Below are 71780 nucleotides of genomic sequence, written 5' to 3' on the forward strand. Positions count from 1 at the left end.
TTCATCCAAAGTCACCTTCTTTTTTTTGCGTTCATAGCAAGTAGTTGTATTCTTTTTTGTTCTTTAATTTTTATTTCATGTACTTTTTAAATTTCTTAGCAAGGAGTTCAAGTTCCCCATCACTTGAGCATATGCTCGAGTGGTCTTCAATTGTTCTAAGTCTGAAATCCTTCCTGTTCTTTGGAAGGTTATTCTCGAGTTCCCTTTTTACTACATTGTTCATTTCGTAGGTCATTAAAGACCCAATTAGTTTTTCGAGAATAAGGTTGTTTAGGTTTTTAGCCTCTTGTATGGCCGTTACTTTAGAGTCCCAAGTTTTAGAAAGTGATCGTAAAATCTTGTTTACAAGTTCAAAATCTGAAAAACTTCTACCAAGTGCTTTTAAACCATTGACGATATCCGTAAAACGGGTGTACATGTCAACAACGGTTTCACTTGGTTTTATATGAAATAATTTGAAATCATGTATTAAAAGATTAATCTTTGAAACTTTTAATCTACTAGTGCCTTCGTGTGTGGTTTTAAGAATTTATCAAATATCGAAAGTCGTTTCACACAAAGAAACCAGATTGAATTCATTTTTGTCTAAGGCACAAAATAGAGCATTCATAGCTCTAGCATTTAGTGAAAACGTCTTCTTCTCCAAATCATTCCAATTGTTCATTGGAAGAGAAGACCTTTAAAATCTGTTTTCGACCATATTATATAAATTTAAATTAATCGAAAGCAAGAAAACTCTCATTCGAGTTTTCCAATAAATGTAGTATGTCCCATTGAAAAAGGGAGGACGAATGAGAGAAAGTCTCTCTTGAAAGCCGAAAAGATTCATTTCTCTTGGGTGTTAAACCAAATGAGAAATCACGAGGCTCTGATACCAATTGTTAGGAATGGGGTCGGCACTAAGAGGGGGGGTGAATTAGTGCAGCGGTAAAGTCGTCTTCAAAAAACCTTTCGTTTCGATAAAACTGTTTGCGTTGAAAATTGATTTCGGAAAGTGTTTAACTTTAAAACGTTTGCAAGAATATAATGAGCAAGTGAAGTAAGTAAATCAGTTTGCAATGCGAGAATTAAAAGCAGAACAAGAATGCAAACCGATTTATAGTGGTTCAGTCGTTGTGACCTACATCCACTCTGCCAATTCCTCTTTCGTCGAGGCCACCGGCATCCACTATCGATCTTCCTTTAATAGACAAAGATCAACCTCCTTCTTACACCCCTCTTCTCTTTTTCACGGGTTTAGGAGACAATCCTTACTAGCACTCACTCCTCTCTTACAAAATTTTAAACTTAGAGTGGAGGAGGGAATTTCTAAAGAGATTGCAGCAGCGTTTCTTCACTTTTAAACTCTCTGTGCTTGTGTATCTTAACCAGGGATGAGAGGGGTATTTATAGGCCTCAAGTTGATTCAAACTTAGAGCCTGAAAATATCTCATCCCGAGTTTCCTCGGTCTGGGCAGTACCACCGCCAATGTCAGTCCGACACTGATACTGCACTAGGCGGTACCACCGCCCAGTCTGGCGGTACCACCACCTGACACTGGGTGGTACCACCATCTAGAATGGCAGTACCGCCACCTGCAGCCTCTCGGAGGCTGTGTTTGGGTGGTACCACCGCCTGACACAGTCTCGGAGACTATGTCATGACGGTGTCACCTCTTGGGGCACTATTTGGGTCCAACACAATTCTTACATGGGCCCAATTGGCCCATAATTGGGTTGGCCTAATTCCAATCCAATTACGTGCTAACTACGAAATCTATGGCATACTTAAGCTAAACAAGTCCGTAAGTCTTGGTTTTTTCCGACGATCTTCCAGCGAACTTCCGACGATCTCTCGGCAATGTTCCAGCGGACTCCCGACAAGCTCCTGGACTTCACAACGATCTTCTTGGCAAGTTTTGACGAGCTTCTCTGGCAAGCTCTGAGACTTCTCGGCTGGTTCCTACAGAACTTCCGATAAATGTCCGGACTTTCGACGAACTCTCGAACTCCCAACGAAATCACATCATTGACTTCGGGACTTCATTTTGCTTCATGCCTTGCTATCGTAGTTAATCCTGCAAATGTAAAACACACTTTGATCTAGACAATTAATACTAAGCATTAATCATGTTGTCCGGCATGTCATTGGTCCCTCGACGCTTCGTCCGATTCTTCGGTGCATCATCCTCTCTTACGACCTATTACCCAATTGGATAGTTGACTCCGCAACTTCGATATCCTTAGCGCAATATCCGCTCTTCTTGGCCTGATGCCCAAATCCATGGCCCGTAGCCTTTTATCGATACGTCGACCGATCCTTCGGCTCGACATCCAATCATCTGACATGTTTTCCTCCGGCCCAACATGATTCTTCCTGCTTTAATTATCTTATCCTGATCAAAGCATCATACGTCACTCAAAACACAAATTAAATTATAAATACTCATCAATTGGTTTCATCATCAAAATCCAAGATTCAACCTATAGTACCATCAATAGTAACTGAATACCACAAACTTCACAAAAACCTTTGATTTCCTTTGATGTGAATTCTACTCCATGATTCAATCGTAAAACTTTGATAGCGTAGCTACTTTGGTTCTCCATTTATGCTTCGAACTTCTTGAATGATTCAAAATCCTTGAATTTCTCCTTTAGGAAATGAACCCATGTTTTTCTCCTAAAATTATCAATGAATGTTAGAAAATGATGATACTTACTATAAGAAGTTGATGATATTAATCCACATATATCGGGTGTGGATTAGCTCAAAGGCCTCTTTGTATAATTTGTTGATTCATTTGGAAAAATCTTCCTTAGTTATTTCCTAAGAATACATGCTTTATAAAATTGATTTAGAGAGTTAACGTGTGGTAGTCCTTCCACCATCCTTTTGTTTGAAAATAAGTTGAGTGCACCAAAGTTAAAATGTTCAAGCCTTAAGTATCATATCTAAGAGCTATCTTTTAAGCTAACATTTTAGCATTTATCGTCAACATGCTTTATGTTAAATAATTTTTTTTAGTCATTTGCACTTGCACAATTGTCTTTGTTTTTTAATTTTTTAGTGTGAGTTATATTCTCCATGTGCGCATTATATCCTTCCTTCAAAAGTTATCTTAAACTTAAAATGTTTATCTTCATGTTAAGCATGTAATAGACATTAGCAATAAAATGATGATTCTATTTTTGGCTTACATAAGAATTTTATCTTTTTCCTTTATTTCCACCCTTGAGAAGTCTCCAAAAAATACTTGTCTATTGACTTCTTCATCTAGCTCCATAAATATATACTTTCGCCCACACATATGATTGCTTGCTCTACTATCCAATTAGCAAAGGTCTTCCTTTTATACTAGTAATAAAATAAAATCATCCTCTTTTTCATCCTTTTTTACATAGCTAGTTTTCTCAACAACTTGGTTAGAATCATTATACCAATATTATGATGAATTATGACCAATCTTATCATAAGTATAATAATAAAATTTGGATTTGTTATACCTTCTTCCTCTTGAAGAACCACCTCTTTCACCTTCTTCTTAAGGTATTCTTTATCATCATTGTTGTGTTGTGCTTATTCTTGGCCTCTACCATGCCTAGGATCATGACCATTATGTCTTTATGTTCTTTCTCCTTTAATATCTTCATTCTTATCTTTAAGAAAAAGATTGCTTTGAAGAACTTGTTCTATTTATTCTTACTTTTTTTGTATTATTTGTTTATGAGCTTATAAGGAGCTCATAAGCTCATCAATGGTCATGACTTCAAGATCCTTTGATTCTTCAATGGCCATTATAAAATAGTCAAACTTTGTATCCAATGATCTTAGGAATTTCTCCACTACTCGATTATCTAGTAATATCTCATCATTTTTTCTTAGTTAGTTGACAATGACCAAGATTATTATGAAGTAGTCGAAATGGACTCCATCTCCTTCATCTTCAATGCTTTAAACTTACCCCTTAGATTTTGGAATCGTACCTTCTTCACCTTTTCTATTCTTATAGGAATTTTAAAAGATGACGATCTTTTCGAATGTTCCTTCATCAAGCCATTGATAGATCAAGAAAAGAGTTTTATTTTCTCTCTTTCTCACATCTCTTGAGGAATCTTTTTGACTCCTCATAAGTATAGCTTTATCTTGGGGCTCAATGTATCCTTTTTCTACTTCTCCCACACATCTTGTGATCCAAGTAAGTTTTCAATTGATGCTCCAATTTTCATAATTGTTAGTGGGACAGAAGATAGTGAATGATATGTTGGTAGTCATCTTGACTTTGATACTACTTTGTTAGAAATTGTATAGAGTTGTGGAAGAAGAGTGGTTGAGGAAGAAAATACAAGTCTAACTTTGTTGGGTTCAAATATTTAAGCTTATGATCATAATGACATTCCCTTATCTATTTATAAGAGATAAGAGTATAAGACTATATTCATAAAAAATAAAAAAATAAGGATTCCCTAACTTTCAAGATGATATCTTTTCTACATCTTGACAACTCCTTACATATATGAACTTATGAGGGATTATAATATCTTCCAAGAGGATTTTACCTTCTTCTAAAATATCTAAGATATTCTTCAACTTTAAAAAAGATTCATGCCTTTTTTAAAATTTCAAAATCGTTTTTCATCCAAGATGATCAAGTAAAATAATCTTTGAATAAATTAAGCTTAATCTCAACATATGCTTCCCACGTCACTAGTGATGAAGGCATTCAACATGGGGAGAAGGAGCTGGCAAACAGGAGGAGCACATGATATTCAAGGGGTGAGGCTCAAGGTGGACGATGTGGTGAAGATGATGATGTACCTGGCCAATGATGAGTCTCGATATGTGAGTGGGCACAACTTTGTCATGGACAGGCAATTCTTGACTAGAAACCCCTTGTCGAGCTTGGCTTGCTACTCCATCTCCAAACATGAGTAATGTTAAGTGACATGCTACTACTGTGTTTGATTTCTTTATGCATGATTGCTTCCCCCACAATATAATATATAAGGTTCTATATTCACCAACAAAATAAGTTTCTTGATTTGGGTTATAACAAACAGTAGATTCTATCTATTATCCTTTCTATGGTAGACGATATGTGAAAATTTTAAAAAAGATAAGAAAAAAAAGATATTCTCCCATTATCATACTTGTGACAAGTTCGAATATTAGCTTGGATGTTAGACATAGACTAACACCGAACCCCTAACCTCTGATAGCTTTACAAGTCAAATAATAGTGAATATATCAAAAAATTCTATGATGTGGTCCATAAATTTTTCTTCCAAAACATAAACTTTTATCATAAACCTTGTCTCTTCTTCTTCTCTATATTTTGGTAGTGATGGGTTCATATAACATATGAGGTAGTGATGGGTTCATATAACATATGAGTGAGGAGAGGCATCGAGGACCTTCATATAATACTTAGGAATGACTTGTCATCAGCATTCGAACAATATTCCTTTCAAAATCTCCATCAAAGGTCCTTTATTTCATCCTTGATGTTACAAAATTCATGAACCTAATTAAATCTTAATACTCAATGGAATATTATAAATCTATAGTCAAAATTTCATTATCTTTATATGCAATATGGGCACTACCAATTATCATGTTTATCATGATCATGTGTTTAAGAAGCATTCATAGGGATGAAAAATATGTTGTCAAAAAGCCCTATTCCAAAATTTTACATTTTGGGGCATGTAATAATTTCTGTGAAGTCATGTAATAATTGTTCAATTTGCATTAAGGATTTGTGCTATAGGACATTTTTTAATCTGATCTTGACTGATGAACGGTTAATGATTGCAAATACATTTTTTTCTCGTTTGTTTACTAGCAGCAATAAATCCCATTTAAAATGAATTTATAATGTAAATTTTTTATACATATTTATTATTGCAAATTTGAAAATAGCATATTCATCATATAAACTTCAATAAAGCTTATGTGTGTGTGCACTATTGTCCACATCCATAAGGTACAGGTTTGTCACTCCTAACTACAACTTATATTAATTTGCTAGAGCTCAAAAAAATTTTAAAATACCTAAAATACTTCTTTTTTTTAGCATCCTAGTTAGTTATCAATTGATATTATTTTCAATTAGAGTTTTAAATAATAATAAATCTACAGTAATTAATAGAGATTAACCACAATAACTTATGCACAAAATTTTTAAGTCTTCAAAGAATGTATATATATATATATATATATATATATATATATATATATATATATATATATATAGAGAGAGAGAGAGAGAGAGAGAGAGAGAGAGAGAGAGAGAGAGAGAAGAGAGAGAGAGAGAGAGAGAGAGAGAGAGAGGGAGAGAGAGAGAGATTTCCCTTTATGATAAAGAAACATTTCTTTTCTTAAAGTTTAGCAATGAGCAATCTCATTTGGACTGATTTGATGGCACAACCATCTCAAACCTAGCTATGGAAATAAATTAAAATTTATTTTATTTTTTGTTTGATTTAGTTCTTAAAAATTATTATGATTTTTTTTTATAAATATAAATGGTTGAGACGAGATTCATTCATAACACCTGGCTATTAATAGTCGAAGAATTTTATCATATTAATTTGTCGGTAGTACATAATTGCTTGTTGATATCTCATTGTAAAAGCTAATTTATAATGGACAAACTTCCAATAATATGATATTATTTCTCAGGTCCAAATTTAATCCATGGGACGTGGATTATTAATGATATGTTAGGTTTTTATTAGAAAATTAACGGGATGTTGCACATTGTATTTGTAGAAACTTCTAAGGCACCAAATTGTTGTCTTCCCTTGGGCAAAAAAATAAAATTAAAAATATTTTTTAATTAACAGATTTTCCGATTCACTGGAAATTCAACATAATAAGAGATTTTTTTTGTCACAAATGTGTAGGATGCAAACCTTAGGAGTGTATTAATGTTATCCTCTTCATAGATCGGAGGAAGGCAAACATGCGACACTAGTGATTAGACCTTGTGTTCTATTGGAAATTACTTCTCAAGATTTAGTGTATTGATGTATTCATATCATAATGATGTCACATATTCGTATTTCTAAGAAGAAAATCAAATAAATTTTTAATAAAAATTTTTTTATAAGGGAAATCTTATCCATCAATAATAACTCGACACATGACGAGACACAATACAATCAGCGGTGAAGACATAGAATCTGCCCAATGATCGAGCCACGTGGATGATTAAGAAACAAAGGCAGCCGTTCCTTTGGTGACTCGTACGCCATTTGTTCCACATCTGCAATTCAACAAACTCCTTCCGGTGCATCTCTGGTACACGGTTTGTGGACCTCCGTCTCAATATTCAATATAACCGCGATATGGCCTCCGTCGAGGTCTCACAGTCGTCCATCAGAAGATGCTTCCTTAGTTTCAGCCGTCCATCAGACGAATCATAGAAAGAATGCGCAATCCAACAGCTCTCCTATCCTTCCACCGTTTCCAGACGCAGCAGCAGGAAAAGGAATGGCCCTGCGACAGCGAGGCTGGAGCTGGAGCTCCGCCCTGGTGGGCGCCGCCTCGGCTGCGGCGGCCACCGTCGTCGTCCTCGGTCGGCCAAGAGACCCCACCTTCCACCTCATCTCCATCACCCTCTCCTCCTTCCGCCTCAACCTCCCCCTCCTCGACGTCGACCTCACCCTCACCGTCCACGTCACCAACCCCAACCTCGTCCCCATCCACTACGCTTCCGCCATCATCTCCATATTTTACGCCGGCTCCCACCTCGGCTCCGCCCTCCTCGACGCCGGCTCCCAACCCGCCATGTCCTGCCAGCTCCTCCACCTCCCGGCCCGCCTTTACGGCCTCGAGCTCGCCCACCACATCCCGAGACTCCTCGCCGACGCCGCCCGCCGTCAGATGACCCTCGACGCCTCCGTTGACATCTCCGGCACCGCCCAAGTCCTCTGGTGGGCGCACCGCTTCAGTGTCCACGTCGACAGCCATGTCGTCGTCGACCCCATCTTCCTCGACGTCATCGACCAGGAGAACCACTCCGAGACCCATCTCTACCTCTCCTAATCGTACATATCTCATCGACGCTGTATGGTGTTGCAAATGGACGACGGATGTCAAACTGTTCGACATCATTAGTCGATTAGCTTCCGTAGTCTGAGCTTTCTATTTGACTTGGCTCGTTTCCACTGGGTGTTCTCTGCAGAACTGTATGTGCTCCTCCAGCCTAAGGCTAATTGGGCAAACAGGATATCAACTGAAGGCTATTATTTGAAGTCATTCGCAGCATGAGGTGCAAGAATTCTCTACACACCCGAATACACGATCAAGATTGTGGGCAATTAATTGAAAGTCAATCTTTAGATAGATCATTATCAACCAACCACACAGGCAAGCGGATGAGGACCTCCAGTGGCAATGATTGCTCCACAGCGTTGCATGAAATCATCATGGAACACAATTTGGTATGCTGCTCCCAACAGCTTCATCAGCCAAAAATACAAAAAGAAGAAACAGATAACTACTCTGATGCTCAATCTTGGAACATGTTTCACGTTGTCCTTTTCGTTTCTGCGTATCGAGATTTGAAGTTTAAAAGCCGACGAACAAATCCTTTGTTGTTTATCATGATGCATAATATAAAGATTATGCACACCAAACACTAACCACGTAATTCAAACTCTAAATCGCACACATGATGCTTTAACCATCCGACTAGATGTAATTGTGTTTGGATGGTGTGATACATGTCAACAAGAAACAACATCCTTTCCGAAAACAATAGCTAAACTTGGAAGATAGAAATAACATCCTTTCACAAATTGGCAACTGTTTGTTGAGGAACGACGCCGGTCACCAGACCTATCAGTTGGAATCATGCCTCCTCTTCCCCTTCTCTCTGTGGCGATGCTGATGCTTCTGCTTCTCGCTTGGATCATAAAACCGTTTTTTCTCGTGCTTCTCCCGTCTCCTCTTCTCATCTCTCCTCTCTTCACACATCTTCACCTCGTCTCTCCTCTCTTCGTGCCGTCTCTTCTTCCTGAGGTCTCCCTCGGAGAGTTCTGCATCGCTTGCTACAGTGGGTGCATCATCATCCTTGCCAGTTGCAATCTCCTTCAAGTGGTCTGGTTGTGAGCTTGACTCTGGGTGGTTTAGAGGCAACCTGCAGCAACATGTGGAATTTTTATTCAACAAGATGGCAAATACATGTTTTGTTGGACATCATTAATACAATCTTCAAATGATTTTCTAAAGCAACTTGATACAGATAACTCAGGTTCAAAGGCTTTATTTAAGTTGATGAGTTATAGGAACATCGGGAGGAGCCAACAAAATGATTGCCAAGCTTAAAGCAATAGTAACAAGAATCTTACTTGTATAAGCCAAGGCCTTGGACTTGTGCTGCCTCAGCATGGCCAGCGCCCAAATCCTCTGCAGTGGATCCTCTCTTTATAAGTTCTGCATACTCATGCTTATCTAGCCGGTTGCCTTGAGACCGGCTAGCACGCTTGGGTGCCAAACCAAGAGCCTCACGCATCGCCTGTTCTTCTTCTTCCTTGACCCTTCTTATTTCCTCTTTGATTGCATCTGATTCTGCTCCATCAGATTTCTTGTCTCTGGCGTACCAGAATAGATCCTTCCCTGATGAAAGATGATAAAAAGAATATCTAACATCTATTGATCTGAAAAACAATGATCATAACTCCGAAGGCAAGGTTCAGAGCAGATAATTCAGCAATACATATAATATTTGCACATCTTGTAAAGAATTGCTTTGAAATAACCACAACATTTCCAAATGCAGCTAATCAAAGTAGATGAAGTTGGGTTGGATGCAGCAATATTTGATGTTTATAGGTGACTTGGTTCTAGGCTTCTAGCAACACCTATGAAGACAGGTGCAAGGTGATCCAACGCCAACCAAAATAGGCACAGCAAAGAAAAAAATAATGTTGCATCCAACCCTAAACCAGATCAAGGCTCCAGCTAATATTTTGAATAAAGAAGAGAAAGGAGAAATAAATTACATCAGTTTTGAAACTTAGAGAAACATGCTTATGAGGTAAAAGAATCACAGACCTATGTAGCTTAATTTTTTCTTAAAGTTGAATTTTTGGACTTGCATATACACTGCATGTAAGAAATTACCCACGAAGTAGTCATTGATTTTAGACTGGGAAAATATCTTGATATAAATGAACTTTCAGAAATTAGGTTTATATTCATGTCCAAACTAATAATACTAAGAACCTCTTGGTAAGGTAAGAAGAGCAGATCCAAAGGGCGTAGTCCTAATTCTAGGAAGGAAATGAATATGGTCCATCATCCCAACTAAAATAATAGATTCACAGGATAACCAAACATATTCAGCAGTGTCACCGATTACAAATTCTTAATATCTTCATGAAAAAGATGGGTACAATCTCAGTCAATCTTTTATTGTATCAAATTATGATCCCCATAATTCTGTCAGTTAAACCATGTTGCAGCATGTTTAAATCTAAAGGAACCATAAACTGAGCATCACATATGAAAAGAAAAGTGTCAATTAAAAGGAGTTATCAGAACTCAATATTATGTCACTGATGGTTACTTAAGAGAACTTTTGAGTTAGTGACAATGAATTACTGCTGGAGCATGTGATGCAAAACAAAGTTGACTATAGTGGAAAATAGTTGGAAGTGTGCAAACGGTAGTAACAAAAAGCCAACAGATTTGTAGCATTTGCAACTGACAGATGCAAAGATTACAAGCCTTTGCAATAATATATACAAGCAACAGCCTAAGTTATAACAAATCCATACAGATCAACTAATGCATTACCTTTTTGCCATCTACCGACAGGAGCCTTGATACTATGACCAAGATAGTTCTCACGATGCTTATCAACCTTCACATCATCCCACTTGAATTCTGTGATAAAATATCAATATATGAAATAAAACTCTCCAAATTAGGGTCGATTTTGATGGAATATAAAAAAAAATAGCAATGAACTGTCCATTTGAAGGCATAGAGTTATTTGAAATTAAAAAGAAGGAAAAACTTCCTCAGGCAGTATTATAAAAAATTTAACGCATAGGCCGCACAAAGTATCAACAAAAGGAAATAGTCACATATAACTGTAGCACATGTAAAGAAAAGCAACCAGAACATCAATTTTATATATGTAGTTGGTAGATAGAATTCATGATAGGCATATTAGATAAAATATAAATGACTTCAGAAAAAACCAAATATTTTTGTAACATGGCAATATTTGAGAACTCAAAAACTTGACCAAACTTGAAAGCCTTATGAGTGAGTTTATTCAACTGGGAGGCATGATAAAGCTTAAGATAACAATAAATAGACACATAATCAGATATATTTATACACCATTACAAAGATTATGTTTATGCTTATGTGATTTAGATCCAAAAGTTCACAAATAGAATAACACTGGACACTTACGAGTCACAATTCTCACACAAGAAATGAATAATAGAGATGAACAACAGAAATGAAAGCTAGCAAGGGCCTAAAACTAAAAACCCAACAATCATCACATCACATATAGATTTTAGGACAAGGCGTTCAGTCTCACTGAAATGAATACATATGGAACAAACAGCTGCAAACTCACAAAAGCTGTAAGCTTAATTTTTTCACATTTTACATATAAATTTTAGAACAAAGCATTTAGCCTCACTGAACTAAAGGCATTTAGTCTCACTGAAATAAATATATATGGATCAGGGAACTGTAAACTCACAAAAGCTGCATGCTTAATTTTTTCACATTTTACATTTGTAACAAAATATTTCCAATCTTGAAGATCCACAAGCTTATGTATATTATAAAAAGTGATTTAGAAGCAAATGAAATATTCTATCCTTTTCACATCTCTCATGTATTCATATGTTAGTCCATGTGGCATAAAATAAAAACAGAAGATTTTTCCTTGCCCACCCTGATTTACCACTTACTATAGCAACCCTGATTTACCACTTGCTGAATGATAACAAAAGAGCAATAGACAAGATGATAATTGCCAGGTGTAACACAATGTTGCAAATTCAATTGGCACAAAATATAGACAAACCTATCTAGTTAAAAAAATACTTCTACCCACGGTTAAGTTATTTTTTGCAATGTCATGCTAGTTAGTTGTAGGATATAGCAATGAAGTTCAGTGTTTCTATCAGCTTTAATTAGAATCTCCGAAAATGACACAATCTGTTTCAACCCCTTCCTAAACGTTTTAACCACTGAAACAAGAAAGGGATGAAGAAAAAAGAAGAGAGATGCGGCCTCAGCTGACACTGAGAAAAGTGGACCAGGGAGTTCATGGAAGAGCACAGCAATGACATAGCGATAAGTGCTGGTGGTGCTTTTTCTTCAAAATTTGAGAGCTATAAGGGAATATGGGAGACAGGAACATGGTTGTAAAAGAGAGGGAAGTGATCGCTGCGGCCAGGGATACATGAAGACAATGGCCATGTAGCAAAACAAGGAACTAAAGTGAGTGTGGCACCATAGTAGAGCTTTTGGAGGGAGCATGGCTGAGAAGGCACTTGAGAGCATGGTGGATCATTGTAGATATATGTAGACAGGAAACAATGAGTAAAGAAAGAAGCTCAAAATAATCAAAAGAGTCCATTTGCATCAATATTTTGTCGTTTGAGAATGTTTTCTTTTTTCCTCATATCATAACTCTTATGTAATAGCTTAACCCACATACTATACTTTCTAAAATTCTGTGGTTTCAACAAATTGGTTATGAAGTTCCTTCAATGTGAGACAACCAGAGCTCTTAGGTCCCAATTTCACACCCTCAAGAATATGAAAAGTATGCCATTCAACTCAATTGACATCATAGAAAAAAACAATTCAACACAGTTATACAATGTAAAGACGATGATAACACAACAACAGAAAAACTTTCTTCACTTCCAAGCAAGATGCATTTTCTAAGTCTGGCGTGTTTCAAAAAACTAGAAAACATACTGTAGCATAATTAGAGTATGATAACTTCTGTTAGATGGTTAATGATTTCTAGCATATTCCTTCTTTCTAAACGAAATGCAATGCTGTCATATGACATTTGCTGCTAAATGTGGAAGATTGCTAGCATCATATCAAAGTCTTCCAACAAATATGTTTGCCAAGCACATTGGCAACAGACAAATAAAGTTTTAATTAATGCACATAATAAATGATGTTAAATCCTCTATTCAAATAAGATTTTAGACAAAGGCTTGTAAGAAATATAGGGTTGTAATTGAAATTTACTGAATCTAGACTCATGCAACAAAAGGAGAATCTCTATAAAATTTCAATAGGCATGAAAGAACCATAGCAAGGATGAAATAGTGGACACCCAGAATAAAGAATTTACAACAACAAATCTCTTATGCTGGAAAAATGACAGTTTTTCATTAGCTACTGACTAAAAATCCATAATGTCTCTTAATACTCCTTTGGTTGATAAAACCAAGTTTTAAGTTGAAGGAAATTGACAGAATTGTGCTCTTAACAAAGGATTACAATGACTAAAGTACCACAATATATCATGACGAAATCACAATCCAAATTTGTCCTAAGAGGACGATGCATGATACCTGACATGCGATGCTAACCCATGACATGCCAGAGTTTAGCACATGCATAATTTAATTCAAATGCTTGAAAATGACGTATACTTAATCAACTATAAGAATATGATGATTCCTGCCACACTATATATATATATATATATATATATATATATATATATATATGATTCATCAAATGCCTTTTGACGTCAAACCTTTGAAAGCTAACAGAGGCCCACCTTATATCTTATAATATATGGCCACCAAAACGTAAGCTTTGCCCCAAAACAATTTGAGGCATCATTAGTAAAGCTTTATAAGATAAGGAGAGGTAGGTGCTATCTGTTCTGTAAAGTCATGTAAGATGTTTCAAAGAAAAGATGGTCAAAGCACAGAGGGGGGAAAGTGTCACAACATGGTTTGTTTTTGAAAGAGCATCCTGGGAGGTGAATGTACAGGAAGCCCCATTGCTTCCACTGAAAACGAGAACAGCTTGGTGATGGTTCAAAAAAGTGGGCATGGCAGGGATGCTGTAGACATCTTTATTGAACAGATTAAGATTTGAATGTGGATAAGAATTTTCAAAGAACTCTAATTACCACAACTTCCACCACAAAGATCTGATGAAGATTAAACTGTAATACTTAAAATTACTTCTAAACCAATTGCATGTCTAGGGTAAAGTATGTGATTAGTAATCCCCAACCTGCAATCAGAAAGCATGATTAATAAAAAATCCCGTGCTTGAGAAAATAATTCGACTTTAATGAACCTGCAACCATTAGTAACATTTCCAATCTCAATTAAACCGCAAAACCAATTATTTTTTTCGAAGAAATCAGACATCAAAACCTCCAAATAGAAAGCCGCACGGCAAATCCTCCCCATTACTTCCATTCCAGTGGACTATATAAATATAAATCTCGAATCAAAATCCACATGATATCAGGGAAAGAAAGACATCAATTGATCATCGAGCAACTGGACATGGAAGTAACAGATAAAAAGGAAAAATCAAGAATTTCCTGAGGAATCAATCTCTGCAGGTCACCTCCGTGAAAGTCAGACCACGCAAACAGGATAAAAATCACTACAACACCCGACCCTAGAAGGATAAGCACAAAAGTCGACCTAATAACCGAAAGAACAGAAGAATCAATAGGTAGAGAGAGCGAGCTTACGATCGCGACCACCACGGACGCCTCCTCTCGAAGGATGGTACATGGCCTTCCCTCTGCCTCGTCTCCTATCGGATGGAGGAAAGCTCGGTGTAGATCGGTGCGCCCTCTTTTATCTGTTCAGCCGCCGGCTGCGAAGGATGGTAACAGGATTTATGTTTCTTCGTCGCCCGATTCAGCGTGCCCTTCAGCCCTACCTGCCGCTTTATTGGAGAATTTGTGGAGCCCACCGAGCCTGGGTTCGAGACCCGAACAGTCCCCGAGCCGGATACCGAGTGAGCGCCGCGTTCCGGTCCGGTCGGGTTCGGACCCAATGTGAAGCGTAATCAATCAAAATGGCTCTCAATTTTCACCACATAAGTTTGTCTTATGACAATGAACTTGAATTCATTTGAAGTCACATGTTCCAAGTAAACAAAACAAGCCGAGACTTCAGAGACGATCTAAATCGAAGTAGAACTAACACATCAAGATTTTACTTGATGCCCATGAAGTCAGACAAGTCTTAATGCACCCAAGATGGCAGATAAAGCTCATGAATAAATATGATTACTGCTAATCATAAAGAAAAGAGCATTCACCAATTAGGGACCAGAATCTCTGGTTGATCAATTACATAGATTAAAGGTCTTTAAACTAGATTCGCATGTAGAGAAATCCCAAACATCCAGTGAAAGGTAAGGATAAATTTAGGACTATGGAATGATGCTTGATGTACATCATATATGGACATGAATTAGCCTTTTGGTTATGTTTTGGTAGGCATATGTGTACATGCAGCTATAGATACTGCTTGATTTCCCATTTCCCATCTATGAGAGGACAGGAATGATTGGGTCTAAAGGAGCTGCTACAATGTTCTGCTGCTAACATATATGCCTTCAGAAGATAAAAGAGGCATGACAAGGAACATTATACTGGTAGAAGACTTCTTTGCAAGAGGTGAAGAAAGCTTTCTGGTGCCATGTGAAAACATGATCTACACCAGATATGGTGTTGAAGTTTCAGTAACTGGATACTAAGTGATGGATGACCAAATGCCATCAACAAGGCACAACTACACAACAGTTGCAAATTGAAATCAACAAACAGAGAAAAGAGAATGACAACAATGGACATATTTGAGCAAGCAAGACACCAGTGTCTGTGCTTCACTAACAAGAGAGAGAGAGAGAGAGAGAGAGAGAGAGAGTTCTACAATGCTCATCCCCCACAATTTGGACAAGCCTTAGTTCGTTTCAGATCCATCTTTGTCACAATAATTATGCCCATAATTTTCAGAAAACAAATTTTCAACTCATATTCTAAACGTCTAAGATTTTCCTGGTAAGGAATTAGATCATCATCCAAATGCAAACATTTTTTAGAATCATCCCTAAAGCAAAAGGACAAAAAGAAAAACTGAAACCATATTTCTGACAATAACATCATCATTCTACTACCATCACTGCTATATCATCCGATAAGCTTTTTCTCGTACCATTCCCACTTCTACTTTCAATTTCATATTTCCCACTGTTATTAAGCTTTTGGATCAATTATTTATAAAGGATAAAAATATTATTCATAGAATAAAAATATGATGATCAAAATAACAAGAAAGGTTAAGACTTTTGAGTGACCATTGAGTATTTTTAAGATTAAAAAGATTTTATAAGAAACCATCATAGTTATATTTCTGATAAATTAAAATTAATATTTTTGATAATAATATGATCATTCTAGTATGCCACCATAGTTATATCATTCATTAAGTTTTAGCTTGTACCATTTGTAACGCTCTCAGTCCAGCCGGAGGCCGAAGAAGATATAATAATTTAACTTGTAGATTTTGCAATAGGAATGTAAGACTAAAACTTGGATAAATAATTTACCTTCATAGAATATTCATCATATTTTAAAATCCTACACAATTCAATATGGATATTCATTACATCTACAATAATTTCAACAACTCATAACCATACGAAATCCTACAGAAATTTCATGATCAAAACTTGAACAAACGATATATCCTTATACAATCTAATAAGTTATATACCATAATACAATCATCGAAAACTTCATATCTTATCACAATCAACACCAGTTTATTTAGAGAGGTTTTAAAATAACAACTTTGCAAGTAACATTCCCCTCAAGCATATCCACACTAGTCCGAGAATAGACATATGAGCAAACAATAACCTAATAAGCACTATGACTCGTATACCAATCAAAACTTATTGCAAATGTGTATAAATAAATAATTATAATTTTTTCTTACAATCAATTTTTATTTTTAAAGCAAAGCGTATAAAATGTCAAATCATTTTTATTATTTCTATCAAATATCATATAAAAGTTTTATATTCATTTAGAGTAAACAAAGTCATAATTATAGCTAAATGATATATCAGAATAAATACCACATTCATGCAAATGACCATGATCAATTATTCATAATTTAAATAAATATCGTTAAAGATGTATATCTAAATTTCATAATATATATAATTATAACAAAAGTTACATGTCAAAAATAATAGTCACAGTATTATTAACGGCTACAATCATATTATATCGCGTGATAACATTTAAAACCATGTTTAACGCTCATGATATAGGTAATATATATCTCCTTTTATTAAGGTCCTAAGAAAACTAGTTTCTAAATATCTTCCAATGTATAACCCCTATTAATAGGGTTTAGATTATAACCATATTAGTCATACAATTTTAGATATTAAATATATTTAAAAAATAAATATTTGAATAAATTCTTTTTTTATCTTTCATTTCAAATCTAACAATTTATATAATATGTAAAACTAGTAAGAATAAATCATTTTCAATTCTTAATAATTAAAATATCGAATCAATACTTTCAAAGTTGATATATATTTTATTTAATAAGTACAAATCATACAATTCTATAAGTTTCAAACATATACATTAAGCATACATATTACTACTTGTAAAATAGGCTAGACAAAGTTATTGGCTACATGTTGGGACTCAATCCATACTCAATAATCTTCTCCTAATTATACACAAAATATTATTCACTGATCATCTATAAATCATAACCAAACATCATATGCAAATTATTTTGATTGCACTCTCTTTTCTTCTTTATTTTTGACTGTTACTATCTCTAATTATTCTAAAATTTTATCAATTCCTAAATACACTGTAAGCACATTTACTGCTTGTTAATACATGCTTTATCTTTTTTTCTTTTTCCTACATAACCACTTGTCCTCTTTTTATTTAATCAGAATCATTGTTTCGAACATTAAGCTAATGCTATTTAAAAGTTAATATCACTAAGGATCTTATTAACTTAGAAAGCTTAAATTAGATAATTAATAATCATATTTAGTAATCTAAGTAACAGAAAAGCTTAACAATTTAAAACTATACCTAAATTAATTTTCTGATCTCTAATCAGAATTCTCTAATGCCAAAATCGAAGCCTTTCTTCTCTTTCCCCCTTTCACCATTTCGTTTCTTCCTCTTCTATTTCTTTCCTTTCTTGGGCTGTTTCGTTCCTTTCCTTTTCTTTTTTTTTTTCTTCTTTCCCTTAAAACTTCTATTCTTTTATAATTTATTCCTTCTCAAAATTTCTATTTACAACTAGGCTCTTAAAACAATATAACTATTACACCGTTCCCTTCTTCTACGAAGCTTTTGGATCAATTATTTAGGAAGATGAAAGAATTAAAAAAAAAATTTATAAAATAAAAACAGAATGATTAAGACGATAAAGAGCATCAAGATTTGATCATCGAATATGTTTGATACTAAAACAAAATTATAAGATTTTTATTGGACTAGCATTTATGGATTTAAATGTTGAATAATAAAAAATAACATATATAAAATATTTATGGCTGAGATAAAAATAACGAGGTGAATATATAGAGTGATTAGAATAGATAAGAAAAAAATATTTTTATTTATAAATAATTAGGTATGGAGATAAAATGAGATAGAATCATTTAAAATGATATAAACATATATATTTAGTAGAAGTTAAATAATTATGGTTAATTTCATAACAGCTTTCCACTTCTCCATGCAGCCTTCATCAAGAATCTTATGTATCTATCCGCTTAGGGCTCCAATGAGATTCCAGATTGCTTCCTCGATCCACATTTTACTTGCCATTCTAAAAGGTTAGGATGTTGAATTAGAAATTGGTCTCCTGGAAATTAATATACTCCCCCGTCCTACAATTATATGCAAAGCAATTGTGACTGTGATCGACCATGAGGACCAGGACCCAATGATCCAAGAACAAGCAGAGCAGGGAACAGGTTCCAGAAGAAACGCCTCAACCACATCACTCCTCGACCGTCATCATCATCGAAATAAAGATCAGAAGAATGAGCATCTAACAACAGAATCACTTGCAGGAACGCCAACAAACTTGAAAGGATCCAATAAGCGAACGAAAGCACAAATCGATCGACGATTCCGACCAATTAGAGACCAAGCGATGAGGAAGAGAAGAAGAGTACCTTGTCCTTCTTCACCTGGCCGTGATGATCCAAATCCGAGGGCTTGTGGAGCTCGATCCGAGAAGGAAAAACGGTCGTAATGCCGCTTCCTCTCACAGACACCTCGAAGATAAGTATATTACTATTTACAAATTGCTATTTATTATTATTATTTTTATTTTTTTTAATATTTTAATATTATCTTTCGATATAAATATTCTATCTTTTTTTCACTTTTTTATTTTTTTTTTCTTTTATCTCTTTCTTTCTCCTCCTCCTCCCTCGATTTTTCTTTTTTTTGGTGCAGTGTACCGAAACTACCCTTGCTGACCTTTCTTAACGACCGTAGGATCATCAAAGATCAAAGGCTGGGATCTTCCAATGTGATAGTGTCGGTCAGAATTAACGGTCCAGATCTCTTCATCTCTCGGCCAGCTCACCCCGATGAAGCCCTATCTTTCGAAGCACCCATTTATCCGACGGATTCCTAACGCTCCTGGGGAGGCGGCGACGGACGGTGGTGTTGTTGCTCCCTTCTTCGATAGAAAGGATCCTTGGACTTCTACAGCGGGATGGTAGTTAGGATCTCTGTTCTTCGATGGTAACTCTATTGTTCCTCCAATCACTGTTAGCTCGATGTCTTCTCGATTCTGTAGGCGCCGAAGAAGGACAAAGCTCCGCCACCGTCTTCGAAACCGGCCAAGTCTGGCGGAGGAAAGCAGAAGAAGAAGGTAATCGGACGAAACCAGGGTTATCATAAGGGTTTTGTTCCGATTTCTGTCTATTTGACGATTTCTCTTTCGTAGAAAGAGTTAAATGATGTTTTCATCTTGGTTTGCTTCAAAGCTAGTTTTTTTTTCTTGAGTTGATGGATCGGATTGATATATTAGGGTTTTGGATGCAGAAATGGAGCAAGGGAAAGCAGAAGGAGAAGGTGAACAACGCGGTTCTCTTTGATCAGGCGAACTATGATAAGATGCTCTCCGAAGTCCCCAAGTATAAGCAGATTACTCCCTCGGTGCTGTCTGAGAGATTGAGGGTATGAATTCCGATTTACTTCTCCATCTATTGCTTATATATTTTTGTAGCTTAATTGTTATAATTTATGTAAAATATAGTAACATAATAACTTTGTTTAATTAGGTGAGATATGTATATCTTGCTTAGTGTATAATTTTCACAAAAGCAGATCTCAGGCTTATATAATCTTTGTAGCTTCTTGTTATGATTTATGTAAGATGTAGTAACATTATAACTTTGTAGAATTAGGTGAGATATACATATTTCTTAGCGTATAATTTTCACAAAAGCAGACCTGTGATAGCTTATGTTTGGTCTGCTTGAGGGATGAGTCTTTTGGTTGTAATATGAGTCTGATGATTGATACCCAAACGTATTTTGTTGTTGTCTACTGTCTTTGCTGTATATCGTATTCGTATATCCTTTTAGTGTAGTGTTTCATGGAACTATAGAGTGGTTGGAGACACATCTTTGTGGAAAAAGTCACAAGGTATGGGCACAGAGACAGACATCTAGAGAAATCACCTTAAAAATAACACAGTTTTTGTGTGTTTATCAAATGTACATGCAGTATACATTGACCTTGTACAAGAAAGTTTTTGGAAAATGCTTTTTACGATATTAGATGAAAGATACTAATATAAACATGGCTAAACTGAAATCTAAATATTAATTATAAAGATTTAGTGAATGGGAGGAGTAAATTTTTCTTTTTGAAAAAGAGGACTTTGCCAAGCAATTTATTTGCATTATTCTTGTTTGTTGCACTGTTATGTGGGACAACTATTTTTTATACTTTGTTAGTCAAAATGATAGCCTTCTCTTATTATCTTTCTATAACAACTAAATAATTGCTGAAGAGAAAAAGTGAGCTGTAGGGTTTAGATGGCTTACAATTAAGGGGTAACTTCTGGGTGTAAGATCATCTAGACACTTATTGGTCACTTGGCACCTAGAGATAGCTTGAAAGCATAGGAGCCTTAGTAGGCACTCACATATCTTTAGGTTGTTATATCTGTAAAGAAGGCTAGATTTTTTTTTTCCCTGGTTCAAAAATGCTTCCAACTGACTCTTCCATGCATTTACATTTTTGTATGCTGGCCTGCATGGCTTCATTCGTTTAAGTATTTGATATTTTGGTGCACATCTGCTGTTACTTCAGATTTTTGCTAGACTAGATGTTGGATGTTGGTGTACCATCCATGGGCTTGCATTTTGGTTTTGTAGTTTATAAACCAAGTTAAAAGTCTTTCTTTGTTGGTTCATGAAGTATTTGATATTTTGGTGCACATCTGCTGTTACTTCAGATTTTTGCTAGATTAGATGTCGGTGTACCATCCATTGGCTTGCACTTTGGTTTTGTAGTTTATAAACCAATTTAAAAGTCTTTCTTCGTTGCATCAGTTAGTAGGAAGTCGGAGTAAATGCTCTGGCATGTACTTGTAATGTCTACTAGAAGTCGGAGTTAAATTTTATTTATGAATTTGGAATACTCTTACTTTCTGAATTCTTATTTGTCATAGCAAAAAGGATAATCTTGTGTTATCTAATATCCAATATTATCATCTTTCCTGCCCAGTACATTAATGAATTCTACATTAATCTTGTGAACTTTGTAGTACTGTGATGTCTCACTGCCTGTCAAATAATTGTGCCGATGATTTACCTTTTTTTTAATATAGCCCGATGTCTGCTACATCAAGCATTAGGGAAATAGTGGTAATTCTACCTTTGATTTCTTTGACACAAATAATTTGTTCTGGCTATTCTATTCTCACCAATAATAGTTTATAATTGATGTGAATGTCTTGGAGTCAGATTAATGGGTCGCTTGCGCGAAGAGCGATCAAAGATTTAATGGCAAGGGGTGCCATCAGGATGGTGTCTGCGCATGCTAGCCAGCAGATTTACACAAGAGCCACTAATGCCTAGATATGTCTCATTTTGATATGACCCTAAGCACAGGATAGCTTCCTTGGCGTGGGGGCATTGCTGAATTCATCCTTTCTTTAGGAAACGTTGGAGTTTATTTTGTGAAAACACTGCAGTACCTTTTTAAATTTGGATATTCAGATTTTGTGATGATTCAAGTTTTTTCTTTTGTGGTTCTTTAAAGCTTTACATTACGGAATCCACGTTGGATACTATTTGGTATTTTCAGTTCTCTTTTAGCTCGCATCAGCCACGTGCATGAGTTGCATTGACGCACAGAGACTCTTAAGAACTCACGAAACACCGAAGGCGATACTCTCTGGCGCTCGTTGGGGCTTTGTACTCGGCATGCTTTGGTATGAAAGAGTGTCGTACATTTCAAGAAGACTTACTAAAAGCCTCATCCTCACATCAGTCAAAACAGCACTGTACACAAAAGAACAGATGGAACTCTATTCCTCAGAGGCAACTGTTTCCCTCGCTACTTTCCTCACCAGCATCTTAGCTGTCCTCGCTTCTCTGCTCGTCTTCTTGTTTCTGGCACTCATCTGTTGTTGCTTTCTCTTCAGACATCTCTCCTGCATTTTCTTCTTTAAACGCTGTAAAACCAATAGAATGAATTCAGAGGGGTCATTTGCCGGATCTTCCCAAGTGAACACGTCATTGCAACTAACACGCATCAAACAGTATTCCACAAATAAAGCTTCAGATGCTGAAAACATAAAAGTAATATTTCTCCCCTTACCTACTACACCTTTAACATTTAAGCAAGGCTGAGTGGTACACACACATATATCATCAACTATTCAATCTCAAGAAACCTTTCTGAAACTATTAAGTTACAAGTCATTTACTCCGACAAGCAATAAATAGGGATTGGAAGGTGGTAACTCTCCACCATCAACCGCTGAGCATGCAAGAAGTCCGAGATGAACCGCATATAAGAAGACAACCAGAAAGAGGGAGAACCCAACACGATGTGGATGAATCTTGCATCAAAAGAAAAAGGACTAACCCTCCAGAGCGGCTTCAAGGTCTCGAACGAATTGGGGGAAGTTGATATCCTTGAGGGCGTCGAGAACGTGATCAGCATCCACCGTCTCCTTCCCACTTTGCTTGCAAAGATCCCTTGCCCTACACGAAACCGTAATGCACGTGTGTAAGATAACCGATCAAGATTTCGAAACAGCCTGTGATCATTACCAAACCCCATGAAGAACCTAACGAATCAATCGTGCCAGGAGAAGAGAAGCAGAGAGGAAACAGAGACACTCACCTGGCGCATAGATGGTCGATGAAGGCACAAGTGCTCTCGGTGAATGCGAGGAGCACATCGTCCTCCACCACGACCTCCTCTTCGTCCCCCATCTCGTCGGACAGACGAGCGAGCATATCCTTCACCATCTGCAACACGACCTCCTTCGGCAACACATCCACCTGTGTCTCCGAGCCCTTCGCCCGCCTCGCCGATCCCGATCCGCCCTCTCCGTCACTTCCTCCCGACTTCTTCTTCATATCTCTCTCTCTCTCTCTCTTCCCGTCTCTCGCCTTCCCGCTTCGAAGTTATATAGCAGAGCTGTAACCGCCTCTTTAAACGGCGGGATTACAATTGCAAGAACAGGACAAAGCGGGCGGAATAACGGAACGGTCGTTGGTTACCATTGCCATTTCCAAAGTGATATAACAAATTATTCGATTTTTTTATTGATTTATTTGGGGAGTGGTTAATTTAATTTATTTATTTTAATTTTTTTTATGTTTGGGTTTTGGGCTTGCACAGACCGCAATGAATCTAATTTGTTATGCACCCATAACTCATTTATTGGTACTATTTGACGATATGTTGTGTTCCTCGTATATCTTTTATCCAATTATTAGTGACAAAGAGTATATAGATTAATTTGAGTATAATTTAGATTAATACTTTATTGACTGAGTGGGCAGTTCTCCCACCGATAATTAGTTGTACACGAATCTAATTCTTCTACAAATAAAAGCGAATTATAGGTAGAATGGGGTCTGCTGTTCTAATCCATCCTGCCCGCTAAGACCCAATCAGTGGATCATCCGATCCAAAATCCGTTTTATTTTAGAGTCATTCAAATCTTAATAGTATGAAGATCCAACCTGACCTGGTTATCCTTCCAGTATTCAAAAAATTATTATTATTTTTATCAAACTAATTTTTTTTTTCAAAGGATAAATGACGAAAGTGACATTCAAGTTTAGTATCTTCCAATAACCTGTCAAAATTTCTACCAAGTTAGTTTGCACATTCAATTTCGTTCTTATTTAGACAACCGACTCGTGCAATCATCCATATAATATTGGGGCACAAGCAAATGGCCAAAGCCAGAGATTTGATTTGGGTTAACTTGAACCAACTCTGATCACTGGTATTTCGTCAAAAAGTAGTGCTCCTGTGGCAATAAACTGCACTCGAAATATTGAATGAGGTTAAAAAGAATTAATCTCTGATACTAAATAACAAGCAAGCTTTCAAAAGACAACCTTCCCATTTTCCTGGCTGCTGCTAAAACTGCACATAATAGGTAGAAATATCAGCAACATCAGCATTGCATCTTCCTGGCTTCATCAGAATTCTCTTGATTTGATGCACTACAGTGAACACTGAGACAAAGACCAGCACGACCCATCGTCAAACTCATGCTTGTTCATCAAATTATGAACAACTATTTCTTGTGCCTGTAATCTAATCAGATGTCCAAACATGAGTTAGTTGCCACTGTCAGAAACATGCTGGATGCCCATTTTAATACATTAGAGGGGTTATAGAAGAGGAGAGGAGGAATTACATGATCAATTTCCCAGATATAGGAGAAAAAGGATAGACAAGCGTAGTAAGCGCACTCCTCATATGATGCAGAACGATAAAAAAGCTGGAAAAGAAAAACAGGGCATGTTAGAAAATGGAAATTATTTTGGATGGATAGAGCTTCATGGGCAGGAGATTCATACAAGAATATAAAACAAAACTTTGAAAGGAAGATTTTGTGGATGTTAACATTTATCCGAGGCCTTTTTATGCAACAATCAATTGCCAAACAAATAATTTTACTCTAATGTCAAACACACACGCACACACATACAGAGACAGAAAAAATAAAAAAAGAAAGCAACGGGAATCGACATGAGCCATTGGAAGGTCAAGTCACGTCATGCTTGACCTGAAGGTGACCAGACCACTTGCAAGGTCAAGCTTTCTTGGCAGAAAACCAACCTGTACTGTCAGTAGATCAGGTTGAACAGGCTACAAGTCATTGAGCAAATAAGTTGAAGTGGATTTGACTCTTAGTTCAACGTGTCACTTGCTTTTAAAGCACTATTGTTCATTTCTCTTCCATTAATTCAAAACACATCTTCCTTCCAATTTTCACAATACTAATTACAGCGAAAAAAAAGATTTGCATGCAAATAATTTATTGGAAGAATAATGCACAAGTTTTGATTCTCTAGCCACCAAATCACAAGCATGCAACTGCCTACGTATTAAAAGGAAAATAAACAAAGTTTTCTAAATGCCTCTAATGCCTTCTTCACCATGATAATATCAATGCAAATTCAAAAAAGCTACCGATATGTCATTTAGTTGAAGGTAAGTTTATCTAATCAGTAGTCATGCTTCACAAAGATTTATGATATCAGTCTCATGTCCATGGTTGATCCATAAACTTTGTCTAGAGACAGATGAAAGCTTGCAATAAAAAAAAAAGTAAAGGTGAGAGGCCACTAAACTTAAGAGATCATAAAATGATTTGCACCCGTTCTTTGGGAATAAAGCATCCAATTGGCATATCCAGGACAACATTGAGCAATCAAATTAACATGAAAATTACCAGCTGATCAACTGATTTCAAAGCTGAAGCTGAAGTATATGAGGCAAAGACTAGTAACATTGAGAACAATGCTCAATAAACTGTACTGACCTAAAATTGCCAACGCAATCAGTACTGCTGATGCCAACTGAACTGGTCGTTGATGGTAAACAATAAAATACAAAGATCTTTGAAGTCTCCTCCAAGTAGAACCTATTAAACCATGAAGATGCAAAGCGCTTATCATTCCCTCATGTTTTGGTACCTGTAACCACCCCATCAAGTCATTTACAAAGTTTATTTCAAAATTTTAATTAAGAAAAAACCTCCACTGAAATAAACAATGGTGAAATTGACTCAAACTTTGTTTGTGCAAATGCATGCTCTTTTATATCATAAAATAAAAAACAGGATGTGTGACGTATTACATCACTAATTGGATAAAATGCTAGTTCCTATTAGGGCAGATTGGCTGTTTGAGATAGAAGCTAACTCGGATCCAATCTAATTTTTCTTCGAACCGGTCCCAAGGTGGAACTCACTAAGTCGGATATCCCAATACCGCAAAACTAAGTCGGGGGCATTCCCGACCATGCCTCTCCGATGCTTAAGCCAGTAATTCAGTTGGTCAACTAAGACAAGTTGGACTCAATTTGTTCGGTGTGTCTTGGGCATACCTGTGCAACCTCTTTTACAATGGGTGTTTGGGTGGTATTACGCAATCCGTTTAGCGAGAACTAATCATAACTACCCTTGCTGATCCCGGGCTATTGTATCAATTTGTTACACTGGGGAACTACTATTGATTGATCTTGGGTTGTTCCGCTTGTTTAGCTCAGCCACGTGTCAACCAATAGTTTGGACACATGGCGAGGAGGCCCTTGCTGAGCAAACGACGATAATGATGGTTTAGAGTGCTCACGGACCAGCCATGGAGGAGTACCACAAATAACTAGTCGGAAAGTATAGTTTGGTTGATACATGTTGTTTGTGTAAGAGACAATAAAATATCTAACTCAGGCTATTCGACTCGGTATGTCCAATTCGAGCTGCCCGACTCGGTATGTCCTACTTGGCACTGTTGAATCTCGGATTTTGATGATAAAATCAATTGATGGGTTAATTGATCTAATCCATATTATTAAGTTAAGTGTGCAGGATTAACTACGATAACCAGAAAACATAAAACAAGAATACCGGAGTCAAGTTCGATGGACGTTTAAGAGTCCGAAGAATCGTCGAAGATGTTGCCAGAACCAACCGAGAAGAAATCAGGAACTTGTCGGAATTTTTGGAAGTTCGCCGAAGAGATTGTCGGAGGTTCGCGGAGATCACCGAGAAGCCTCGACTACTCGTTGAAGTCGTCACAAGATCGGGAGCTTGCTGGGAGTCCGTCGGAAGAAATCTGAGAGCATATCGGAAGTCCGCCGGAAGTTCGTCGGAAAGCTCGCCAGAACAAGACTCGAAGTTCGCGGTTGAAAACTTGCTTGGGATGTTTTTAGTTATGTAGTTCACATGTAATTAGGATTAGGATTAAAAGATAATCCTATATCCTGGTTAGGGGCCAACTGGGCCCAAAATTAGACTTGGTTTGGGCTAAATTTAAAGCCCAACCAGTGAACCGAAGGGTCTGGCGGTGGCACCGCCCAGCACCTGAGAGCCAGGTGGTGGCACTGCCCAGCACCCGAGAGCCAAGCGGTGGCACCGCTTGGCTGGGCGGTGGCACCGCCAGTCCACTGTCAATGTCAGACACTGATAGGCGGTGGCACCGCCAGCTTCGGGAACCAAAGAGAATTCAAATTTTGGAGCCCAAATTTGAATCCTCTTAAGGCCTATAAATACCCCTCAATTCTCAGTTGAGAATATAACTTTTGAGAAGCAATTGATTGAGAGAAAGGTCTTAGAAAAGTCTTAGCAAGTCTTGTTTTCAATTTGCTAGAGTGTTCACCTCCTTCTTTCTTGCTGAAAATTTGTAAGAGTGTGAACCGCTTGTAAAAAGTTGTAAGAGGGGTATTTGCCCGTCCCCTTCAAGAGATTTGCTAGTGGAAGGTGGGAGCCTCATCGAAGAGGGCCTCGCAAGTGGAAGTAGGTCATTTGACCGAACCACTTTAAAATCGGCGTGATCTCTGGTTTGCATTTCATTATTGCTATTTACATTACTACAAACTATCTTACGTGCTTTATTTCCTCATTACCTTTGCTGCATACCTTTACGAACACGCATTCAAGTTAAACTTTTCAAGATCGGTTTTCATCGTATCAAAAGATTTATCGAAACCAAAGTTTTAATCCGCTGCACTAATTCACCCCCCCTCTTAGTGCCGCTCCGATCCTAACAATTGGTATCAGAGCTAGGCTCACTCTCATATTTGGTTTGATACCCAAGAGGGATGGCTTACTCCGGCATACATGAGGGTCATTCTATCACACGTCCACCCATGTTTAATGGGTCGGATTATACTTATTGGAAGACTCGTATGAGGATCTTCCTCATTTCCATGGATTTCGAGCTTTGGACTATTGTTGAAAACGGATTTCAAAAATCTTCTCTTCCGATGAGCGAATGGAATGAATCGGAGAAGAAGGTTTTTGCTTTAAACGCAAAGGCTATGAATGCCTTGTTTTGTGCACTAGACAAAAATGAATTTAATCGTGTTTCAGTTTGTGATTCGGCTTTTGATATTTGGAGAACTCTTGAGGTCACTCATGAAGGCACTAGCCGAGTGAAAGAGTCCAAAATCAACATCCTTGTGCACTCTTACGAACTCTTCCGAATGAAACCAAGTGAGTCCATCGGAGACAAGTACACCCGGTTAACGGATGTCATCAATGGACTCAAAGCTCTTGGTAAAGATTTTACTAACTTTGAACTAGTAACTAAAATCTTAAGATCCCTCCCTAAAAGTTGGGATCCAAAAGTTACGGTCATTCAAGAGGTCAAAAACCTTAAAAGATTCCCTCTTGAAGAACTTATTGGGTCTCTAATGACTTACGAAATGACATGTCAAGCTCATGACGAGCTCGAGAACCCCCTTCCAAAGAACAGGAAGGATATGACACTCACATCACAAGAAGATCACTTGAAAGGAACATCAAGTGATGAGGACAGTGACAATGACATTACACTTTTGACTCAAAAATTTAAAAAATATTTAAGAAAGAACAAATTTAAAAATAATACAAAAAATAAATTTGAACACAAGAAGGACCAAGTGATTTGCTATGAGTGCAAAAAAACCGGGACACTATAAGAACGATTGTCCTCAAGCCAAAAAGAGAACATCAAAGAAGAAGACGCTCAAGGCAACGTGGGATGATTCGAGCGCGTCCGAAGAAGAGGAGTCCAACACCGAGCAAGTTGCTCATTATGCCCTAATGGCCATCGGAGAAGAGGTAACGGATTTAATTGATGCAGATTTACCTTATCATGAATTATTAAATGCCTTCCATAAGTTATTTGATGAATGTAAGACAATTAGTAGAAAATACAAATTGCTAAAAAAGGAGCATGATAGTCTCACTTGTAATGTCGATAAATTAAAGCTTGAATATCATGATAGTTTAGCTCCATGTATAAAATGTCATGATCTAGAAACTCTCCAAAAGGAGAACTTACTACTTAAGGACACCTTGAAGAAATTCGAGGTTGGTAGTAAGTCTTTGAACATGATCCTTACAAATAAGGGTCACGTTCCTAAAAGAAGTGGAATCGGATTTGTGAGAAGTCCTCACCAAAATCCAACCACCTTCATTAAAGACCTTGTCTTACATGTTCGACACCAAAGCAATTATAACTTTTGTTGCAAATATGGACATAAAACTTATAAATGTCCATTCAAGAAAATTAGTCCGAACAAACTAATTTGGGTTCCTAAAGGAACTATGATCAATTCTATGCAATATGATGAACAAGTCAGATCAGTTTTTAAGGCACCCAAAAGAAAATGGGTACCTAAAAATAATCCCTTCTTGTAGAAACATACACTATTACAAGCTAGGAGCAAGAGATGGTATCTCGATAATGGATGCTCAAGACATATGACTGAAGATCCATCTCATTTCTCTATGCTCACTAGCAAAGAAGAAGGGTACGTCAGCTTCGGAGACAACAACCAAGGCAAAATCATTGGCAAGGGAACCATAGGTAACAAATTAAATTTTTCTATTGATGATGTCTTACTAGTTGATAGATTGAAACATAATCTCTTGAGTGTTAGTCAATTATGCGATAAAGGTTATATCGTTTGATTTGAATCAAATGTGTGTATTATTGAAAAACCAAACCATAACATAACTATGATTGCATTAAAATAAAATAATGTCTACACCATCAACCTTGATGAACTAAGTAATGAAATGTGCTTCTCCGCTTTAAATGATGATGCTTGGCTTTGGCATAGGAGACTAGGCTATGCAAGCATGAAACTAATATCTAAGATTTCATCTAGAGAATTAGTACGAGGAATTCCAAATATGAAGCTTATTAAGGACAAAGTATGCGATGCATGTCAACTAGGTAAACAAATAAAAACTAGTTTCAAACCAAAAATTCAAATTAGCACCACTAGACCATTACAATTGATTCATTTGGACTTATTTGGACCAATTGACACGACAAGTCTAGGAGGAAGCAAATATGCGTTTGTAATTGTGGATGACTATACTAGATACACTTGGACCTATTTCTTAGCTCACAAAAGTGATTGTTTCAAGTGTTTCTCTAAATTTCGTAAACTCACTCAAAACGAAAAAGGCTTCATGATTTCATCAATTCGGAGTGATCACGGTGGCGAATTTCAAAACTTTTGTGAAGTTAATGGATACAATCACAACTTCTCCACTCCGAGAAATCCTCAACAAAATGGAGTAGTTGAAAGAAAAAATAGAAACCTACAAGAAATGACAAGAACGATGTTAAATGAACATAGTCTACCCAAGTATTTTTGAGCCGAAGCTGTGAATACGGCTTGCTACATCATAAATAGGGTTCTAATAAGACCGTCCCTATCAAAAACTCCCTATGAATTATGGAATAACAAAAAACCAAATGTTTCCTATTTTAAAGTTTTCGGTTGTAAATGCTTTATTTTGAATGAAAGGGATGCCTTAGGAAAATTTGATGCTAAATCCGATGAAGGCATCTTTCTTGGTTACTCTTCCGTTTCTAAGGCTTTTCGGGTTTTTAACAAAAGAACCTTAGTAATAGAAGAGTCTATTCATGTAGTTTTTAATAAAATTTCTAATTTAAAGAAAAATAATTTTGATGATAATCTTGGTTTTAATAATTTGAATTTAAATGAACCCCCTCCTCAAAATAGCAACTTGGATGCACCTTCTTCCGAAATTTCCTTACCCAAGGAATGGAAGTATATAGATGCTCATCCAAAGGAGCTAATTATAGGAGATACATCAAAAGAGGTTCAAACTCATTCCTCTTTCAAGAATTTTTGTGCTAACACTGCCTTCCTTTCTCAAATCGAACCTAAATGCATTGACGAGACCTTAAAAGATGATTTTTGGGTTATTGCAATGCAAGAGGAATTAAATCAATTTGAGAGGAATAAGGTATGGAAGTTTGTTCCTAGACCTAGTGACCATTTAGTCATTGATACTAAATGGTCTTTAGAAACAAGCAAGACGAAAATGGTATCGTGGTTAGAAACAAGGCTAGATTAGTGGCCAAAGGTTTCAACCAAGAAGAAGGTATCGACTACGAAGAAACCTTCGCTCCTGTGGCAAGATTAGAAGCCATTAGGATGCTCCTTGCCTATGCTAGTAATAATAATTTTAAACTGTTTCAAATGGATGTCAAAAGTGCCTTCTTGAATGGTTTTATTTCCGAAGAAGTATTCAAATTGACTAAAGCTCTCTATGGCTTGAAACAAGCTCCTAGAGCTTGGTATGAAAGGCTTAGTTCCTTTCTTATTTTAAATAATTTTACCAAAGGCAAGGTTGATACTACATTGTTTATTAAACATTTTGAAAATAATTTTCTTATTGTGCAAATTTATGTTGACGATATTATTTTTGGCTCTTCGGATGAATCACTATGTGAATCATTTGCCAAATATATGAGTCATGAATTTGAAATGAGTTTAATGGGTGAATTAACTTTCTTTTTAGGATTACAAATCAAACAACTTAGTGATGGTATATTTCTTAACCAATCTAAATATACATTAGAATTGTTAAAACGATTTAACATGGATAACTCAAAAGCAATAAACACCCCTATGAGTACTGCGACTAAGTTAGATATGGATGAAAATAGTGAAAATTTCGATCAAAAAACATATAGGGGAATGATAGGTAGTCTACTCTACCTCACCGCGACTAGACCGGATATTATGTTTAGTGTAGGACTTTACGCTAGGTTTCAATCTAATCCTAAATTATCTCATCTTAAGAGTGTTAAAAGAATATTTAGGTATCTTAAAGGAACTCCAAATCTAGGATTGTGGTATCCAAAATCTAAAAAATTCGATTTAATAGCTTATGCAGATGCCGATTTTGGCGGATGCAGGATAGATAGAAAAAGTACATCCGGAACATGCTAATTTTTAGGACATGCACTTGTTTCTTGGACTTCCAAGAAACAAAATTCAGTTGCACTATCTACGGCGGAAGCCGAATACATTGCTGCAAGTGCATGCTTTGCACAAGTTGTTTGGATGAAAAATACATTAGAAGACTATGGAATTCACTTTAAAAACGTTCCCATAAAATGTGATAATACTAGTGCCATATGTCTTACTAAAAATCCAATTCAGCACTCTAGAACTAAGCACATCGACGTTAGGCATCATTTCATACGCGATCATGTCCTTAACAATAATGTTGTTCTAGAATTCATTGACACAAAGCATCAATTAGCAGATATATTTACAAAAGCTTTGAATGAAGATCAATTTGAATTCATTAGAAGGGAATTAGGTATGTTAAATTATCCCTAAGAATAAACTTGTTTGAATGGATTTTCCGTAAAGTTTTTCATCCTCTCTCCGTTCCTCGGTGAATTTGATCCTTCTCTTTCGATTCTAAATGACACGTTAAATTACCTTATCCTATCTTGAGTCAAACACCGCTCCCATCTGATCAAGATTAATGATTTTATGATATTTTGTGAATCTCGAAATTGATTTTGATGGTTTGATTATGAGTTTCAAGTTGACGATTTAAATTTGAATGAGTTTGTATTCGAATTATGATCTTGACTTATTGGAGTTACTACTTGAAATTTTTTTAATCACAATCTTTTCTTTGTACACCTATAATTTTTGTTATTTATAGAAAAAAAAGATTTGATAAAATGGATGAATGATGAATTTTTGTATAATCAATGCTGAATTCCTGATGTTATAATCACAAATTATGTGCTTCAAGTCTCATTCCCTTTTTGTTGATGACAAAGGGGGAGAAGTGATGACTTATACCATTTCGATAGCATGACTTAATGAAAATGTCTTATGCGCATCGATAACATGACTTATATGAATTACAAGAGCTTATATAATACACATATCTTACATGCCTTGCAAAATCCTTGAGTATATCGTAAGTTTTTTAGATTGGTTGATCATATGAAATCATGCCTTACATTTATATCATGAAATTCATGTTGAAAATTTTTATCTCCTATCGTAGTAAAAATTGTCTCTTATCATTCGACTTGAAAATGATTTTCATCGAAGTTTCGTATTTACTTATGCTTAATGAGAATAACGATAAGTTCAACGGTTAGAACTTATCGGTTTATGCTTGAATTCAATGGGATGAAATTCAAGTGTTTTTATCTTCTCATAATATGGCATATAGATAGGGGGAGTTATGTTTAACTCCGCCATCAATTGATTGTCATCATCAAAAAGGGGAGATTGTTGAATCTCGGATTTTGATGATAAAATCAATTGATGGGTTAATTGATCTAATCCATATTATTGAGTTAAGTGTGCAGGATTAACTACGATAACCAGAAAACATAAAGCAAGAATACTGGAGTCAAGTTCGATGGACGTTTAAGAGTTCGAAGAATCATCGGAGATGCTGCCGGAACCAACCAAGAAGAAATCGGGAACCTGTCGGAATTTTCGGAAGTTCGCCGAAGAGATCGTCGGAGGTTCGCGGAGATCACCGAGAAGGCTCGACTACTCGTTGAAGTCGTCACAAGATCGGGAGCTTGCAGGGAGTCCGTCGGAAGAAATCCGAGGGCATATCGGAAGTCCGCCGAAAGTTCGTCGGAAAGCTCGCCGGAACAAGACTCGAAGTTCGCGGTTGAAAACTTGCTTGGGATGTTTTTAGTTATGTAGTTCACATGTAATTAGGATTAGGATTAAAAGATAATCCTATATCCTGGTTAGGGGCCAACTGGGCCCAAAATTAGACTTGGTTTGGGCTAAATTTAAAGCCCAACCAGTGAACCGAAGGGTCTGGCGGTGGCACCGCCCAGCACCCGAGAGCCAGGCGGTGGCACCGCCAGTCCACTGTCAGTGTCAGACACTGACAGGCGGTGGCACCGCTAGCATCGGGAACCAAAGAGAATTCAAATTTTGGAGCCCAAATTTGAATCCTCTTGAGGCCTATAAATACCCCTCAATTCTCAGCTGAAAATATAACTTTTGAGAAGCAATTGATTGAGAGAAAGGTCTTAGAAAAGTCTTAGCAAGTCTTGTTTTCAATTTGCTAGAGTGTTCACCTCCTTCTTTCTTGCTGAAAATTTGTAAGAGTGTGAACCGCTTGTAAAAAGTTGTAAGAGGGGTATTTGCCCTTCCCCTTCAAGAGATTTGCTAGTGGAAGGTGGGAGCCTCATCGAAGAGGGCCTCGCAAGTGGATGTAGGTCATTTGACCGAACCACTTTAAAATCGGCGTGATCTCTGGTTTGCATTTCATTATTGCTATTTACATTACTGCAAACCTTCTTACGTGCTTTATTTCCTCATTACCTTTGCTGCATACCTTTACGAACACGCATTCAAGTTAAACTTTTCAAGATCGGTTTTCATCGTATCAAAAGATTTGTCGAAACCAAAGTTTTAATCCGCTGCACTAATTCACCCCCCCCTCTTAGTGCCGCTCCGATCCTAACAGGCACATCCAACTTAGTAGTACTAGTGTAGCATGCTAGCGACGTACTCCAACTCGGTATGTTCCTGACTTGGCATGGTGGTGTATGGGGATGATACAACCAGGTGTGGTGGCATGGTAAGACAACACGACTAGGTATGGTAGTACAGTGTAAACGCACAATTGATCAATGAGGCCAAGGGTGGTGGCACACAAAGGGCTAGTGAAGCCGAGCACGATGGTGCACAAAGGGCTAAGAGGCTGGGTGCAATGGCGCTAGGGGCCAAAGTGGCCAAGCGCGACGGCACGCAAAGGGTCGATAGAGTTACATACTGTGGCATCAAGGGCCAAAGAGGCCAGGCATAACGACACACAAAGGATCAACATGGCCGCATGCGATGGTGCTAGGGGTCAGAAAGGCCAGGCTCGACAACGCATAGAGGGCCAATAGGGCCACATGCGATGATGCAAGGAGCCAAAGAGGCTAAGCGTGGCGATGTACATAGGGCCAACATGAGTGCGTGTGGTGGTGCTAGGGGCTGAAGAGGCCAGGCGCGACGACACACAAAGGGTCAACAAGGCCACGTGTGGTGATGTGAGGGGTCGGAGAGGCCAAGTGCGACGATGCACAATGGGCTAAAAGGGTTGCGTGCAGTGGCGCTAAGGGCCGGAGAGGCCAAGCGTGACTGTCACAAACAAAACTATAAATAGGTTATTTGATGTAATGTTCATGTATGTCCGTGTCTTTCGATTTTGTTCATGCTTTGCACAACATGTAAAAGGCTTGCAATAGATTTGGTAGCCCAATTTTGGTTGGTTTTTGTAGCCGTTTCAAGCTTGTAAATGCAGGTTGTGTGTAGTCGTCACGCAAAGGCAAAATTACCTAGAAACAGGCCATATAGGCAACCATTTTGGGGTTTTTTTAGCTTTGTAGAGTGGTACGGAGTGTCAGCCAACACAGTACCTAGGAGCTACTCGGGTGGCATATAGCTGGATGGGCCTTTGGGGTAATGCCTAGGGCTAGTTCGCTGCTTTGTTCCACAACAATGCCATGTGGGGTCTTATGAAGACTTTTGGTCGCAGCAAACCACCTTGGACCCTTTGTCGTGCGATCATTCAGAGCTTACAAAGTCTATGTTTGTAATTTTCATTGCCTATCAAATGTTTGCTGAAATGACTGCTTGTGAGATCTCGAGTTAAACGCTTCCTCTAACTTGCTTTCTCTTTTGCAAGTCCTTAAACGACCATAAAAGGTTTCAAATAAGCTAACCCTTTGCGGACGGACGCACGCAAGAGCACACAACTTAAGAAAAACCAGCTAAGTCTGTAACAAATTGTATCAAAGTGGGATAACCACACTTAGAAACACTTGACATATAAACGTGGGGGACCTAGCTGTCACGAACGGTCGTCGCACACTCGCAACAACTTCGTTCAACGAACCGTTCATTGCTTTTGCATGCTTGTACAGAGACATGGCAACCTATTTTGCCTTGGTTTTGTATGTTTTTGCTTGTAAAAATGCATGTTCAAACAGGTTGCAACGCTGTAGTGAGACCGCTCGTTGCGCCGGGCCGAAATGCCCCAAAATGGCTTTGTTTTCTCTTGTCTTCTGTAAGCCGCAGCTACACACCAAAACGTCCACTATCTCAACACCCTGGAACCCCCCGGGTGGTACAGGGCTGGATGGGGCTTCGGTATATTGTCGGGCGTCTTCACAAGTTCGCACGTTAACTTGACGGGAACTTGCCTTCGCGCCCGACACCCGGTGAGTGGTTGTTTGTGGACTTCCAACTGTTCGTTCCACCTTCTAAAGTCCTTATTTTCCTCCTTTCCCTCATTTCTCCTATGCATGCAAGGTGCTCGCTGAATTGCTTGTAAAACTTCCCTTTCCGCAAGACGTCGGGACTTGTCCGTTACTTGTTTTCGAACTAATCAACTTTTTCTTTTACAGGTCCTTCGGGACCTGAGTGAGGTTGCAAATTGGCTGACCCTTTGCGGACGCATATCGTAAAGGAGCGCCACGACTTAGGCAATCCCAGCTAAGTCCAAGAAGTTGGCGCGAGGGTGCTTCGCGACTTAAGCAACTTAAGCTAAGTTCATGTCTTTGCCGCAAGGGTGCCTCACAGCTTAGGCAATTCTAGCTAAGTCCGTAACATTATGGTATCAGAGCGGGCAAACAATTTGAGTAAGCAGCGAAGGAACTTCGCAATCTCGCCATGGCAAAGCATCGTAGTGAATCAAACAAGACGGGGTAAGCCAGACCCTTGCCCCAAGCAGCCGCAGGTGGGCTGCAAGTGCATACTCGCTCTTATGCTGTTGGAGCCACTCAGGAGAAGCGCGATAGCGAACATGATGAGCAAGAAATTAGCTACTCTTCGCGAGTGGAGGAGGCACAACCTGGAGCGCCAACCGAGAAAAAGAGCCATAAGGAGAGACTCACAGCAGCGGAAACCCGCTTGGATGTTCTTGAAGCGAGCTTGGAGGAACTCTACCATGGCCAACGAAGGCTTCTTGGGGTAGAGAGCTCGCAAGAGGAACCTGAATCCCGGATCGACAAGGTTGAGGCCCTAGTCGACCGACTATTAGACGACACCAAAAACTTCGTACAACATCTGCACGAAGTCGTAGTGGAACTCACTTCCAGGGTGACCATGCTCACAAGGGCACTGAATGCGAGATGAAGCAACACCCGCATTACGCCGCCATAAAACTTGAGAGCACCCGAGCCGCATTGTTATGGAGGTGTCAAAGATGCTAAAGAGCTCGAGAATTTTCTGTTCGACATGGAACGATACTTACGAGCTACAAGACCTGATTTTGAAGAAACCAAAGTTTCGATAACAACCATGTATTTAAATGGGGATGCAAAACTTTGGTGACGAACCCATTGGGAGGAGATCCAATAAGGTCGGTGTCGGGTGGACACATGGGAGGACTTAAAGCGAAAGTTGAGAACTCAGTTTCTACTTGAGAACACAGAATTCGTCGTAAGGAGGAAACTAAGACAACTCCGCCAAAGCACTTTCATTCGAGACTACGTGAAGCAATTTTCTATACTAATGTTGGACATACAGGATATGTCCGAGAAGGATAAGTTGTTCAACTTCCTCGATGGTTTGAAGCCATGGGCTCAACAAGAACTACATTGAAGGAATGTCACCGATATGATTGGGGCAATTGCTGCCGCAGAAAGGCTCACCGACTTTGTTTCCTCTAAGGACCCAGGAAAAAAGAAACAATCTTCAGGAAATCGCCCTCCAAAATATTATCGAGGGAATGAGCCCGAGGGCGAACAAAGGAAGAAGAGTTCCTACAAAGGGCCAAGCTCAAAGGGCAAGGCTCCAAAACCTGGTGGATGCTTCTTGTGCGGAGGGCCGCACATTGTGAGAGAGTGCCCATAGAAACAAACACTCAATGCCTTAACAACTTCTATCCATCCCCCCAAATCGGACAAGGACAAGGCTGTCGCTCTTAGTTTGAGTAGTTCAGAATCCAACAACGATGATGAGGAGTCGCAAGGACCCCAGATGGGAGCAATGCGTTTGTTGAACGCTATGCAGGGTCAAGTGGTGGAGAACATATGGCAAGGCCACAAAAAGCAGGAAGCAGCGAGTTGATGTACGTAGACATTAAACTCAGTGGCCAAACGACCCGTGCAATGGTGGACACGGGCGCTACCCACAACTTTATTGCCGACCGAGAAGCAAAGCGACTTGGACTGATCTTGGGGAAGAACCAAAGTCGAATGAAGGCGGTGAACTCGGAGGCTAAGCGAATCTCCGGGTTGGCAAAGGGAGTTCCCATCAAGATCGGAACATGGAGCAGGAGCACAAATATAATGGCAGTGCCACTGGATGACTTCCAAGTGATTCTTGGAATGAAGTTCATGCACACGATGAAGTTGGTGCCAATACCGTTCCCAAACTCCCTATGTATGATGGGAGGTGACGATCCCTGTGTGGCTCCCGTCTCTCGGAGAGGAACTAGGGAACCCCAACAGATATCGGCATTACAATTGAAGAAAGGGGTACGAAAAGACGAATTAACATTCGTGGCTGCCATGAAGCTAGAGCCACTCGACAAGGAGGCCATTCATGAACCTGTTGTGGTGGCTAACGTTCTGAATGAGTTCATAGACGTTATGTCACTCGAGTTGCTGAAGACTCTACCGCCACACAGAGGCGTTGATCATCATATTGAGCTGGAGCTAGGAGTGAAGCCTCCAGCTAGACCACTATACCGTATGCCCCCTCCAAAGTTGGCAGAGCTCAGAAAGCAATTAGATGAACTACTAAGCAGTGGTCTCATTCGTAGTTCCAAAGCACCATTCGGAGTTCCAGTTCTCTTCCAAAAGAAACAAGATGGGAGCCTCCGACTATGCGTCGATTATCGAGCCCTCAACAAAGTGACGGTGAAGAACAAGTATTCCCATCTCGCTCATCGCGAACTTGTTCGACCAATTGGGTAAAGCCAAGTATTTCTCCAAACTTGACCTTCGGTCAGGGTACTAGCAGGTGCGTATTGCTGAAGGCGACAAAGCGAAGACTACCTGCGTGACTAGGTATAAAGTGTTTGAGTTCTTGGTGATGCCTTTCGGCTTAACCAATGCTCCAGCCACGTTCTACACTCTTATGAACCAACTATTCAAAGAGTATTTGGATAAGTTTGTAGTCGTCTACTTGGACGATATCATCGTCTACAACCAAACGCTCGAGGAGCATATCGAGCATCTTCGGACAATTTTTAAGGTTCTCAGGGAGAACACTTTGTTCGTGAAAAGGGAGAAGTGCTATTTTGCGCAAACGGAGATCTTATTCTTAGGGCATCGAATCGGTGATGGCTCCATTCGGATGGACAAATCAAAGTGCAAGCTGTTGCGGAATGGCGAACTCCAAAGAAGGTACCAGAGCTGAGATCCTTCCTTGGTTTTGTTAACTACTATCAGCGCTTCATAGTGGGGTATTCGAAGCATGCAACTCCACTGACGGAGTTGCCGAAGAAGGAGCAGCCTTGGAGGTAGTCTGATAAATGTGAAACTGCATTCCAAGATCTGAAGGATGCTGTATTGGAAGAACCGGTGCTCAAATTGCCGAGCTATAGGAAGCCCTTCGAAGTCCATACAGATGCTTTAGACTTAGCTATTGGAGTACTCATGCAAGAGGGTCACTCGGTTCTTGGGACGATTCTGGACCGAGCTATTCAAATTGTTGGGGTCTAAGTTATACTTCCCCACAAGCCTCCACCCCCAGACGGATGGCCAAACTGAAAGGATAAACTCGCTCCTTGAGCAATATCTTCGGCACTACGTGAGTGCCAACCAACAAGATTGGGTGAAGCTGTTAGACATAGCCCAATTCTCCTACAACTTGCAGCGGAACTTTACGTCCAACAAGAGCCCCTTCGAGATCATTACAAGGCAACAACCGTCAACTCCTCACACCTTAGCTATTGGATATACTGGGAGTAGTCTGTCAGCATATCACTTTACAAAAGAATAGCACGAAATGCAGATATCGCACGGGCTTACTTGGAGAAGGCAGCCAAAAAGATGAAGAAGCGAGCAGACTTGGGAAGGCGACCGCAGGAGTTCAAAGTCGGCGATTTGGTATTGGTAAAGCTTCAACCAGCATCACTCCAATTCTTTAGGAACAAAGTACATAAGGATTGGTGTGCAAGTATGAAGGGCCCTTCCCAATTATCAATAGGGTGGGCAACGTCTCCTACAAGTTGCAACTGCCGACATGGCTCAAAATTCACAATGTTTTTCATGCCAGCAACTTGAAAGCCTATCATTCAGATCCGCAAGATGCTTCCCGAAGTGTTCCAACTCGGCTACCCCCCCACCAGAGCCTCCTATGAAAAGCGGGTTGAAACCATTTTAGCGGATTACAAGATAAAGCTATCCAATGGAGTTGAGCAGACCGAGTACTTGGTGAAGTGGTGAAAGCTCCCGAACCGAAGCCAGTTGGGAGCCCGAAGATGCCCTACGACAAGAAGCAGTCATCAACAACTACCAACAAGCGTCGATGAGGGCGTCGACAGTTTAAGTGGGGGAGAATATCACGAACGGTCGTCGCGCACTCGCAACAACTTCGTTCAACGAATCATTCGTCGCTTTTGCATGCTTGTACAGAGACATAGCAGCCTGTTTTGCCTTGGTTTTGTGTGTTTTTGCTTGTAAAAATGCATGTTCGAACAGGTTGCAACGCTACAATGCGACCGCTCGCCACGCCGAGCCGAAATGCCCCAAAATGGCTCCGTTTTTGCGTGTCATAGCTTGTTTTCTGCAAGTCGTAGCTACACACTAAAACGTCAGCCATCTCAACACCTTGGAACCCCCCCAGGTGGCATAGGGTTGGATGGGGCTTCGGTATATTGTCGGCATTGAAAAATCTTCACAAGTTCGCACGTTAACTTGATGGGAACTTGCTTTCACGCCCGACACCTAGTAAGCAGTTGTTTGTGGACTTGCAACTATTCATTCTACCTTCTAAAGTCCTTGTTTTCCTCCTTCCCCTCTTTTCTCTTATGCACGCAAGGTGCTCGCTGAATTGCTTGTAAAGCTTCCCTTTCCGCGAGACGTCGGGACTTGTCCGTGGCTCGTTTTCGAACTAATCAACTTTCTCTTTTACCGATCCTTGGGACCTGAGTGAGGTTGCAAATTGGCTGACCCTTTGCGGACGCATATCGTAAAGGCGCGCCATGACTTAGGCAATCCTAGCTAAGTCCAAGAAGTTGGTGCGAGAGTGCTTCGCGACTTAGGCAACTCAAGCTAAGTTTGCGTCTTTACCGCAAGGGTGCCTCACTGCTTAGGCAATTCTAGTAAGTCTGTGACATAGTGGGGCTCCGTTGATGGCAGCCAGTATGCGCAACCATTTGAGGGAAACAAGCGTTGAGACATAGGGAAAGGAGTTGCTTGGAAGAGCGAGCATCTGAGATTAACATTCAGAGGAATGGCCAACCCTTCACGCAAGAGGCACCACGAGGACAAGCGAACTAGGAAGAACATATAGTGTACAGAGGTTGGGATGGCTGAATTCGAGCTACAGCTCGACGTTGGCAACTAAACTTAACAATGCTCAAGACAAGCGAGGCACTTGGCAAAGGATGAGCCCGCGCAAGGAGGGATAGGTTGCTCGACAACCGAAAGAGTTGTGTAAAGCTCATAGAGGGGAGGGGAATTACTAACTCGAATTCGATACTCATGCAAGTGCCTGTATGCGGACGATGGACTCTCTGTGGCCATCCCAAGGCGACCAAACCTCGACGCTATAGAGCATTTCTCCTCGACATGGGAAGGATACGTCTATAGGAGGCTGAAGTATGCAGCTAATTCAACATATTGCTAGGCCTTGAGGGGTGCAGCGGGATTATATTAGTGAAGAGTCGTAATCTATCAAGTGCATTCGCGGGCTAGAACAGTGCATAGTTTGTTCAACAAGGCGGAGTAGTCTAAGGGGATGGTGGTCTCCAAAACTTCCAAAGAGAAGGATAAGAAGAGAAAAGTTGTTTCAATGGGACATATATCTAGGACAGATAAGTCTCGGTTCTCTCCAGAGAAAATCATGTGCAATGGATCGCACATGTTGAGAAGAGATACCTCAAGACAACAACTCCACAATGGACCGAGTGAGCGGCGAGGAGTCATCACATGATCTTGCATGAGGTAATGCATTAGTGGACGCATTACGAGATCAAGTGGGGGAATGACCTCAGGTAGCACCAAATGAAGGCACTGGGAGCTCCACTTCAATAGACAACACGATGGGGGAGGTAGGGTCGAGAGCTATTGGAAGCTTCACTTCGGTGAATAACACGACGACAAGAAAAGCTATTGATTCAAGGAGTAAATGTCAAGGCACCATTAAGGCGGGTCTTCCGTGTGTGCATCGAATTTTACATCGAATAAAAGCCTTGGTTATCAACATATGGGGGTTGTGTACCATTGAGGGGGAATTCTGAGCGCAAGTACTAATGAGTTCCATAGGGAAGACTTGATTTTACAGAGGTATGATCGGAGCGACTAGAGAATTAGACTGCTCCAAAGCTCATATTCGCTTAAGAGAGCCCGACAAGTCAAAAAACTAAGTCGAGTAAGCGAATGTTGTTACCAAGGACGCAAAAAAGAATGGAATTGATGTGAGCCCTGTAATATGATGGTAGAGGCCATGCATGAGAGTTGCAGTCTATCTTTCCATTGACCAAGAGGAACTGTTCGGAGAACACAGAGGTGTTGAAGCAGGTGGTCGAAAGGGGTGAGAAAGCGATGAGTCCAAGAGGAACTTAGCTACCAAAAACTAAGCATCGATTAGAATAGAGGTGACTCGGAAGAGTGCCATAATGTCGCAGAAGCAGATCTACCAATCGCAAAGAAAAGGACATAAATGCGAGGTGACAGATAGTAGGGCCACGGGTATGATAGCGATATGGTACCACAGAGGCGAGACTTCCATGGAGTCATCGATTCCTTGCTCTCATTGGAGGGAGAGTGCTTGGTCGTGAAAATGGTCGAGGAGGTGAAGAATATAGAGGAAAACTCCAAGTACCAAGACAAGGTTGAAGGGCAGAGGCCAGAGAACTTCGTAAGACCGGTGTCAACGGGCTTATCATCAAAATAGTCAAAAGTGGGGGCACTTTGGGTTGATGCAGGAGTGCTCGACCAGGGAACGAAGTATACAATACACGGTGCTGTACCTTTTCTACTTAAAGGAGTAGGCGACAAAAATGATGAAGAAGATGATACAATCCCAAAGGCGACCAAAATTATTAGAGACTTGTTTCAAGTCAAGGTAAAATTTTGCCCTTTCCAAGCAAAGCTTCTTGCATTCCAGAAGTTTGATAGCAATGAGGAAGCAAATCACAGTAGCTAACTCAAGGCAAGGAGTACAAACACTTAGGGTGCTTCAGAAAAGCAGGCGAAGGCTAATAATCAGCTCGATGTATGGAGTACAACTTTTGAGGAGGCAGACGAAGTTAAGTAACCTTTGCCTTCTCAACTCTTTAAGAGAATGGGCGAAACCAAGTACCCCAGTTTCCACATTTATCCAGCAGAGGAGCTCTACAAAGGTTCAAAGACCCTTTGAAGAAACTTAATGGAAGATAACAATTGTCAAATCCTCACCAATGGTGATCGATTCTACCAAGAGTAGATTGTCTGCTTTATTTCCCAATAGAATGTCAATCGAAAGCAAAAGTGATACGAACCTACTTGGAGGCGACAACTAAGTAGAAGAGGAATTGATGAGCAAATTTTGCGAAAGAAAGACCTTAAAAATTTTAAAGTCTGTAAGGCGATGCTCGTTAAAACTCCAACAGACATCCAACCAACTTAAGCAGCGCGAGATGTTGGAGAGACTAACGTACAACAAGGAATGTTTTTCCTTAATCTAAAGGATCTATAAGAACCAACAAAGATCAGCACAACACGACCAACCCCACACTAGAGCTAGAGTCATTGGCGAGTTAAAGCAACGTAGCGGATCAAAGTTTAACTACTCAACAACAGCGTCGGAGAGTAGCTAAGAGCTAAGAGGCATATTTCAACTAGAGCAGAAGATTGAAGATTTAGCAAAGGTGAGGAGATGCAGCATCCGCAAAGGCTTTGATGAGGACGTTGAAGGAATAAGTGGAGGAGAATATCACAAACAAAGCTATAAACAAGGTGTTTGATGTAATGTTCGTGTATGTCCGTGTCTTTCGATTTTGTTTATACTTTACACACAATTTAGTTGGCCTTTATAGCCGTTTCAGGCTTATAAACGTAAGTTGTGTGCAATCATCATGCAAAAGCAAAACTGCCCAGAAATAGGTCATCTAGGCAGGCATTTTGGAGGTTTACTAACTCCACAGAGTGGTGTGGAGTGTCAACCAGCATAGCACCCAAGAACTACCAGGGTAGCATATGGCTGGATAAGCCTTTGGGGTAATGTCTAGGGCTAGTTTATTGCCTTGTTCCACAACAGTGTCATGTGAGCACTTGTGGGGACTTTTGGCCACGACGAACCACCTTGGACCCTTTTTCACACGACCGTTTAGAGCTTGCAAAGTCTATGTTTGTAATTTGTATTGTCTATCAAGTGTTTCCTGAAATGACTGCTTGTGGGATTCTGAGTTTCTTCTAACCTCTTTTGTAGGTCCTTAAGGGACTATAAGAGGTTTCGAGGAGGTTGACCTTTTGCGAACGGATAGCAAGGATACCGCACGACTTAGGCAAAACCAGCTAAGTCTGTAACATGACAAAGCATAGAGGGTCAATAGGGGCACGTGCTACATGTGCTCCTTCCTTTGGCAAGCAAGAGAATCCAAATGGATCAAGAAAGGTCTAATAATCGATCGTATGCTTAGCCCACTCCTTCAGAACGCTCGCCACCATAGCAGGCTCATGAATGGCCTTCTCGTTGAGTGGCTCTAGCTTCACAGTAGCCACGAAGGTTAATTCTCCTTTTCGTACCCCTTTCTTCAACTGTAATGTCGATATCTATTAGGGTTCCTTGGTTCCTCTCCGAGAGACGGGAACCACGCAGGGGTCGTCGCCTCCCATTAAACATAGGGAGTTTAGGAACAACATTGGCACCAACTTCGCTGTGTGCATGAACTCCATTCCGAGAATCACTTGGAAGTCGTCTAGTGGCACCACCATCATGTTTGTGCACTCACTCTATGTTCCGATCTTGATGGGGATTCCCTTTGCCGGCCCGGAGATTTTCTTGGCCTCCAAGTTCACCGCCTTCATCCGACTTGGATTCTTCTCCAAGATCAGCCTAAGTCGCTTTGCTTCTCGATCGACGATAAAGTTGTGAGTAGCGCCCGTGTCCACCATTGCACGAGTTATTTGGCCATTGAGCTTGATGTCAACGTACATTAGCTCGCTATTCCCTGCTTTCTGTGGCTTTGACTTCATGTTCTCCCTCACTTGACCCCCGCAATGCATTCAACAAACGCATTGCTTCAATTTGAGGTCCTTGCGACTCCTCGTCGTCGCTGCTGGATTCTGAACTACTCGAACTAAGAGCGACGGTCTTGCTCTTGTCCGATTTGGGAGGGTGGATTGAAGCTGTTAAGGCATTGAGTGCTTGTTTCTATAAGCACTCCCTCACCATGTGCATCCACCAGGTTTTGAGGCCTTGTCTTTTGAGCTTGGCCCTTTGTGGGAATTCTTCTTCCTTTGTCCGCCCCCGAACTCCTTCCCTCGAGAATATTTCGGTGGGCAATTTCCTGAAGATTATTTCTTTTTCCCCGAGTCCTCCGACGAAACAAAGTCAGTGAGCCTTTCCGTGGCCGCAATTGCCCCGATCAAATCGGTGACATTCCTTCGATGCAGTTCCTGTTGTACCCACAGCTTTAGGCCATCGAGGAAGCTAAACAGCTTATCCTTTTCAGCAAGGTTCGTCGTACCGTACCGTACCGGCATTTCGACCCGGGCTCGGTACGGTACAATACCGGTGTACCGGGCGGTACATCAGGGCGTACCGAGCGGTACACCCTGGTGTACCGAACAATTTTATACCTTTTCATACTGTAGTAGTGCTACAGTATAGTACTGTAGCACTATAGCTGTATAGGACGGTCCGCGTACCGGTAACCTGTTGGACCGGTATGTACCGCCCGGTACGGGCGGTACGCTTCGGTATGGCAGACCTTGCTTTTCAGACATGTCCTGTATATCCAACATCAATGCGGAAAATTGTTTCACGTAGTCTCGAATGAAAGTACTTTAGCGGAGTTGTCTCAGCTTCCTCCTTGTGACGAACTCTGTGTTCTCGGGTAAGAACTGAGTTTTCAACCCCCGCTTCAAGTCCTCCCATGTGTCCACTCGACACCACCTTGTTGGATCTCCTCCCAATGGGTTCGCCACCAAAGTTTTGCATCCTCATTCAGATACATGGTTGCTATTGAAACTTTAGTATCTTCATAATCGAAAGTACTATTCCATGTCAAAAAAAAAATTCTTAAGCTCCTTTGTGTTCCTAGCACCTCCATAGCAATGAGGCTCAGGTGCCATCAAGTTTTGTGGCGGTGCAACACGGGTATTGCTCCCTCTCGTATTTAGTGCCCTTAAGAGCGCTCACTCTGAAAGTGAGTTCCGCCACGACTTCGTGCAGATGTTGCACGGAGTCTTTGGTGTCTTCCGTTAATCGATCGACTAGGGACTCGACCTTGTCAATTCGAGATTCTACTTCTTCTTGCGAGCTCTCTACCCCAAGAAGACTTCTTTGGCCTTAGTAGAGTTCCTCCAAGCTCACTTTAAGAGCATCTAGGCGGGTTTCCACCATTGTGAGTCTCTTCTTGTGACTCTTTTTCCCGGTTGGCACCAGATTGCGCCTCCTCCGCTCGCGGAGAGTAGCCAACTTCTCGCTCCTCATATTCGTTGCCACGTTTCTCTTGAGAGCGAGTTTGCACTTGCAACTCACCGGCGACTGCTTGGGGCAATGGTCTGGCTTGCCCCATCTTGCTCGATTTGTCACGATGCTTTGCCATTGCGAGATTGCGAAATTTCTTCACTGCTTGCTCGAATTGCTTGCCCGTTCTAATACCACAATGTCACGAACTTAGCTAGAATTATCTAAATCATATGGCACCCTTACGACAAAGTCACTGAGTTAACTGGAGTTTCCTAAGTCGTGAAACACCCTTACGCCAACTCCTCAGACTTAGCTGGGATTGCCTAAGTCATGAGGTGCCCTTACAACATATACGTCCGCAAAGGGTCAGCCTGGTTGCAACCTCGTACAAGTCCCGAAGGACCTGTAAAACAGAAAGTTGATTAGTTTGAAAACGAGCGACGGACAAGTCCCGACATCTCGCGAAGAGGGAAGATTTACAAGCAATTCAACGAGCACCTTGAGTGTAAGAGAGAAAAGAGAGGAAGGAGAAAGCAAGGACTTTAGAATGTTGAACGAATGGTTGCAAGTCCACAAACAACTACTAACTGGATGTCGGGCGCAAAGACAAGTTCCCGTCAAGTTAACGTGCGAACTTGCGAAGATTGTTCAACGCCCGACACTACCCCGAAGCCCCATCCCCCATGGTGCCACCCGGGAGGTTCCAAGGTACTGAGATGGCTGACGTTTCGTATGAGGCTGCGGTCTGCAAAAAACAGGCCGTAGCACGCGAAAACGAAGCCATTTTGGGGAAGTTTGGCCCGACGCGGCGAGTGGTCACACTGCAGCGCTGCGAACTATCGTTGCTTACATTTTTCAAGTAAAAACACACAAAACCAAGGCAAAACATGCTATCATGTATCTGTACAAGCATGCAAAAGCGACGAACGGTTCATTGAACGAAGTTGTTGCAGGTGCGCGATGACCGTTAATGACAGGTCGAACTCAATTTGTTCAACATGTCTTGGGCGTACCTGTGTGACCTCTTTTATGATGGGTGCTTACTGAGGGGAAGGGGGTGGGGAGGGGGTTGGTGTTACACAATCCATTTAGCAAGAACTGATCATAACCACCCTTGCTAATCCCAGGCTACTGTATTTGTTTGTTACACCGATTAGACCTGACATTGCTTGTTATCGTGTTATTTTGTCTGTTTAGCTCGACTACATGTCGACCAATAGTTTGGACACATGGCGACGAGGCCCTTGCTAAGCAAACAGCAATAATGATGGCATAGAGTATTGGCGGGTCAACCACATAAGGTGCCGACGGGCTAGCCACGTCATTTTTACCATAATGGTTCCCATGATAGCAAAAGGGAAAAACCACATGCTGCAATGATACATTTAGGGCTATTTAAAAGGCATAACAAAATGGATACATTAACATAATACTATAGCCTGTAGTTGTAGTGAGTCTATGACCAGATAGTAGAACAGAAAAATGCAACTTTGTTTTTGTACAAAATACAAATACATTTCAAGCAAACAATTTTTAGAAATAAAGATATCTTCCTTTGTATTGTGTGTTTTGTTTATTTCTAACATAAAATTGGTATCAGGAAAAAAATCACAAAAGTGGTATTTTCAAGCCTATTTCTCATATTATTCTCTGAGAAGGTTTGAATTGATTATATTAAGAAGCCTTTGTTATCACAATACTAAGAAAAAAGACCTTAATCCAAATTTGTGCAATCTAAATGTTTCTAAATTTATGCAACACCTCGCATGATAAGGTACAAACTGCATTACAGATGCAGAAAAATTGCTTCTGCCAGAATATTGATTTTGGAAAGAGAAAAAGAGAACCAAATGTGGAGGAGAAAAATGGTACAATAAGGAGATTAAGAAACTAAGGTCACATTTAAATGTGGAACAAAGCAGAGGATGAGGACTATGAGCAATTCAGAAACTAGGAGATTTTTCTAATGGATATATGAATAAGCGATACCCAACAAATTGAGAATATTCCACGAACATATACTATTCATAAATGGAAGTAAGAGTGTGTTTTAGTTGATCAGATCTGGAAATTATGGATCAAAATGTAATTTTCGATAAAACAAGGTGTTTTTGTCATATTATGATAATGAACAGTTCAACATGTTATTTTCTCTTCTCTTTCCTTCTCAATGTAGGTGGAGATGGTACTCCATCTGTTGAAATTATCCAACCAAAGGGAAACGCGAACCATGAAATTAGTTCCTTCGTAGAACTTCTTTAATGCAATATAAGGCAAAATTATGATCAAGCAGAACCATGTTTCTGATTTGTCATTCGAATGTTTTTTTATTTCTACCAAAGAGAGATAAGTATGGAAGTGATTAGTTGTCTTTTGGGTCAAGAAAATTAAAAGGAAAAAAGCAAATCCAGTATACGAGGCTCCTACCAGTTTGAGGTTTACTTTCTCAATCTGTATACAAAACTGAAAGTAGAATTAATGTTGTCTGATATTATTTTTGGGTGCAAAGCACCACTAACAAGGAGGAACAACGGCATAAAAAAATTCAACAGTTAAAACTTATTTCTGATAGATACTGCAAAATTATTTATAGTTTTCACCAAGGTCCGCCATACCGTACCGTACCAGAGTTTCGACCCGGGCTCGGTACGGTACAGTACCGGTGTACCGGATGGTACACCCTGGTGTACCGATACTGTAGCAGTGCTACAGTGTAGTACTATAGCACTGTAGCGGTACAGGGCAGTCCGCGTACCGAGTACCTGGCGGACCGGTATGTACCGCCCGGTACGGCCGGTACGCTTCGGTATGGCAGACACTGGTTTTCACAAGATTACCATAAGTTCCAATCTAATTTTCATACAATGGGCAAAACTAACTAATCTTAGCGTAGCTCGATTAGAAAAAGATCAAACCATAATATTATCATATGAATTAGAAATGAGTGAACCCAGTGCATGAGGCTCCATTAGTGTGGTGTCTAGCGAGCATCAATGTATACAACTCTTATTTTCAAGCTCACAAGCAATAAATGGTCAAATTATCCAAAACTCAAACAAAAGTGGAATTTATTGCTAATGCAATTAATATTTGCAGTCACCAAACTCAGAAATTAAATATTTAAAAAAGCATCACCTATAAGCATTTCATTAAAATGTTTGTATACATACTTCAAAATCTGTAAACAAATATGATAAAAATTCAAGTTCTAGAAAAAAAGGACATATGCTGAAATGACTGTCAATAATGGTAATTGTTATTATATTGCTATGACATGAGATATGAAGATATATTTTATGCAGTTTAGGCAGTCCATGATCATCATATGTAACTTAAATAATCATAATAACCATTAACATAATTAACTGTCACTCACAAAAACTTTTAATCACATACAAAATGAAACAACAGGAGGTATTCAATTTCACACTAAGTGAAAATTCCAAATTGCCAGTATTGATATTTCTAGATGCCAAATCTCTAGATAATAACAGAATGTCATGCATATACCATAGATTAGCAAAAATAAGTGTAGATGATATATTAACCCTAATATGTCTTGAAATATCTGCAATGTACCAAGAAGCTGCTGAAGTGTCCATCTTTGACACAAACAAGGCAAGTGTAAGTGTCAGCACCCTTTCATAGTTCAAAATGCACTATTTTTAAAGATGGATTAGTGAATACCTGTCCAGATGGAGGTACGTCAATGACAGAGTGTGGAATATTTCTTTCAGTATCCACTATTAAGTCATCTGGATCCTCTCCATCCTTCCTTCTCTTTGTGAAACTCATTCGATTCTTATTTGGAGGCCAAAAATTCTTCAAGAGCGTCCATAAGGATCCCCTTGTCCTATTAATTCCATAAGAATTTGCTGCAAAATCACCAAATTTCATATTGAAAGACCCAAAGGCGGTGCATGCTTCTTGACATCCTTTGTCCCCAAAAGAGTCCTCAAGAATAGCTGGTGCTTCTGTAACTCTGCTGGAATGATGTGGCCCAGCTTTCTCATAGCCATGATCTGGGTATTTCAGACCATTCGTTGGCAAGACTTCTTCAGTTTTTAGTTCAACAATTTCATCACCATTTGTAGTGGAATTAAGGAACCTTTTCATAATGCTACCACTAGAATCATAATATAACTGATTTTCCCTAAGATCACCGCCTGAAAGAAATAATGCTAACCCATCTCTATCATGCTCATTTAAGTTCATAGATGGAGATGTCCCGTTGAAATCTTCCATTGCAGAATCTTTTACAGTTTTTTCGACCTGACTAATTTGTTCCCTTATTGCTCTTATAAATTGTCTGAATTTGGAAATTGCATTTTCCCTTGAATTTGATGTATCAGATAATGCAGCTAAAGTGACTGCCCTCTCAAAGTCCTCCAACTGGGGATTAAAAAGAGAAAACAATCCATTTAACCATACTGGAGTCTGAAAGAAATTCAATGCACTACATATGAGCTTGAATTATCCTTACCTGCCATCTGGCTGTTTCAAGACAAGTAACAAGATCCCTCTTATGATACTCGATTGAACTAAGAAGTTTTGCATCCAAGGAATCCCCTTGAGCAGATTTCTGTTCATGCGATAGTATTCGGAATACCGATTCCATCCTGCATATTTATGATAAAGTATCCTTAACTCACCTAAAATATTGAGAATTACATGTGTGATTACACTTAGACAAAGATCAATGATCCTTTTTATGTGTGTAGCTGCAAGTAGGAGAGAACTATGAAGTAAATGGTGACTCAAGAACCACAATCTTATTATTTGAGGGAAAAGCAGCACAATAGCAACTAAAATTCATGTAACATTCCGCCATCATATTTCGGTTATAGTGTAACTTTTTCGCTAAGCAAGAAATTTGTTTTGAATATTCAGACAAACAGAGATTTTATTGCTGGAATTTTATTTTTAGTGCCAAGGTGATGCGAAAGAGGCTTAAATGTCTTGTATTAATAGGCTACTAGTCCCATAATCTAACAGTATCTCTGACTCAACTCAAACTAGGATTAGCTCCTTATTACAGAATGGTATGTGTTCATGTAGATAGGTACTGCTGCAGGACAATGAAGCTGCATGCATACCGCTTGTGCATTAACTACAATAAAAGTAGAAAAATTGTTTCCATGATACAACAAATGTAGTATGAGTCCCTAATTTCTGAAAATTTAGCTACATTCATAATTGGATATAATTTAATATAATCTTCAGAAACACAAACTACAATAGAAGATAATGAACTTCTTTAAACTATCAGAGGAAATATATATATGCTAGTTTGCAAAATCCATTTTTCACAGAAATAGATCATTCTCAGCTCAAGGGTGTCTAACAATACACAAAGAAATGTAGCAGAGCGATCAGATAAGTGTCTGTAAGAACATAAGTATTCAGATATGCAAATCAGGTATTAATTATATGCAAATAAATGGGAATAAAGGATTTAGTACAACGAGGTAGTCCTAGGGCTTGTTGATCACCCAGGCGCTACCCCATGAGTTAAGCAACCATCAGTAACAACGATAACCATAACACAGAGGGAAGGGAAGTGAGAATCGGTGCATAAGAAGAATCAATCTTGGTCTATAATTATACTTGTGTCGTGTTTGGAAGAATTTAGAGAGGAAAATTACCAGAAAGTATTTTCAACCTTCAACCCTCATCCTAATGGTCGGGACAGCATAGATCACTAAAAGGAACAATATTTTCTCCATTAAATCACAGAAAACAGGACAAAGTATTAGAATTCTAAAAAAGAATCGTCATTGACGATACGATCATTGTCGGATATTCAGAACCGAAAGCAAATTTTATAGGGACTAATCAAAACTAGAAAGCTGCAATTTCTTTCGAAATAGAGCAAATTCTCCAAAGCCTAACAAGAATGACCGCATAATTGAGCTTAAAATGAGAGAAAAAAACCTATCGGCGGAATCTTGCACCACTTCGGCAGCAGAAAACAAGGGATCTGACTCCCATCTCCCGAAACTCTCCGCCATCATGCGCTTAAACCAAAACTGATGGTTCAATACAACAATCTAAGAAATTAGAATAGGATACCACTCCAGAAAAGAAATTTGGATATCATACGCAAAATCAAATAACCGATCGCAGGAGCGGAAGAAGAAAAAGGTGTGGGGGGTGGGGGAGAGGACGGATCGGGTGGCTCGTGGTAGGGGGCCGGAACCGATTTCCTCAGATTTACTCTGGAGATCTATCCGCCGTCCATTTAACATCTGACGGACGGCACCGTTCGGTTTATAGTAAAAGCTCACCTCAATTTGTTGTTTCTCTTGGGCCGGTTATCCTCGCGGTTCTTGAAGGCTGAACCGATGGACCGGTTCATAAAGACTTAGACTGCTCGGCTTTTGGGAACCGGTCCATGTCCATAGCAAACTACCGTCTCATACTGTCGTTTGTCTTCACTCGAAACGTTCTTCATGGCCGGTTTCAGTTTTAATTCTAATTCCCATTCTTCCTTTTTTTTTAAAATTTTAATAATCCCTCGGTACTTGCTATAATTCTTGATGATAAGACACGTGTAAGATCACTAGTGGAATGGAGCTCCTTCCAGCAGCCTGAGGAGCAGCAGGAAGTCCAGGGGAACACCTTCCATGCAGGGATGGAGAACCCACTGCTACCGGGCATCTGCGAGATTGCCTGTGTAGTAGAACTGCACCCACACGTAGTCGGAACTGTGGATCTGCGCTCAGGTAGACCTTCGATGTCGAAGTGGACGCCATTCAGGAGAAGAACCTCACAAGACTGCGTCGCCGACGAGCCGAGAAGAAGATTAACCTCCCAAGAAACTGTTCCAGAGGTGTGTCCTGATCAAGGGAGTTTGGCGTCACCAAACATGGCAAGGAAGACAATGTTGACGAACTTGTAATTGCAGGTAGCACAAGCGTCTGCTAAGCTTCTCTCGTCGCCATTTCGGCACCAGTAGACAGCAATTCAGCAATCATGGATTCGTCTTTTGTGTGGAAGAGGATTTATATCTTTTGCTTAAACAATTGGGAAAGTTGAGAGTTATATATTTGTCGAAAGAAAAAAAAAAGGATATTTTTAGTTATTTATTTATTTTATCTTTTTCAAATTTGGAAGGGGCAGCAAATATACTGTTTTCGAACATCGAAAATATGGATACGTAAAACCACCCCTTTATTATATTATTGAAAAGACCACATACAAGCGAAACACCATACGTAGCACGCACGGATACGATGGGGGACCCATGATGATCGGAGTTTTCGACCACCGATCATCTACGCCGTTCAGGTTTACTTGGAAGACTTCACCGGCATAGATAAGATGTTGGAGAACCGACGCGCTGGACACACGTGGGACTTGACTTGAGAACTGTAGCCGGAGTTTCTGTCGTGGTATCTAGTCCACAGCATGATTCCTGCGTACTTGTCGGAATCCTTTAGGATCGGAAAAACTTGAGATATGAGCTCATGGGGTGGAATGTAGCCACCACTTGGAGCAGCCTCAGGAGCAGCAGGAAGCCCAAGGAACAGCTTTTGCGCAGGGATGGACATGACCCAATTGTTGAACGCATTTGCAAGATTGATAGCGTTCTGGGAGAAATGGCACGAAGGGTTGTTGAAGAACTGCACCCACACGAAGTCGAAGAGATCTGTTCTGAGTGCGTTGCCAAGCCAGTAATCCGGGAAAGGACACTGCGGAGCAGCACTCAAGTGAACTTTCTTCGTTCCGGCCTCCTGCTCGTTGTAGGCTTTGAGGAAAGCGGCAAGTTAATCATAGTGTTCTGTGCTCCCTCCGGCGATGTTGAAGTCTATGCCATCCAGAACCGCATCCCCGAGGGGTCGAGAGTAGCGAGCAGCAGAACCACCCAAGAAACTGTGCCAGAGGTATGACGCCACGTCCTTGGCGTCTTCGGTGGAACTCAGGCCATAAGACCTGCCACCTCCGATGGAGAGCATCACCTTGACTGCACGCTCCTGGCAGGACTGGATTTCGCTGCTTAAGCGCGCGCAGCCGTTGTTCCGAGGGTCACAGTGGCCGGCGAGGTTGATCTCTGGAGTTTGGCCCATGCCAAACTTGAAAAGGGTGGCGATGTTCACGTATTCGTAGTTGCCTGTGGCACAAGCATCTGCTAAGCTTCCCTCGTCTGTGTTTTGTCCCCAGTAGACGCCAATGCATGAGCTGCGCCGGGCCTGCAGTCTTCCTGTGAGCGCAAGCATCAGAAACGCAAATAACAGCAGCGAAGCTGGCGATCGGATCGCCATAGTGAATGAGGAGGCTATCGGTCTGTCTCTCTCTCTCTCTCTCTCTCTCTGTTAGGCACAACCAAAGGCAAGCTTGTGGCGGTCTGTCATCAACAAAGCCATGCGACATGGTTATATAGGAAAAAGTGGGTGATGAAGCTGACGACGTCTGTGGATGCGCGAATTAATGCTTTCCAGAGACTGGCATGTCACAGTGTCTCACCGTGTTATTTTGTATCTGTTTTGATTTGAATTCTTTCAAAAGTAATAAAAAAAGAGACGGAGAGGCTAGAAGAGTTGAGAAGACGGGATTTGGATAAGGGATACGTGTTCGGCCAATAAGTGACACGACCTGGATCATGACTCGCTAATACTTCGTCTTTGTTGAATTTCGAATTTTGATGGATTAAGTTAATTGATGAATTAATTAATCTAATTCATATTATTAAGTTAAATATATAGGATTAACTACGATAGTCTGAAAACATAAAGCAAGCCTACCAGAGTCAAGTTCGATGGGTATTCAAGAGTCCGAAGTTTCCTCAGAGATGCTGCCGAAACCAACCGAGAAGAAATTGGGGATTTGTCAGAGTTTTCGGAAGTCTGCCGAAGAGATCGTCGGAGGTTCGCGGAGATCACCGAGAAGGTTCGGCTACTCGCTGAACTCGCCACAAGATCGGGACCCTGCTAGGAGTCCGCCGGAAGAAATCCAAAGGTGTATCGGAAGTCCGTCGAAAGATCGCCGGAAAGCTCGCTGGAAGAAGACTCGATGTTTGCCGGTTAAAAACTTGCTTAGGACTATGTTTTCAGTTGCGTAGTTTGCATATAATTAGGGTTAGGATTAAGAGTTAATCCTATAATCCGGTTAGGGGCCAATTGGGCCCGAGTTCGGACTAGTTTGGGCCAAGTTTGGAACCCAACCAGTGAGCTAAAAAAGTTTAGGCGATGGCACCGCCCAGAACCCGAGAGTTGAGCGATGGCACCGCCGGACTAAGCGGTGGCACCACCGGACTAAGCGATGGCACCGCCAATACACTGTCAGTGTCAAACACTGACAGGCGGTGGCACCGCCAACCTCGGAAACCCAAGAGAATTCAAAATTTGGAGCCTAAATTTGAATCCTCTTGGGGTCTATAAATACCCCTCAATTCTCAGCAGAGAATACAATTTTTTAGAAGCAATAGATTGAGAAAAAAAAGCCTTAGCAAAGTCTTTAGCAAGTCTTGTTTTCAATTGCTTGAGTGTTCACCTCCTTCTTTCTCGTTGAAAATTTGTAAGAGTATGAACCACTATAAAAAGTTGTAAGAGGGGTATTTGTCCTTCCCCTTCAAAGTGATTTGCTAGTGGAAGTTGGGAGCCTCTTCGAAGAAGGCTTCGCAAGTGGATGTAGGTCATTTTGACCGAACCACTTTAAATTGGTGTGTTATTTGAATGTGTGAGTTCTTACTTTCTTGAAATTGTTATTTACACTACTGCTAACTTTCGGTTTTCATCTACTCAAGTTAGTATCAAAACGAAATCTTCTCGTATTTACGAATTCGTTTTTAAACTTACAAGTTTTAATTCACTACACTAATTCACCCCCCCCCCCCCCCCCTCTTAGTGACACTCCGATCCTAACAATTGGTATCAGAGCAAGGCTCACTCTCATATTTGGTTTAAAACCCAAGAGAGATGGCTTACTCCGGCATGCATGAGGGTCATTTCATTACACATCCACCTATATTTAATGGGTCGGATTACATATATTGGAAAACTCATATGAGGATCTTACTCATTTCCATGGATTTCGAGCTTTGGTTTATTGTCGAAAATGGATTTCAAAAATTTTCTCTTCCAATGAGCGAATGGGATGAATCGGAGAAGAAGGTTTTTGCTTTAAACATAAAGGCTATGAATGCCCTATTTTGTGCATTAGACAAAAATGAATTCAATCGTATTTCAATTTGTGATTCGGCTTTTGATATTTGAAGGACTCTTGAGGTCACTCATGAAGGCACCAATCGAGTGAAAGAATCCAAAATCAATATTCTTATGTACTCTTATGAACTTTTCCGAATAAAACCAAGTGAGTCCATCGGAGACATGTACACCCGTTTCACGGATGTCATCAATGGACTCAAAGCTCTTGGTAAAGATTTTTCTAACTTTGAACTTATAACAAAAATTTTAAGATCCCTTCCTAAAAGTTGGGATCCAAAAGTTATGGCTATTCAAGATGCCAAGAACCTTAAAACATTTCCTCTTGAAGAACTTATTAGGTCTCTAATGACCTACGAAATGACGTGTCATGCTCATGAAGAGCTCGAGAACCCCCTTCCAAAGAACAGGAAGGATATGACACTCACATCACAAGAAGACCACTTAAAAGGAACATCAAGTGATGAGGATAGTGACAATGATATTGCACTTTTAACTCAAAATTTTAAAAAATTTATAAGAAAGAACAAATTTAAAAATAATACCAAAAATAGACTTGAACCTAAAAATGACCAAATGATATGCTACGAATGCAAGAAGCCGGGGCACTTCAAAAATGAATGCCCTCAAGCCAAGAAGAAGCAACCAAAGAAGAAGAAAGCTCTAAAAGCGACTTGGGATGATTCAAGTGATTCCGAAAGTGAAGAAGCTAGCAACAAAGAAGAGGCAAACTTCGCGCTAATGGCTTTAGGAGAAGAGGTATATGATTTAATTAATGAAGATTTATCTTTCGATGAACTTTCTATCGCGTTTTTCATGAATTATTTGATGAGTGTAGAACTATTAGTAAGAAGTTTAATATCTTAAAGAAAGAGCATGCCTTACTACAAAATAAGCTTGATAGTCTTCAAACTCCTCCATGCTCTAAGTGTGAACATTTAGAAGCAATAAAAAATGAAAATTTTCTACTTAAAGAGACCTTAAACAAGTTTAAGGTCGGTAGCAAGGGATTGGATTGATCCTTGCAAACAAGGGTCACATTGCAAATAAAAGTGGAATTGCTTTTGTGAGAGGATCTCACCAAAATCCTACCACTTTTATTAAAGGACCCACATTACATGTTTCACCTTATTTGAAATGTAATTTTTGTTGTAAATCTGGACATGTTGCTTACAAATGTCCATTTAGGAAAATTAGTCCACATAAATTAATATAGGTTCCTAAAGGAACTATAAATAGTTCAATAAGAAATAACAAAATTGGTAGATCAATTTTTGAGGCACCCAAAATCAAATGGGTACCTAAAAACCATCCTCTTTTGTAGACAAACCCATAAGCTAGAGCAATAGATGGTATCTCGATAGTGGATGCTCAAGACACATGACTGGAGATCCATCTCATTTCTCTATGCTCACTAGCAAAGAAGAAGGGTACGTCATATTCGGAGATAACAACAAAGACAAAATCATTGGCAAGGGAACCATAGGTAATAAATTAAGTTTTTCTATTGATGATGTATTACTAGTTGATGGATTAAAACATAATCTCTTAAGTATTAGTCAATTATGCGATAAAGGTTATATCGTTAGATTTGAATCTAATATGTGCATTATTGAAAAACCAAACAATAACATATCAATGATTACTTTGAAACAAAATAATGTTTACACCATCAACCTTAATGAACTAAGTAATGAAATGTGCTTCTCCGCTTTAAATGATGATGCTTGGCTTTGGCATAGGAGATTAGGCCATGTAAGTATGAATCTAATATCTAAGATCTCATCTAGAGAATTAGTATGAGGGATTCCCAATATGAAGTTTGTTAAGGACAAAGTATGTGATGCGTGTCAACTAGGTAAACAAATAAAAACTAGTTTCAAACCAAAAAATCAAATTAGCACCACTAGACTATTACAATTGATCCATTTGGACTTAGGACCAATTGACACGACAAGTCTAGGAGGAAGCAAATATGCTTTTGTAATCGTAGATGACTATACTAGATATACTTGGACCTATTTCTTGGCTCACAAAAGTGATTGTTTCAAATGTTTCTCTAAATTTTATAAACTTACTCAAAACGAAAAAGGCTTCATAATTTCATCAATTTGGAGTGATCACGGTGGCGAATTTCAAAACCGTGACTTCCAAAGTTTTTATGAAGTTAATGGATATAACCACAACTTCTCCACTCCAAGAAATCCTCGACAAAATAGAGTAGTTGAAAGAAAAGATAAAAACCTACAAGAAATGACAAGAACTATGTTGAATGAACATAGTCTACCTAAGTATTTTTGGGCCGAAGCCGTGAATACGGCTTGCTACATCATGAATAGGGTTCTAATAAGACCGTCTCTATCAAAAACTCCCTATGAATTATGGAATAACAAAAAACCAAATGTTTCTTATTTTAAAGTTTTCGATTGCAAATGCTTTATTTCGAATGAAAATGATGCTTTAGGAAAATTTGATGCCAAATCCGATGAAGGCATCTTTCTTAGCTACTCTTCCGTTTCTAAGGCTTTTCGTATTTTTAACAAAAGAACCTTAGTTATAGAAGAGTCTATTAATGTAGTTTTCAATGAAATTTTTGAGTTAAATAAAAATAATTTTGATGATGATATTGGTTTTGAAAATTTGAATTTAAATGAACCCCCTCCTCAAAATAGCAACTTGGATGCATCTTCTTCCTTACCTAAGGAATAGAAGTATGTGGATGCTCATCCAAAGGAGCTAATTCTTGGAGATATATCAAAAGGGGTTCAACCTCGTTCTTCCTTCAAGAATTTTTGTGCTAACGTCGCCTTCCTTTCTCAAATCGAACATAAATGCATTGACGAAGCCTTGAAAGATGATTCTTGGGTCATTGCAATGCAAGAGGAATTGAATCAATTTGAGAGGAATGAGGTATGAAAGATTGTTTCTAAACCTAGTGACCATTTAGTCATTAGTACTAAATGTGTCTTTAGAAACAAACAAGATGAATGCGGTATCATAGTTAAAAACAAGGCTATATTAGTGGTCAAAGGTTTCAACCAAGAAGAAGGTATCGACTACGAAGAAACCTTCGCTTCTGTAGCACGATTAGAAGCCATTAGGATGCTCCTTACCTATACTAGTACTAATAATTTTAAACTATTTCAAATGGATGTCAAAAGCGCCTTCTTGAATGGTTTTATTTCCGAAGAAGTATATGTCGAACAACCTCCCAGATTTGAAAATTCTCTTCTTCCTAATCATGTATTCAAATTGACTAAGGCTCTCTATGGCTTGAAACAAGCTCCTAGAGCTTGGTATGAAAGACTTAGTTCCTTTCTTATTTTAAATAATTTTACCAAAGACAAGGTTGATACTACATTGTTTATCAAACACTTTGAAAATAATTTTCTTATTATGCAAATTTATATTGACGATATTATTTTTGGTTCTTCGGATGAATCACTATGTGAATCATTTGCCAAGTGTATGAGTCATAAATTTGAAATGAGTCTAATGGGTGAATTAACCTTCTTTTTAGGATTACAAATTAAGCAACTTAGTGATGGTATATTTCTTAATCAATCTAAATATATATTAGAATTGTTAAAATGATTTAACATGGATGGTTCAAAAGTGATAAACACTCCTATGAGTACTTCGACAAAGTTAGATATGGATGAAAATGGTAAGAATTTCGATCAAAAACCATATAGGGGAACGATAGGTAGTCTACTTTATCTCATTGTGATTAGATCGGATATCATGTTTAGTGTAGGACTTTGCGCTAGGTTTCAATCTAATCCTAAATTATCTTAAGAGTGTTAAAAGAATATTTAGATATCTTAAAGGAACTCCCAATTTAGGATTGTGGTATCCAAAATCCGATAAATTCGATTTAATAGCTTATGCAGATGCCGATTTTGGCGGATGCAGGATAGATAGAAAAAGTACACCCGGAACATGCCAATTTTTAGGACATGCACTTGTTTCTTGGACTTCCAAGAAATAAAACTCAGTTGCACTATCTACGGTAGAAGTCGAATATATTGCTGCAAGTGCATGTTGTGCCCAAGTTGTTTGGATGAAGAATACATTAGAAGACTATGGAATTCACTTGAAAAATATTCCCATAAAATGTGATAATACAAGTGTCATATGTCTTACCAAAAATTCAATTCAACACTCTAGAACTAAGCATATTGACGTTAGGCATTATTTCATACGCGATCATATCCTTAATAATAATGTCGTTATAGAGTTTATTGACACAAAGCATCAATTAGTAGACATCTTTACAAAAGCATTAAATGAAGACCAATTTGAAATCATTAGAAGGGAACTAGGTATGTTAAATTGTCCCCGAGAATAAGCTTGTTTAAATATATTTTCCGAAAAGTTTTTTCATCCTCTTTCCGTTCTTTCGTAGATTTGATTTCTTCCTTCTCTTTCGATTCCAAATGACATATTAAAGTGCAACCCAAGATCCTATCCTATCTTGAGCCAAACACCTCTGAAAAACAAAAAGGGTGAGGAAAGAAATTTTTTCTTTCTCTTCCTTGGCATGCCAATGGTGGCACCGCCCGAGATCTCCCTTATAAGTAAAGGGGTTAGGGCCAGCGGTGGAACCGCCCCCTGTTAGGATCAAGAGCACTAAGTGGGGGGGGGAGGGGAGGGGGGGGGCGGTGAATTAGTGCAGCGGAAAACTTTCGACGATTTAAAATGACGTTCGTACGATAAAAACGTTTTTGGTAAGAAAGCCGATTCGGAAATCACTTTAACTTGTGATCAAGTGAGATGCAGTTAAAGTAAAGATATAGAGGCAGTTTGCAATTAAGATAGAGAACAGAATGTAATTGCAAATCGAAATACGACGTTTGTACGATAAAAGCGATTTCGATATGAAAGCCTATTCGGAAGTTACTTTAACTTAGATTAGGTGAAGTGCAGTTAAAGTAATAAGGAAGTAAAGCACGTATGGAGGTTTGTAGTAAAGTAAGCAGCAAAAAGAAATGCAAACCAGAGAGCACCGCAATTTTAGAGTGGTTCGGTCAATCTTGACCTATATCCACTTTTGGCTTCCTCCTCCGACGAGGTCACCGACGTCCACTAGAGGCCTTCCTTCAATAGGCGAAGGCCAATCACCCTTTTACAGTTTCACTCCTTTTGACGGGCTTAGGAGACAATCCTTACAAACTTTTCTCTCCTCTCTTGAAAGATCAAAACTTAGAAGAAAAAGGGGGGACAACTTCTAGCCTTTACAACACTTTTGAGCTCTAAAAATCACAAAGTAAGATTGGATTTTCGGTGCTCTTTCATGCAAGAAAGGGTGGGGTATATATAGGCCCCAAACTAGTTTGAATTTGGAGCTCAAAAATGTCATTTCTCATATTTCCGGGGTCCTGACGGTACTACCTCCTGACTGGGGCGGTACAACCGCCTGGCAGCTCGGAGACTGAGCCTCTAGGCGGTGCCATCGCCTGACAGGGGTGGTTGCACCGCCCAGTCTCGCTCGGAGACTAAGCCCAAACGGTGCCACCGCCTGGTTGGGGCGATTGCATCGCTTGGCAAAGCTCGGAGACCGAGCTCAAGCGGTTCCACTACTTATCAAGGGTGGTTGCACCGCCTAATCTCGCTCGGAGACTGAGCCCTGGGCGGTGCCACCACCGGCCCAAGCGGTGCCACCGCTGGCCAAGAAATCTGGGTCTGAATGGGTTGATCCATTTGGCCCAATTTGGGTCTGTCAAGGGCCTAACTACGATTTTTCTTAAGACATTTACTACAACTTGCTCCGGTGCGTCAATCGCTTCTTCTAGTGAGCTTCTGGTGAACTTCCGTCGATCATCCGATGAACCCTCGGTGATGCTCCTGCGGACTTCTGACAAACTCCTGGACTTGCGACGATCCACTTGGCAAGTTCCGACGAGCTTCTTTTGGCAAGCTCCTGGACTTCTCGGATTTGTTCCCGCAGAACCTTCGACGACCGTCCAGACTTCCGTCGAACTCTCGAACCCCCAATGTGATCATGGTCTTGACTCCGGCGTAACTCCTACTGCATGTCTTACTTCCATCGTAGTTAATCCTGTACACTTATCTCAACATATGGATTAGATAACAAATGATAATTGACTTCATCATCAAAATCCGAGATTCAACAATCTCCCCCTTTTTTATGATGACAATCAATTGATAACGAAGTTAACCTTAACTCCCCCTATCTATATGCCATACTTGAGATAAGTCATTTTTGAATTCAAAGCCTTTGAATTCAAGAGACATATTGATAAGTTAAAATCATTTAACCTTATCAATACTCCCATCATGATTCCTATCATGATGTATCTATCTGAAAATGATGTCAAGGCTTGACATCCATTTTTAAATTTTAAATGTAAATGATAGTAATGGTAGCAATTCATCATATGGTAAGATATCAACATGTAAAATTTTGAAGTAACATTTTGATATCTTAACATGATGCACACATTTCAAGTGTTTTAGTAATCATAGTATTTCATCACATGGTAAGATATCAACACGTAAAATTATGATGCAAGTTCTTGATATCTTAACATAATGCAAACATGGCATAATGCAAATATGACAATGATAGTTATCATCAATTCATATATTTTCGATGATGCAAACATGGCATAATCATAGCATCAATACTCATAGTATCAATTCATATATCTCTCCCCCTTTGTCATCAACAAAAAAGAGAACGATATAAGCAAATTTTAAGCATAAGTGCGGTAAATATTCATGCCACAACTAGGTTCATGTCATTTTCCAACAGTGAGTGATAGGATACCAATTATGCAAACATCTCAAGAAAAACATGACATGAAGATAGCTTTGAATACTTCTTCCTTTTTATTTGTTATTATCTTTTTGCATGAAGGAGGAAGGCTATTTGTGATATCAACTATTTGTGAGTTTACTTTGAATAAGGTTAAAATCGATGAGAGATTAAATCATACTTCATTTTTACAAGGATTAATATATGTATGTGAAACAAATCCTTGCAAGTAAAAATACTATCATCCATATTTCAAGAAGGAATTTATAAGCAGGAATCATTTCATCAAATTCATTTCTCAAAAAAATATTTTTCATATGATAAGTGTATGAGAGATGTATTTGCTAGTTGATTCTATATGTCAAAAATCAATTATGAGAATCAAAATCGATATGACATATACTTATTAAGTTCGGAAGAGGATAATGTATCTAGAAAATCCGATTGTTAGGATACCACTAGTTAAGAGAATCCGAAAATGAAATTAACACTTTCATGCATTCGGACAAGGCTATAGATTTTCAAATACAATCATGAAGACAAAACATGCTCATTGTTATGGAAATTTTTGTATTAATTTTCAACATGTTATTTTAGGCATGTAATGGCAATCAAGTGATTTAATCATTCAATCAATAAAGTTTGAAAAATAATTTTAACAAGTTTATGCATTCGGACACATCAACATTCCTAATTCTCTTCTTATGAAATCAAATTGTTCTTCACTTAGAGGTTTTGTAAAAATATCAACTAGTTGATGCTTAGTATCTATGAACTCTATGATTACATCATGATTAGTGACATGATCTCGTATAAAGTGATGTCTAATATCAATATGTTTTGTTCTTGAGTGTTGAACGAGATTCTTTGTTAAACATATTGCACTTGTGTTATCACATTTAATATGAATGTTTTTAAGATAGACTTTATAATCTTCTAAGGTATTTTTCATCCACACAACTTGTGCACAGCATGCACTAGCTGCAATATACTCAGCTTCGGTTGTTGATAGTGCAACCGAGTTTTATTTCTTAGATGACCAAGAAACAAGGGAATGTCCCAAAAATTGACATGTTCCTAATATACTTTTTCTATCTAATCTACACCTAGCAAAATCCGCATAAGCATAAGCAATTAACTCAAAATTTTTGAATTTTGGATACTATAATCCTAGATTTATGGTACCTTTAATATATCTAAATATTCTTTTAACTACTTTGAGATGAGATATCTTAGGGTTCGATTGAAACCTAGCATAAAGTCCTACACTGAACATGATGTCTGGTCTAGATGCAGTGAGGTAAAGTAAACTTTCTATCATATCCCTATAAGTTTTTTGATTGAAGCTTTCTCCACTTTCATCAACTTCTAACTTAGTGGAGGTGCTTATAGGAGTGTTAATAGCTTTTGAGCTATCCATATTAAATCTTTTTAGCAGATCTAAAGCATATTTAGTTTGACTAATAAAGATGTCATTGCTTAGTTGCTCAATTTGTAAGCCTAAAAAAGGTTAATTCTCCCATCAAACTCATTTCAAATTCGAGACTCATGGTTTTAGCAAAAGATTCACAAAGGGATTCATTCGTAGAACCGAAGATAATATCATCAACATAAATCTGAACAATGAGAAAATTATTTTCAAAATTCTTGATAAACAATGTAGCATTGACCTTGCCTTTTGTGAATTTATTTTTAATAAGAAAAGTACTTAGTCTATCATACCAAGCCCTTGGGGCTTGTTTTAAACCATAGAGAGCTTTAGTTAATTTAAATACATGATTAGGGAGGCTATTATTTTCAAATCCGGGAGGTTGTTCAACATAAACTTCTTCAGAAATAAAGCCATTAAAAAAAGCGCTTTTAACATTCATTTGAAACAACTTAAAATTATTATTACTAGCATAGGCAAGGAGCATCTTTATGGCTTCTAATCTAGCTATAGGAGTAAAGGTTTCTTCGTAATCAATACCTTCTTCTTGGTTGAAACCTTTGGCCACTAATCTAGCTTTGTTTCTAACTACGATACCATATTCATCTTGCTTGTTTCTAAAGACTCATTTAGTACTAATAACTAAATGGTCATTTGGCCTAGGAACAAGCTTCCACACCTCATTTCTCTCAAATTGATTTAACTCATCTTGCATTGCGATAATCTATGAATCAAATCATCTTTCATGGCTTCATCAATACATTTAGGTTCAATTTGGGAGAGAAAAACGGCGTTGGTACAAAAATTTTTAAGAGAAGAACATGTTTGAACCCTCTTAGATGTGTCTCCTAGGATTAGCTCCTTAGGATGAGCATCTACATACTTCCAATCCTTGGGTAAGGATGTTTCGGAAGTGGATGCATCCAAGTTGCCAGTTGGAGAAGGGGTTTCATTTAAATTCAAAGAATCGAAATTAACATCATCATCAAAGTCATTTTTCTTGATTTTGGAAATCTCATTGAAAACAACATAAATGAATTCTTCTATAATTAAAGTCCTTTTATTGAAGATACGAAAAGTTTTAGAAATGGAAGAATAACCAAGAAAAATTCCTTCATCGGATTTAGCATCAAATTTTCCTAAGGCATCTTTTTCATTCAAGATAAAACATTTATACCCAAAAACTTTAAAATATGAAACATTAGGTTTTTTATTGTTCCACAACTCATAGGGAGTTTTGGTGAATAAGGGTCTTACTAGAACTCTATTCAAAATATAGCATGCAGTGTTTATGGCTTCGTCCCAAAAGTATTTGGGTAGGCTATGTTCATTCAATATGGTTCTTGTCATTTCTTGTAAATTTCTATTCTTTCTTTCTACTTCTCCATTTTGTTGAGGATTTCTCGGAGTAGAGAAGTTGTGGTTGTATCCATTAGATTCACAAAATTCTTGGAAATCACGGTTTTGAAATTCACCACCGTGATCACTTCGAATTGATGAAATCAAAAAATCATTTTCATTTTGAACAAGTTTATAAAACTTGGTAAAATATCTAAAGCATTCATTTTTGTATTTCAAGAAATAAGTCCATGTGTATCTACTATAGTCATCTACAATGACAAAGGTGTATTTGCTACCTCCTAGGCTTGATGTAGAGATTGGTCCGAACAAGTCCATATGAATTAATTGTAAGGGCCTAAAGATGCTTATTTGATTTTTAGATTTGAAACTACCCTTAGTTTATTTTTCTAATTGACAAGCATCACATACAATGTCATCGGTTCAATAATAAACATAATAATTTGCGTAGCACTCACAAAGAAAAACCAAAACGACTAAAACGTGGCGTTCCAAATGGACGGCCATGAAATTTCCAATGCCTTGTTAAGACATTAACCTTCGTTCAAATGATAATAATTTACGCATCAGTGACTAAAAGAAGACGCACACGACGCTCCAAATGGACGGCCGTGAAATTGGATGGACATTTTTGGACACTGCTCACGGGTGCTTTATCCACAAAAAAGTGTGGCAGCAATAGTTGAAGTGCTCGTTAAGACTCGACGGGGTTTCTCCGACCTCGATTGATGGGTCATTTTTCTGGCAATGACGTGTTCGACCCTCCGCATAAAATCTAAAAAAGAAAAAAGAAAAGAACTTCAAAAAATGATTAGTATGTTCGTGGAACAAATGCTGAGTCACTTCCTATTTGTTCCCATCTTCTACCTACATGTTCATTGATGGTGTATCAAAATTATCTCTAAATCGGCCCAGTTATATTATTTTTAATATTATGTTGTAATATTTTTAATAATACCAAAAAATACTATAATATAATAATTTTTACTGCATTACAGTATTTTTTTTATTTTCAGTAATATCAAAAAAACACTTGATCGGTTTATAGAAAAAAGAAAAAAAATAATAGGTGACTAAGGATATCACGAGTATCTGGCAAAAAAAGAAAAATACTATGTCAAGTAATTCTAAAAATGAGAAATATTTTCTAACAGAAATATGAAAAAAGCATTTTTCTCATAATTCGCCCTTTTATAAGGGACATTATGTCCTAGAAATGAAAGTTGAAGCTTGTTTTAGATTGAGTGAGACAACTAACTGATAAATAAAATGTTAGATAGTTATTCAGAGGTTAAACAAAATTATATTTATTTCTTTTAACATTTGTCTTGATTTTTAAAATTTCATAATCTTCACGCTATCCTTACTATTCAATTATCTTTCAATTTAGTTGTTAAATAATATAATATTTTATTCATTTATTTCATCACATTTATCCATGTTACATAGGTCCATTTTTTTTTTACACCCCCTAATTCATCCACTAGAATCCTATTGACACCATTTTATCGTCTCATCTAATGTTACTCGATGAATGTCATTTGACGATTTAATGGGTGGATAAGAATATTGCCCAATGATATTTTGTCATCCAACGTCATTCCGATGCCTCTCTAATAATGATGGTGAAGAAGGACAAAGAGACAAAAAAATATTTATATCTATTTACAGAAAAAAAAAAACTTATAATATTAATTTTTTTAAAATAATATTAAAAATATAAAAAATATTACTAATAAAAATCACACGAGATTATATTGGATTTAGAATGTTACGTTCACTGAGATTATACAAGTCACACGAGAGTTCTTTTAGAAGTAATTGCTTCTAAAAGTTTCTACGTTCACCGTATTTCCTAAAAAAAATATATCTTCTTTTTAGATATTTTTCAAAGGATACCTCCCTTATCATATTCCCAAACAATCACTCATAAAACCTAAGATACCAAAACTATTCCTGAAATCACTGTCCCCCCTCTTTTCCTGTCATTGTTATCGATCGATCGAAAGACCCTATCGACTAGTTGGACCCCATCAATTTAGCTTATACTGACTAGCTCTTCAAGTTCTCTTGTTTTCAATTGAATCCTTCTACCTCTCTCCCAAGGCTCTTTTGCTCTCGACTTTGATTTCCTCTTGAACATATGCTTTTATTGTAACATCCCATGCACCTCAACTAATAACAAAACTCTCACGCAGGAGTTGTCAATGATGTCCCCTCGTGGCCCTCCACCTCTTATCCCTTTGTTTCGGTTTCGACAAAACCAGCTCCCATCTCCTCTTCTCTTGATAGAGGAAATCCGACAAGCATTTCTCCTCTCTTTACTTTGTTTACTTTGTTTAGATTTATTTATCATTTCCTTAGGTTTTCCCTCTCCTTCCTATCTTCTAATGCCTAAAATGGTAAACCCCTCGAAACTCTAATCTCCGAGAGCCTCTACATTCCTATCACGGGATGTGAAAAAAAAAAAAAGACGAATGTGAAAATACCCTAAAACAACATTTGCCTTTTTTCAGAATACTTGAATGAATTTTGTTTGTTTCTACCGGTGGTGACCTTCAAAACATTGTATTGGTTGTTTATGTTCCTATTCCCATTGATTTCGTAGGCAATGTGCATCTCCCCCATTGAATTTGTTGTTGTATCTTGGCATTGTCAACGTTAGTAGGAAATTGGTTTATTTTGATTTATTTTGTCTAACCTATTTTTGAAAATATTGATGTATAGGTTTAGAAATTATAGATGCATGTGATTTACATAATTTATAAAATTTTGTTATTCAAAAATATTATAAAAGATTTAAATATATATAATTTAGAGAAGTATATGATTTGAAATTTTTTACAAGCATTTATGGTTTTATGCTAAATATTCACTTAATACTATATTTAAAAATATTTAATTATTATTAATTTTAGATGATATATAATTGCATTAGCTTTGAAATGATAGGTAAAAGGATTTGTTAAAACACCTTGTCTTGTAAGAAGGTCATTGTTATATTGTTTTTACTTATAGTTGTCTAGTCAATATGACTATCATCTAGGCCCTACGAACGAGGGTTATGCATTGATATTTATTTAAAAACTATTTTTTTTTTTTAACTGTGACATAGGGTGATATGTGTTATATATATCATGAGAGTTGTAGTATATACTACGACTTCTATTATATACACATTAGTTATATTTATGTTTATGAATCATTAGTTATATTTTATGCTTATTTAATAAAAATTAACGATAGTTTTTGTACTATAATGTTTGATTCTCTGATAAGTGAAATTAGTTATATCTATCCTTTCATTTTGAAAAATATATGTTACTTTGAAAAGTATTATTAACAAATTATGATTTGAAATGTAAATGAAACAAAGGTTTTGTAAATTGTATAAATATGAGGAAAGATATGATATTCAAATATTTTATGTTAATAAGTCATGATTTTAAAATACATATAAAATTTAAATTTTTCGTACGAGCATAAGGAAAGTATTTGATATCCATACATATTTTGAATGCATAAAGAATTCATATGTTGTAATGAAAGTAAATATTTATGATAAGTTTTGACTAGCATATGAGTTATAGTGCTTATTGAATTGTGGTTTACTCGAATGATCATCTTTAAATTTTTCAGAGTGCACAATAGAAATATGATAGAATCGATTATTAATTGAATTATATAATTATTTTATTGAGATCATTGTACATTGAGATTAGTTTGTATATATATGTTATCTAGATAGATTTAGATTGGGATGTTGTGACTTTTAAGGAGTTGTTGAATCTATTGAATGTCCAAATGAGAGGATTAATTATGGATTGAGTTATGTTATTAATGTTCTGTAGATTGATTAATTATGAATTGAATTATATAATAATTATATTGTGAGAGTTATTTGTTATGGTTGTGGCCTTGCATTCTTGTAGGTCAACCAATAGGATTGCGGTGTTGTACCATCCTCGACTTTGCTGGGTTGGTGGTATTACAATAATGCTTGTAACAATTGATGCACAGGACTTGACAATTTTTGATGCAATGACAATGGAATGTATCGATCACATCTCCATTCATGAAGATATCATAATCTAATAATATCCAGAAAGACATCCACGAAAGGTGCACTTTCTTGTCGTCCCAGATATAATAATCAGAAATACTATTCATTTACAACTTAGATTATCATCGCGTTTTCCTCATCTTTAGAAACCCCACCCTATTCTCACACCCGATCCTCTATTTCTTCTTTTTTTCCTCTTTTCTTTCTCTCCACTTCCTTCCTTTCTACTCTTTTTCTTCCTTCGTCCCTTTCTATTTTCCTTTTCTTCTGTTCTTCTCTGCCTTTCTGTTCTTACAGCCAATTGCCTCCTTATCTTCTCTCTTTCCTTCTTCCTCTCCCTCTTTTTATCTTCTAATCTTCCTTTCCCCCTTGTCTTCTGCTTGATTTCACCTCACTGAAGCCTCTTGTACAAGGGAGAGGTGATTATGCGAGGAGAGAGGCAGTAGGGCAAAAAAAAAACCTTTTATTTTCTTTTGTACTTTTGCAATTTAGTCACTATAATTCTTGTATTTACAATAAGATCCTTTGCTAATGTTACGGAAATACAATTATTATAACATGTTTTTAGGTAATATCGTTTTATCATCTC

At 38.5% G+C, this 71780-nt stretch overlaps 5 protein-coding genes and 1 pseudogene across 11 annotated transcripts; 2 read left to right on the forward strand and 4 right to left on the reverse strand.

The window, feature by feature from the left end:
- Nucleotides 1-7368: 7368 nt before the first annotated feature.
- On the forward strand, nucleotides 7369-8245 carry LOC103973819 (uncharacterized). Its single transcript, XM_065136732.1, has 2 exons — nucleotides 7369-8034; nucleotides 8172-8245. The coding sequence occupies exon 1, from the start codon at nucleotides 7478-7480 to the stop codon at nucleotides 8030-8032; it is 555 nt and encodes a 184-aa protein (XP_064992804.1). The 5' UTR covers nucleotides 7369-7477; the 3' UTR covers nucleotides 8033-8034; nucleotides 8172-8245.
- Nucleotides 8246-8636: 391 nt separating this feature from the next.
- LOC135629418 (uncharacterized) lies at nucleotides 8637-19337 on the reverse strand. The gene is made up of 5 exons (XM_065136730.1): nucleotides 19226-19337; nucleotides 14724-15100; nucleotides 10790-10879; nucleotides 9340-9607; nucleotides 8637-9128 (listed from the first exon to the last, which is right to left on the reverse strand). Exons 2-5 carry the CDS (start codon nucleotides 14764-14766, stop codon nucleotides 8831-8833), a joined length of 699 nt encoding a protein of 232 aa, XP_064992802.1. The 5' UTR covers nucleotides 14767-15100; nucleotides 19226-19337; the 3' UTR covers nucleotides 8637-8830.
- Nucleotides 19338-19630: 293 nt separating this feature from the next.
- On the forward strand, nucleotides 19631-22306 carry LOC135629420 (small ribosomal subunit protein eS25-like). Its single transcript, XM_065136734.1, has 4 exons — nucleotides 19631-19779; nucleotides 19861-19935; nucleotides 20109-20243; nucleotides 22043-22306. Exons 1-4 carry the CDS (start codon nucleotides 19777-19779, stop codon nucleotides 22154-22156), a joined length of 327 nt encoding a protein of 108 aa, XP_064992806.1. The 5' UTR covers nucleotides 19631-19776; the 3' UTR covers nucleotides 22157-22306.
- Nucleotides 22307-22433: 127 nt separating this feature from the next.
- Nucleotides 22434-24357, reverse strand: LOC135629419 (DNA polymerase II subunit B4-like). Its single transcript, XM_065136733.1, has 3 exons — nucleotides 23433-24357; nucleotides 23172-23290; nucleotides 22434-22755 (listed from the first exon to the last, which is right to left on the reverse strand). The coding sequence occupies exons 1-3, from the start codon at nucleotides 23669-23671 to the stop codon at nucleotides 22658-22660; spliced, it is 456 nt and encodes a 151-aa protein (XP_064992805.1). The 5' UTR covers nucleotides 23672-24357; the 3' UTR covers nucleotides 22434-22657.
- A 142-nt stretch (nucleotides 24358-24499) lies between these two features.
- LOC103973815 (uncharacterized) lies at nucleotides 24500-53578 on the reverse strand. 7 transcript variants are annotated; one of them, XR_010493222.1, is made up of 7 exons: nucleotides 53331-53578; nucleotides 51880-52015; nucleotides 51084-51788; nucleotides 26104-26257; nucleotides 24973-25056; nucleotides 24668-24787; nucleotides 24500-24589 (listed from the first exon to the last, which is right to left on the reverse strand). XR_010493222.1 is itself a non-coding variant. In XM_018821585.2 (6 exons), exons 3-6 carry the CDS (start codon nucleotides 52012-52014, stop codon nucleotides 25031-25033), a joined length of 1020 nt encoding a protein of 339 aa, XP_018677130.2. In that variant the 5' UTR covers nucleotide 52015; nucleotides 53042-53097; nucleotides 53331-53487; the 3' UTR covers nucleotides 24580-25030. The 7 variants fall into 7 exon arrangements, 2 of the variants coding, with proteins under 2 accessions (XP_018677130.2, XP_009386751.2); XR_010493221.1 differs by having other exon boundaries at nucleotides 24668-25056; XR_001976525.2 differs by having other exon boundaries at nucleotides 24580-24787.
- Nucleotides 53579-54552: 974 nt separating this feature from the next.
- Nucleotides 54553-55721, reverse strand: LOC135628228 (acidic endochitinase-like; annotated as a pseudogene).
- Nucleotides 55722-71780: the final 16059 nt, after the last annotated feature.

Source organism: Musa acuminata, chromosome BXJ3-1 (genome assembly GCF_036884655.1).
Source record: "Musa acuminata AAA Group cultivar baxijiao chromosome BXJ3-1, Cavendish_Baxijiao_AAA, whole genome shotgun sequence".
Lineage (NCBI taxonomy): Eukaryota > Viridiplantae > Streptophyta > Magnoliopsida > Zingiberales > Musaceae > Musa > Musa acuminata.

Bases quoted from the DNA above. Each gene is read 5' to 3' on its own strand.
- LOC103973819 (XM_065136732.1), top strand. From the start codon at position 7,478: ATGGCCCTGCGACAGCGAGGCTGGAGCTGGAGCTCCGCCCTGGTGGGC.
- LOC135629418 (XM_065136730.1), bottom strand. From the start codon at position 14,766: ATGTACCATCCTTCGAGAGGAGGCGTCCGTGGTGGTCGCGATC. The intron at 9,608-10,789 runs GTAATGCATTAG...ATCTTTCATCAG, and splicing joins TGTCGGTAGATGGCAAAAAG to GGAAGGATCTATTCTGGTAC. The intron at 9,129-9,339 runs GTAAGATTCTTG...ATGTTGCTGCAG, and splicing joins CAAGGCCTTGGCTTATACAA to GTTGCCTCTAAACCACCCAG.
- LOC135629420 (XM_065136734.1), top strand. The intron at 19,936-20,108 runs GTAATCGGACGA...TTTTGGATGCAG, and splicing joins GAGGAAAGCAGAAGAAGAAG to AAATGGAGCAAGGGAAAGCA. The intron at 20,244-22,042 runs GTATGAATTCCG...TCTTGGAGTCAG, and splicing joins TGCTGTCTGAGAGATTGAGG to ATTAATGGGTCGCTTGCGCG.
- LOC135629419 (XM_065136733.1), bottom strand. From the start codon at position 23,671: ATGAAGAAGAAGTCGGGAGGAAGTGACGGAGAGGGCGGATCGGGATCG. The intron at 23,291-23,432 runs GTGAGTGTCTCT...GGTTTCGTGTAG, and splicing joins ATCGACCATCTATGCGCCAG to GGCAAGGGATCTTTGCAAGC. The intron at 22,756-23,171 runs GTTAGTCCTTTT...TTGGTTTTACAG, and splicing joins CCTTGAAGCCGCTCTGGAGG to CGTTTAAAGAAGAAAATGCA.
- LOC103973815 (XM_009388476.3), bottom strand. From the start codon at position 53,410: ATGATGGCGGAGAGTTTCGGGAGATGGGAGTCAGATCCCTTGTTTTCT. The intron at 52,016-53,330 runs GTTTTTTTCTCT...ATAAATATGCAG, and splicing joins GTGCAAGATTCCGCCGATAG to GATGGAATCGGTATTCCGAA. The intron at 51,789-51,879 runs GTAAGGATAATT...TTTAATCCCCAG, and splicing joins TTGAAACAGCCAGATGGCAG to TTGGAGGACTTTGAGAGGGC.